A 72089-nucleotide genomic window follows, 5' to 3' on the forward strand; every position below is an offset into this window, starting at 1 on the left:
TTCGTTGTTTCATTGCTATGCCCTCTTTTATCTGAATCTCCATTTTATTATTTACTTTTTTATTTTTATCCTTTTAAATAAGGGAAACATAAATTAAAAATAGCAGGATATATTATAGTAACCCACTTTGATTTTCTATTAACTTGATTTGAAGCCCTGTATTGCTCTCACCATCTTGTTTTGACTGATGTTCCTCTATTCTGTTTTGCTTGATAGTACCAGGTTTGAAAGTTTAGGCAACAGCTGTGAAGATAGTGGGATTCATTATGACGCCCATTCTGGTTGACTATTATCTACTTTTGAAGACCTGTAATGTCTCAAATGTTTTGGTTTTGTTGGTTTCGTTCTTTACTGTTTTGTTCAATTTTATTATAACTGATGGATATAGGCAATTCTATTAGAGATAGTAGGAGGCATTATGGTAACCAATGTTGATCACCTTGTATTATGCTTTTACATTATCTATTATGTCCACCCTTTTGATTTGACTGACTCTGTTCTGTTATGTCACATTTGGTTTTACTCTCTTCCAAAAAAAGTAATAAGAACTGTGGGAGCAATAAAACCCAAAATGTGTAATAGTGATTGTATAAAAGAGAGGAAAAGAAAGTGCTCTAAATGATATAACTACATGTATATTTAAGTGTATAAGATAGACAATGATATTACTGAGTTTTGTTGGATCACTGAACAGAACTGTTTGCAGCTCACTGTTTGAATGTCTACTTTATAAGCTTTAATTTTGTAACTTGAACAAATATTTTTAAGATGACAATATGTAATCCATTAACTAGTGATTTCCTACTGTTTATTTTTTTCTGAAATTTTGTATAACTTGTACCCTTTTTCTGCTTTTTTTTTCTTTTTCTCCTTAAATAAAATTTTAAAAAAAAGAAGATTGGAAAGTTCTAGAGTCCTTGATATCAGGAAGGGTTGAGACCTCCTCTTGATGCCTAAAGATTGGAAGGAGAGTTAAAAAGAGATAAATTTCATTCTTTGAGAACTAATCTCAAAGAATGGTTTACCATTTTATAATGGCTCACCAACACCATGTAAAATCTTCAGATGTGCATCCTACACCAAATAGAATGGCCAGAGCCCACTTAGGATGCAATGATGTTTCTAGAGAGACCACAGTCGGCAGGGATATTGTAAAAAAAAATTAGCTGGCTTCCAGGTAACTGGATCCCAACTATCTCCAGGACAGAGATGGTTCTAATGTGTTGGCACTGTACTTTGGGACCTAGACTTGCCTCTACTCTGTCCTCTAATTGAGCTTCCTGTCCACTATATGCTCATTATGCACCACAATTAAAGCTCCTTGTTTTCTGAGGCAAATCGAGAATGGCCCTTTGTGATGTGGTGGCTGGCAGCATGCACATCTGGCTGGAAGGCCCTCACAGCAGCTCCTCATTCCTCATTGTCACTGTGAATCTCATAAAACTTGCCCTATTTTATTTTCTGAGCCATGCAGTAATGATTTCCTGCTGATCAAATGGGAGCTTGTACCACTGTGTGCCAGATACAGTGGGAAGGAGGAGCCCTGTGTGCTATACCAGAGAGGCAGGTGTCACTGAGAAGGGATCGCTGCCCTTCCCACTCCTCCTACACAAAACAAGGCTGGACTAGGTCCAGGTGACTCTCTCATAGAAAAGATGGAGGCCACATGTGACATGGAGGGAATAGTGTGGACCCCAGAGCCAGTGGTGGCTGAGCTCTGCTGTCAGCCTTCCCGTATATTGTTCTGTATATTTAGGTGATTCCTTGATGCAATCTCTTAAACATCCCTCCTTTTTGTGTGATGCTGGGGAATAATCGCAAGGTCTTCACACTGAGCTATGGTCCCATCCCTTGTTCTTACTTTTTATTTCGAGACAGAGTCTTACTAAAAAGCTGAGTTACCCAAGCTGGGCTCAAATTTGCACTCCTCTAGTCTCAGCCTCCCAGAGTGTGAGGATTGTAAGCATGCGTCATCACACTGAGCTAGCCCCAATTTCTTTATGAACAAAAAATAAAATAACAGCTCAGAAAACCCTTTATAGGTAATAATTGAGATAACTGAAAATAAATGTATATAAAATTTTTATTCAGTTCCTTTCCTTTCACAATATACAGGTGCCACATGGCACAGCTGGGTGTGGTCAAGAATAAATCATAATCTTACTTCATGGTCAATGCACCTGTGTATTGTCATTGCCTAGGAAGAGGTGGATGAGAATTATGGGAAGGTGTTTTGGGAAGATTTCAGAATAACTAAAATTGGAGAAAAAATCAGAGAGTCTATAAATGGCTGCAGCACACATTTATTCATTTATTTAGCAAGTATTTATATTAGGCAACTACTGTATGGCAGATCTGGTGCTAAACCGAGAAGACTCATTGGCAAAAAAAAAGATGAATGCCACCTTTTCTTATAGAAACCTCAATCTACTTGAATGGAGGAGCCTCAGGCTGGTTTAGTAGAAAAACATGGCAATGAGTATTAGGAAGAAATGTGACAAATGCAGTGGAATTCTATTATGGGGAGGTTAAACAAAATCATGTGATTGAGGAAATAATTTTAGGACTGGGGTTTAACCTAACTCTTAGGTCACAAATTAAGTCAACTAAGAAATAGTAATTGGTGAGAGTGGAAAAGTTCTCATTATTGAAGGAGTAAGAAAAAGTTTGGCAGATCTAGGAGGCTCTCAAAGAATAAAGAAATATTAATTTGCTAATTAAATACATCTACTTAATATCATCTACTTAATATCACTACCTCATAAAACAGAGGACATTCCATAATGCAAAATAAAGAGACATGAGCAGATAAATATTAGTCACATACAGTGAATAAATTTACTATTACGAAACAAACAAATTTTGCTTTGCTTGTACTTAAAAATGTATTGCTGACCACAGAGGTTCCCAAGAGACATAAGTAAGAGTCAAATCTTTCTTGTTAAGTGGAGCTTTCAGTCACCAATCAATAACTTGTTTTGTAGGTTGAGCATGGCGGTGCATACCTGTAGTCCCAGCACTCGGGAGGCTGAGGCAGGGTAGTTCAAGGCCAGCCTGGGCTACAGAGTGGACCTTGTCTCAAAAAAAACAAAAAACAAAAAACTTGCTTTCTGCCATCATTCTGATGCAGAGGTTGGAGGAATAAGAAAGACCTGCACTTTTCTCACTCATTCAGCAGTGTTTGTTGAACTCTTACTGTGTGCCCAGCATTCCACACGCTTGCAGGAGCACAAAGCAGAGACAATGTTAGATCCAATGGATCTCAGAGTTGAGGGAGGGATGCTAATCTGGTATTTGTATTCACATAAAATCATGCACCACAGTGCCAGGAAAGGGAATACACGGAGGCTACACAGACCCTTAAGGGATTTGATGCATTCCGTAAGAACAAAGGCAGGGCAATAGAAGAAGAGACTTCTTTTGCCCAGAAAATCGGTAGGCGTTGCCCGCTTTCTCCTGGTTGTCTAAACTTGTGCCTCCCTGGTTCACATTTGATTTTCAGACAGGAGAAAACATTCTTTCCGTGTTTTTAAATGGTAATTGAACAGTGGGAAGAATGATCTCTAGAAAAAAAAAAACCAAAATAAAATCTAAAATCCAAGGAACACTTCAAATAGAAAGAAAAACATTTGATTTACTTATCTCACCACAGGGGAGTACCATATTTCCAACATTAGCTGATTATTCCTTCTACCTGCAGGGTCAAGACTGAATTTTTAGAGAGATAAGGAAGGGAAAAGAGAGTTAGGGTAAGCCATGGACAGATAACTCAACAGTTAACCAACTCACCCAGCATTCACTCACTTAACAACTTTTTGAGAAATTTATCCTTTACCCAAATTTCCAATAAATTTGAAATCATTGACGCCAACAAAATGACTAAGTAGAATAAGTCCAGAGTTGAAAAGTCATTTTCTTTGGTGTTAAGAAAGTGTCCATTGTGACTAAGCACTGTGCGGCGGTCATTGACAATTTTTAATAATATCAGTAACCTCATTCATTCATTCAACTCATCAACCATCAAGCACTTAGCGTGAATCTAGTAAGTGTGACATGCTTTTTAAAGATGTGTCTGAAGTAAAATGTTGGTATATATGATTTCACAGAAAATATTATGTATAGGTTTTCAGTAGTTTGATATGCTTGGCTTTAGTCTTCTTTGCATTTATTTTGCTTGCGAGTTGATGGACTTTTTCCATCTATACACTAGTCTTTGCATCGTTTTTTCTGTTTTCTCTGCCGATGTTTCTACTATTCCATTCTTCTTCCCTTCTTCTTTTAGGGCTCCACTTGCATGTATATTCGATGATTTAATGTTGCCCCGTTTGCAAATTCTTGATTCAGCATTGCCCTTTTGCTTCTACTGCTCCATTTCTTTCCCCTTCACTCTTTTTTATTCATTATTCCCCACTAGCTGCTGCTCTGGGGCCAGAGGAGCCCTGATCCAAGGAGAAGACGTGCCAGGGCAGGGCAGGCTCCTTGTGCCTGTGGCTCCAAGGAGTCTCAGACCACAAGGCCTAATGAGTATGACTGATTTCTCCTTCCCATCTATGGTAGGTTGCCTTCTTCTTTGTCCATGAATGAAAGAAGTCAAAAGTTTTCTCTTCCTTAAAAAGGTCTCACTCTTTTGTGGACATTTTTTTTAGGTTTCTTTTTCTTCATGGATCTTGATTTTCTCTCCCTCTTCTCTCCCTCTCCTTTTCCTTCTCTCTCTCCCTTCTCTATCTCTTTGCCTCCTTTAAATAAAGCTGAACTCAGTATATCGTCCTCCATGTCATTTTTCTACCTCACCCTCAAGAAGAAATCATTTTTGTGTGTATGGCCCATCTTTTCTATACTTTCACTAACCACAAAAAAATACATGCAGTATTTATTTAGATAAATTGCATCACACTATCCATATTATTTTGAAATGCACTTTGTTCACCTAAGATCCTGTTTTTTAGGCCTATCAGTGTTAGTACAAATAGATTCAGCTCTTTGAGTCTATCTCCTGGGACTATGCCACTATGCATTTATCTGATTACCCTCCTAGTGGACATACAGCTTGTTCTTTTCAAGGATATAAACATTGGAAGAAAGCGTGAAGTTTAGTAAATTGACAACCTGTTCTGCCTCAGATATTATTCTGGGGCAGTGGACATAGGGAAAGCTATAAAACATTTACAGTCTAATGGGAGAGACACAGAAGTAAACAATAATCAAATTTGCATTTCAGGAAGATTAATCTTGCAGTATTTAGGGCATTTGGGAAGAGGAGCAATTGAATTTAAAGGAACAAAGTAAGAGTAGTCTCGAGTGATTTTCAGAGGTTCAAATTAGGCAGGGCAAAACTCCAAATTAAAACACAGCAGTGAATAAGTAAGAAACAATATAGATGTGGGATCCACACGATTTATACCATGGGGAAGCCGGGGGGTTGGGGGATGCAGCTGAACCACACTCGATTTTCTCCCAAAGGCTTCTGTGTACAATACACCAAATCACAGGCCACCGGACAGAGACTCACTTTGTGGAGAGACCATATGTTTGGATTAAGACATATCAAACTCCCAGCACTTGCTCTTAGGAGGCCTTTAGTCTAACGGGAGAGGTAAATAATAGGACTTTTCAATGTGGAACAAGAGAACTCTCTAGATGCTGGTTTTATGCATCTAGGATTAAATAGACACAAAAAGTAAGAAGTTGAGCTGGTCAGAGCAAGCAAAGAATATTCCAAGGATGGCACTTTCATAGTTGAGACTGAAAAGAAAGAGGAGGTAGCCAGCAAAAGGAAAAAGTTGCATCCTCTCATATTGTAGAGAAAACAAAACTTTTGCAAGATCCTATGTCAGACAAGTAAACATTACTATGTAATGAATGCCACGTGCCAGGCACAATTCCAAGTGTATGTTTCCTCATAATAATCCATAATATAGATAGCATGACTGTTATTGTGCCCATTTTTTGGAGCAATAAAGTGAGGCATACAGAGGCCATGCCCAAGATCACATGGAAAGTAGCAGAACAAAAACCCTGCTAGTGGCAGTGACCCTGGGATTATGTTGTTATCACTGTGCTACATCAGTACTGGCCTTGGTCACATGCAGTTGAACACAGTTACAGGCATTGACCTGGATTCCAGATCAGAGTTTTCTGGTAACAGTGCCAGGCAGGAAGAGCCAAAGAGTGAGAAGATGAGACTGCAGAAGTATTGAAGAGGGACGAGTGTGCCTGGAAAGCGCTGAGGAGCTGGGGCTGGGTGGGAAGATCAAGAAAGGGAGAAAGTGAGAGGGACGGCAGAAAGTATTACCACAGGCTGAAGAAGCTGCATGTGAGGCTCCTGGTGATAAATTCCGCTGTGACTCTAAGTCTCAAGCATTTCTCTCACTTCCTGATCTCCATGCTCAACTGTTTTGTGGGCATTTTCTACCTGGGGTCCCTGGTTTCGAATCAAGCACCGTATACATGCCAAGCTCCTTGTTACTTCCTTCCTCCCTCCCCACACCCTGGATAAACACCCGTTATTTACTGGTCATGTGCTTGTTACACTGGAGCAAGGAGGAAGTTTGGAGTCTGTATCCATCAACACTTGTGTTTCCTGCCTTAAAAGCTTGCAATTCTGTGGGAAAATCATGTGCCTGAATTGATTATATTTTATTACCAAAGACCCCTTAAAAGTCATCATATGATGTTAAAGAGCTAGGGGAAGTTTTTGTTTGTTTTCTCATAAAATGCTTACTTTGGAAGAAAGCTCAGAAGTATTTTGGTTCCTTCCTTTCTGTTTCATAGCCCTGTAATATTAATGTTTCTGAATATATATTTAGTCACATCTGAAAAAACAGTATATCTCCAATAGTATAAAAATATGATTATTATTAGTATGATGAGTGTTAATAATGATAACTAAAACTTATTCAGTATGTACCAGTCTCTGATGATTTTTCTAAGTGTTTGCCAAATAGACACTCATTTTAACTTTGCAACCATTTCAGGAAAGAGGGCACTATTGTTATCCTACTTCATAGATGAAGGAGCTGATGCAGAGGTAGGCTATGCAGATCATCTAAAACCACATGGTTAGAAAGCAGATATTTTTTTTACTACTATAAAATATTAGTTTAACTTATAAATAATAAAATTATCACACATATAGATGTATTTTCCTTATTTTTAGTGACCTTTTAAAAAATCATTTGAATGCTTGAAAATGTTTTGGCCTTAAAAAAAAGTCTCTCCCATTCAAAAAGATGGTCTCTATATTTACATCAATCCAATTTTACATAGTAACAAACTTAGAAGTGACTGTCCCAGGATTGTAAGTGAGATGTAGTAAGATATAGACGAGTACAGAAAAATGTTCTGAAGTATACGATTTGCATCTGAGACAGATTTACATTCCAGTCCAGTCACTTACTAGTTCTGTTAGATGGTACGTGTAAAACATTTGATCTCGACTCCATTTGTCCATCTGTAAGTTGGAAATGACAACGAATTCAGCTCACAAATTGTTCAGGGATCAATCAAGACAAAGTACAGTATATTTCTAAACTGTCATATAGTACTTGCAGCAAAACATCATGCTTGTGTTGGAATTTCCCAGATCCCTACTCTGCATCAGAAGAGATACCCATTGTATCCAAACATTGGATCCAGGATTTCTTATCACTGTATTTTTAGTGACTCGGCTCAGTGAACAAGAGTATGACACCCTGGTTCTACCAACAATCAGGAACCATATCTTCAATGCAAAGCATTTCAGCTGGTTCTCTCCTGCTGATTTTTAATGTTCTGCTCCTTATTTTTTCTGATAGTAGAAAGAAGTGATCTCTAATGAAGTCCTCAAGTACAGCCTCTAGGATGGAAAACTACATATGTGCAAAACCTTCATGGTCATAGGCAAAGATTCAAAAAATGAAAATAAAAAAGGCCAAAGAAAGAAGAACATAAAAACTAGGAAGCCCTGGTGCTCTCATATCATATCTGAGAAAGGATTGAACACAGAATTTCATATTCCAAAATGAAGAAAACTCAATTTGGAATCTTAACTAACCCTCTTAGTGCAAAGCAGCCCATCACTCTTTGAGGGATGGTGAATCTACATCTGAGCCTTCAGAAGCTGTGTTACTCAATTGTACAATTCTGCTCACTTGTGAGCAAAGGCAGTTGACTATTATCTATGGACTTCTGACTTTTTAAAACATTTTCCTACCTATGTCAATGTTTGTCACCTTTTCTCCTTGGCCGCTCTCTGTCAGTTTTGCTGCTTTCTCCACTTCTTAGACTTACTTACAGAGATAACCATCCTGCTCAAAGCGATCATCAATAAAAATCACCTTCTTGGATCCCTTGATTAGCCAAGAACAGTGCCTGCTTTATCTGCATTTTTATCCCAAAGGGTCATACATTTCACGCTTCCTTTACTTCTAGGAGTTTAGGTATTGGGAAGCTGTTTTCCAAAGGAAAAATGATTAAATATTCCTATGATGAAGGAATTCCAAAAGAAACACCTGGCAGGCAATACCACCTTTGTTTCAGCAAACATCCCTATATTAATGAGTGAGTCACATTCCATTTGAGTGTGATTCTGGGACTTAAATGAACCTTTTGTACGTAGGGAATGGCTAGACCATAGGTCAGCTATGATACCAAGCCTGTGATCTTGCTTCATCTTTTCTTTCTCTTGTTATAGAACATAGTAGGACCCACATCCCAGTTATCCTGCAGTTTCAGTTAATCTCACTCAACTATGATTTGAAAATATTAAATGGAAAATGCTAGAAATAGGCCATTTTTAAGTAGCTCACCATTCAGAGCATCCTAATGAAATATCATGCCATCATGTTGTGCTATTTCATCCCTCCCAGGTAATAAGCCATCCTATCTCCAGTGGTATCCACACAGAATACAATATCATTAATTACTTAATAGCCACCCCAGTCATGAGACTAATAGTGATGGGGAGTGTTTTTAGAGGGATTCATAGCACCATGTCTTTTACTATAATGAATTTTAAAAATAGAAAAACCTAAATGTTCACTGTATTTTTTAACCACCTGGTGAATTCTATCACCTGTGATGTAGAATTTGAACTGATTTAATACCATCTTTTCCGAAAATATTTATTGACAAATTTTTGCAAAATACTTTTTGGTGTGTGGCCAGGTAACTCCCCCCAAGTCTCCTTGCAAGGTCAGAGGTAGACTGGCCAGAAGCTGACTTGTAGTCACAGATTTCAGTGATTAAAATCTAAGGTTTGGAAGTACAAAAGAGAGATCACTGATCCAGGAATTGGGTTAGCTGAGCTCTAACTCCTCACTGGGGCCACTAGTGCACCTCTGTGAGCCTCTCTGCCCTCCTTTCATCTTTTACTTGATAATAGAGAACTTGATTGCCACAGTCCAGACTGAAGTCAAGTGATGAGATTTTAAAATGTGGCTTTTCCTTGCAAGATGTAAATGACCTCTGATTTAAAAAAATTCATTCTATCTTTCAGATTCCGCATCTATAAATTAGGAATGAGAATACTATAGTAATTAATGCGAAGAATTTATCATGATGTCCAGTCTACAGGAAATGTCAGTGCATGAGAGCTAATATTATTACCTTAGTACTTGAGGGATCAATAAATAATTCAGAATTAACAGCTGTTACATGTATAAATTCAGTCACACACACACACACATGCAGAGAGAGAGAGAAAGAGAAAGAAAGAGAGAGAGAAAGAGAAAGAGGTGGCAGTCATGTGTACTGGGTTTAGAATGTAGATTAAATCTCATCTCCCATACTATGACTGAGTGATCTCGTGATTGATCAGGTTTTTCTTTCTTTTCTTTCTCCTTTGTACCTCCTTATGGTTCTCCTATTCCTTTTTCCCTTCTCGTTTTCAACAATTTGGAGAATAGATTCATTGTACTAAGTATTTCTCTTAAAATGTATTAAATATCAGCACCACACACTCACCTGTTCTTGAACCTTAATATTTAATCTGGCTTCTAGAATAACTTGCCCTGGAACCAGCACATGTGACTTTGTCACAGGGAATTCAGAATTAATTCTTGTTAAGTATTTGTCTGTGTGCTCCATGCTTCCTACTAACCCCCAAATTACCTTCCAGCAGTCCTTGAAAAAACGAATGGTAACAGCTACCACTGTAGGAGCTAGTGGAGTGTTGAGTCTAGTGCATGTGTTGTCTTTGATTTTTGGAATTGCAAAAGCAGTCAGTAGCTACATCTGGGAGGAGTCAAACACTATATTTACATTGGAAAATTAAAATAGATAGAATCAAGAAGCCTTCATTACTTTGTTTGCCCCACATCTCACACTAGAAGCCACATCAAGTTGTGCCTGGGTCTCTCTGTGACACGGGTCAATTATGAACAAAAGGCTGCATTTGTTCCTTGCTCCTCTCCCCTTTATGCCTTGCTGCTCTCCCAGGTGCCCATGATGGAGATGTGATTGCAGCGGCACAGAAGGAAATATTTTAAGACCTGCCAAAACCCTTGGCTCAGAACTTGCTTTTCTAAGCAACCTGTCTGAGCACAGTGACTGCAGTGAATTATTGAGACCTTAGAGGGTTCATGGAGAGGAGTGTGTCATGGGGAAGGTGGGGCTGAGGGCTGCAGCTGGATTCCCGTTGCCTTCCCCCCTGCAGACACCAGCTGGGCTGCAGGCTCAGTGTGTCCTCTGGGAGCCATCTCATGGGCCTGTGCAGGAAGGGTAGAATGGCATAGGGCAGGCAGGGGGTAGCTGAGGATTTGGGGCATCACATTTATCTTTGACAGTGAGAAGCAAGACATTAACAGGTTATTATCCACATACATCTGGCTTCAAATCTCAGGAGCAGAGTTTAATAATTAAAATGTATGAGGTCCGTTTTTAAATATCACATATAGACACACCTTCCTGTCCATATGAAAACATCACAGTGACTCCTTGCTTCTTATATACTGTGTGCTTGTGCGTGTGTGTGTGTGTGTGTATGTGTAGTTAGTCCTCACAACAATCCTATGTGGTAGATGCTATTTTTGTCTTTCAGACATAGGAAAACTGAATCAATGAATATCAAAATTTGCATAAAGTCACATATGTACAAAATTAGAGCCAAGATTCAAAGTAAAATGAGGAAATTCCCATGCCTGCAATCTGTGCACTGTGGTGATGAAGACGAAGGAGATGGTGGTGCTGAAAGTTGGAGGTGGTGATGGTCAAGATGATAATGAAGGAGAAGAAGGCGATAACGATCATGGTGATGCTGATTACCAGTGCTGAGTGCTTCGTCTGCTTTATTTCTTTTTTTTTTTTTTTTTTTTTTTTTTACTTACAGGCTCCTGATTTTATCCCCATTTTTCACTTCTGGGAATGAGGAGAAGAGTGATTAAGTGATTTACACATTGTCACACATTTAAAAAGAGGAAACAAACAAAACTAGAACTCACATCTGAGTCATGATAGGTAATACCAAGTACACCTTCTCCTGTCTGTTTTGAGGAGATATAAACATCCAGGCTTCACAAATCCTCCAGTTTCCAAATACTACCAGAGTGACACTCATTTTCTTTGTGAATGCAATAAAGCATAGCTGAGGAAAAACAAATTATTTCTGCAGGAAAAAAAAAAAACTCCTAAGTCTGTAAATACCAAACTAAATTTCCACATGAAGCTCTTTTCTCTCTAAGAATCACCACTTTCCTAAATCCTTGCTAATTCTCTTCATTTCCACCCCAGGCACCAGTAGTGGTATTTCCTGTGTGGATCATTTCTTTCACAAAGCAACAAGTCCTGGCCACTTCCTGAGAGTCCTGAGTACAGGATGGCAGGGTGTGAGCGCGGGGGCATGGAGGGTGTGGAGGGTGCTTAGCTAGGCTGTCTAGCCAGGCACTCACTGCCACAGCCTGTGTTTCCAGAAAGGACCTGTTGTCACATACCATGTGATTCCAGGTTAGTTGTAAATTTTGAATTTGTGCACATTGAGAATCATAACATGGGCTCTTATTGGGTAGGAAAAAACAAACCCCAAGAGTTAAGTCCCTGCCTAAAATTTCACTATCCAAGACTGATTAAATAAGCTACCTAATATTCATCTTATTTTAGTTCTTTGTTACTATATGCTTGCAATGCATGATGATTGTATTCATCTTGGGAAATTGGTATATATACTTATTGTATCATTTTTATTTCCCCTTTTCCTTCTCAACTTCTAATCTCCCCAAAGTCTACCTCCCTGTATCCTTTTAATTAACTTTTATCTTGCTCCTTAGTTATTTGCATTTTGATTTTCTCATAAAAGGACCATGTGATTTTTAACTTTATGTGTTGATATATTTCAGTTAACATTATGGTCTTAAGGTACATTCAGTTTTCCCATATGTGACTCAAATGTGTCTTTCTTTATGTCAGAGTAAAATTCTATTGTGTAAAATACCATGTTTTCTCTATTTATCTGTTGGTGACTTACAGCCCACTCCCAAGATTTAGCTATGATGAACTGTGCTGCCATAAATATAGATATGCATGTATTAAAGCAATATGTTATCTGTAATTTTGTCAGGAAGATACCTAGAAAAGCATTGTGGGTTCTCCTGGCTCCTCTGATATCCCACCTCTGGCCCTTTGTGTTTGCTGGTCCCTTTCCCTGAAGCATCTTATCTTCATATGCTCATGTAGGTTGCTCCTTATCCTTATTTAGCTTCTTCTCTCACAAGTACTCTCTGACATACCCAGGCATTTTCAACTATTTCACCCTGTTTTATGTCTGTCGTGTAGCTTAGTGCTTGCTGAATTTATGTATGTATGTGCTTGCTAAGTATCTGAACTTCGTTCTGTTTTTTAAAAATTTTATTTAAAAGGAAAAAGAGAAAAAACAAAACAAAACAAAGTGGTGTAAGGGTACAAGTAACACAGAACTACAAAAAAAAAAAAACCAGTAAGAAATCACCAGTTAATACCAGTTAATAGATTACACATTATCGTCTTAGAGGTAGTTGCTCAAGCACAGTATCAAAGCATACAAAGTGAACATTCAAACAGAGAGACTGCAAACAGTTGTGTTCAATGATCCAACCAAAAACATTAATATGGTCAGCTATTTAACACCCCTAAACACACTTGCTGTTGTATCCTTTAGAGCACTTTCTTTCCCTCTCCTTTTTACAACAAAATTTACACATTTTGGGTTTTATTACTCCTTAGTTCTTATTACTTTTTTTGGAAGAGAATAAAGTCAAATATGGCAAAACAAAGCTGTCAGTCAAAACCAAGGATACACATAGTACATGATGTAAGAACAGAGTACAAGGTTATCAACAATGGTTACCATAATGTCTCTTGTTTCCTTAAAAAGAATTGTCTATCTCATTAGGTATTATAAAGTTGAACAAAACAGTAGAGAACAAGACCAATAAAATTTAAACATTGTAAACATTACAGGACTTCCAAAGGACACAATAGTCAAACCAGAATGGGCATCTTAGTGAATCTCATTGCCTTCAAAGTAGTTGCCTATATCCCCAAACTTGATACTATCATACAGAATGGAACAGAGCCTAATCAGTCAAAACAAAATAGTGGGAGTATTATAGGACTTCAAGACAAGTTAATAGGAAATCAAAAAAGTTACTGTAATATATCCTGCTAATTTTTTAAATTTTTCCCCTTAATTAAAAAAAACATAAAAATAACTAAATAATTTTTTTAATGAATAAGGGAGAGATTGAGATAAAAGAGGACATAACAACATAACAATACAGGTCAAAGCATGACTGTTTCAGCAACCTACTGCTTCACCACCAAATAACCCGACTTAATAGTAGTTACCATAGTGTGCGTCTTTTTCCTTGAAATATTTGAATATAACTTCATATACTATAGCTTCAAATATTTCCATATCAAGAAGCCCAGAATAAAGCCTTTCCAATTAATAAGTGAAAACTTTATAAGGCTTCAAGGCCACATATTGGGGAATCATGATTACCACACACTTTCATATATTTGAATCATTACTTACATTAGGGAAACTATTCAGTATTCACACATGCAAGATTGATTTATTTCACTTATGAGTATGGTCTCAAGCTGCGCCCATTTATTGATAAATATCTCAATGTGATCCTTCTTTATAGCTGAGTAATACTCCATTGTATAGAAATACCACAACTTTTTAATCCATTCCTCAGTTGATGGACACTTGGGTTGTTTCCAAGATCTTGCGATTACAAATTGTGCTGCTATAAACATAGGTGCACATATAATCACTGTGGTATGATGCTTTCAGTTCTTCTGGGCTGAACTTCATTCTTAACAAGGAAGCTCTGTCATGGTTTATGTCTGTGTCCCCCAGGCCTCATGAGTTTGCATTGTGTATTTGTGATTGGTTCATTGTCTAGTGCTTGGATTGATGGTGTCAGTGCTCCACCCACATGGGGGCAGAGCCAGGATGTCATGTAATGGCAGGAAGAAGGTGTCTCTTTCTCTTTGCTGGTTCGAGTTTGCTATTTGCAGCCGCCATGAACTGCAGCCCAGCCATGCCCACCTGCCTGGGAGCCAACTGAGCGTGGACTGAAACCTCCCAAAACTGTAAGAAATAAACCTTTCCTTTCCCAACTTGGGCATCAGGTATTTTGTCTCAGCGGCGAGTAAAAAGTAACTAAAACAAGCTCCTTACCTATTTTGTGAGTTGTTAGAAAGACAATACCTAGAATAGAGGTGGCAAACAGAAGACGCCCAACAGCACTTATATAATAAATAAAAATATTTATCGAATAAACAAATGCGTGAGACACATTTCTTGCTGTTATTGCTGAAGTATAGGTCATTATTCCCTCCCACCTTTAGTAGAGCACACAATGGCAGTGTTTTGTTGAAAAAATATCACGTCATTGGTGAGATTATCTTTTATGCAACTACTCATCCACCTACGTCTTCCTATTGTTAAGACAGAAGCAGTGGCTGTCCTTGGTGGGATAGATACCTTTACCCTCCTTTCTTTCCTCATGGTTCTGAAATTCCCTCCTCATCAGGAAACATGTCCTCCCAACTTCTGGTTTCATCTTGACTTTATCAGTGACAAAAACTCTCATAGAAATCTGTGATTTGGATCATTTAAGCTTGGTAAATTCCTTCAAAAGTTTGTTCATGATAGTCTCTTAACATGTCCTTCTACTAACAAGTTCTCCTTGTTTCCTGAAGCTGTTATCTTCTCATTCTTTTCTGAGGGCAGCTTGCCAGGGACTGCTAATTGTTCCTGCCCAAGTCTCCACGGATGGAAGTGGACAGAAAAAATGCATGCCTAAATATTATTATTTGAGCAGTGAAGCACCCTTCTGGAATGGAAAACTTAACATTGGAAGTAGATACTTAACAACCTCTGCTCACAGTTCCACTGTTTAATTATATGGTAATGGTACTTTCATGTGAATAGGTTGGCCCTGCAGAATGGAGGGCCTTTACCTCGCGATATAAGCTGTAGAGGTAAGAGACCAGGTGGTAGTGGATCAATCCGCCAGATACCTGTTCTCTAGTGCAGCGGTTGTGCATTGTTCAGCGAATATTTGCATGTTTCCTCTCTTTCCAGGCAAAATTCAAGACAAAAAGTGGGACTCAATTTAGGCACCGTATCTTGAAGAGGTTATATAATTTCAGAATGCAGAAAACATCCCATCTTATGAACAAAATGTGTAGAGGAAAGAGTAGTTTCCATTTGCTACAATTCTCCACATTTGTTGTACGTTCCTTTATTTTGATTTACAGTAATGTATGATTCATGTTTTATTGAAAAAATATTTGAAGTCGCTGTTTATCAGGTTACCATCTTCTACAAACAATCTTACTCTCCACCTCAGAGGTAAATTCTGAACTATTTAGTGTATGCATGCATTCATAAGTGTGTATTTGTTTATAGGTGTGAGCATATAAAATGATGGGAATAAATTATAGAGTAAAAATAATAAAACACAGTAATTTTAGGAAGGGTTTTCCTCAGTGATAGATAACTTTATAAAAAGATACAATCTTTAGTAATTCCAGTACTCTTGGAGGCTGGAGCAGGAGGATTGCAAGTCTGAGCCCCAGCCTGGGCAAGTTAGTGATTTAAAGAGAATTTATCTCAAAATAAAATCTAAAAAGTACTGAGATGTGGCTTATTGCAAAGGTCTTGAAGCCTTGGCTTATTGCAATTGCTAGTACCACAAAAGCAGGAAAAGAAGGGAGAGAAAAGGGAAGGAAGGAAGGAAGGAAGGAAGCGATGGAAGGAGGGAGGGAGGGAGGAAGAAGGGAAGAGACACAGGTATCAGAGATTCAGGAGCTTACACAAGACCACACTCTGGCAAGTGAGGCACATACATGTACAGAGAGATAGTTTTATCAGACCTGGAGCACTTACTGGGAATTTTGTATCTAATAAAATTCATATGCTGTACAAAATGTTTATGGCCTGGTTTATTTCCTTTGTAAGCAAACATTTTCTCTCAGTGTTATGATAAATATTAATTTCAAACTGTGAATCTTTTAATTGAGAAAATGTATCACAATTTCCTGAATCATCTTCTTAATATTCAGTGTGACAATAATGAATCGCTTTCTGTGAGACCTGGACTTCCAAAAATTGTATGTGCATTTCTCCCCTAGGAGTTTTTAGAAATTCCCCAAGGATGTTCATGACTTCCACACAAAATATACATGTAGTACATGATATCTGAATTTCTTTATTCTTTAAGATTAATTTTTATTTACATAATCAATAACTATCTCATGACAGTAATCAAAGTAATAAATGAGACATGATTTTCACCCTCAAGAGGTTCCAAGGATGTGCTCACATATAACAAGGGTGGCCTTTTCAGTTCTGAGATGGTATGAGCTTTTTGGCTATTCGATTTGCTCCTTTTTATTATGTCGAGTTACGACCACACAGCCCAACATTGAAAAATTAGCCCCATGTACTAATTCTCTCCCCATTTGTATCAGAAATACTTTAAATGTAAGACCATGTTTCCGGGTTTCTAGCTGCTCCATCCAGCATTTCAGCCAAGGGTGGATAAGGCACTATTGCCCTAGGAATGTCTTAGAGCCTTCTTCAATAAGACTGGCACAAGGCAGAGAATCTGGAAGATAAGAATTCAAATCCCTACACTTCTACTTACTAGCTATGCAACTGTAAGTAATTTACATTGCATGTTAGGTCTTCTTTCTTTTTACCTATAAAAGAGGGAAACCAGTGATTTTTTATTAGAGATTGACTGTATCAAGTGTTGATTATATAGACATCCTCTGGTAAATATTTATGTCACTTTTTCTGAGTTCTCATACACTGGCGCGACCAAGCCAAGAGGCACAGGGAAGTGCCTCGCTGCCCGCAACCCCCAAATGGTCCTTTCCCGATGCGATGCTGCAGCAGAGGGTGGCTTTCCCCCAAGTCTTCCGTCTCTGCCATCTGCGCAGCCAACTGTTCTCTGACTTGGAGCTTCCTGCTCGCAGCCCTGCTAAGTAGGTGGGGCTGACGCCTGCCTTCTCTCTGCTTCGCACGCCGAATCTGATTGTGTTTGACAGGCTGCTCACGATGGAGAAAAAACGATGAATTGGATTAAAAGCTCTTTGTTTAGATTTTATTAGCCAAAGAGGCTGCTGCATAATTAATTGGAGCATCAGCTATAATCTCTCATGGAAGCCGAGGCAGCCCCCGATGCACAACCTAGTTTGTGTGCAAGGTAGTTGAGGGGTGAAAAAGGGGTGTATTTTTAATTACAAGGGTAACACTGAGGAAGAAATGGGCATAGATGAGGAAAGAAGAGGACCATGGTCTTTATCAATTCAGGTGTAATAACTAGGGTCAGATGGAGTGGTTTAAACAGCTCGCTTTAATATCTCTGAATTCCAAACACTGAGAATTCAAAAATCACAGTGCCAACTGATTTGCCTCCTGATAGGATTCTTTTCCTGGCTAGCCAACAGTTTCTTTCCCCTAGTGTCTTCATCTGGTCAAAGAGAGGCAGACCTCGAATTCTCTTCCTCTTTTTATAAGGATCCTATCCCATCATGGAGGTTCCACTTACTGGTTCCAGCTCTGTTTTATTTGATTACCTTCCAACCGAAAGTCCCACATGTAAATATCATCACACTGGGGCTAAGATTCTGAGGGAACATGAACATCCTCCGTAAGAACCATAAAGAGGACTGTTCCTCAGAGAACTTAATCTCTACCACATTTATGAGCCAAGTCAACATGAAAAATCTCTTGAGGTAAGATTCTGTTCAGTCAGTTATAAAATGAGCTAAGAATAGATTTGTCATTAGGACATACAGCATGAGCATTCAACACATACTAGCTGATATGAAACAATAACAACAATGAAATATATTTTTAGCATTGTAAATCTATTGTTCTTCAGGCTTAGAACTTACAGATCACTTTCAAGAGGCCACTTCTTCTTAAGTGCTCAAGTTAGGCTTCTAAGATGGCCTTTAGGCATTTTTTAAGTAACAGAATCTTGGAAACTTCAGAAGACTCCTGTGCCACCCTCGTACTTTACATCAGTTGGTCCAGAGAGAGCCCTGTGCAAAGAAAAACACGGCCACAGAGAACAGTCTGAGTTCACCTCTCTGCTTTATTCATGCAGCAACCCAAATACCCCTGTCCTTTTTGCCATTAGCCTAATAAAAATGCGCATATGAGCGAAGACTTTAAAAGGCTTTTTATTCATTCATTTTCTTCAATTAATCAGAGTCTTAGTTTAAATTTTTAAAAGAATTTTTCTCAAAAAGTTAAAAAAAAAAAAAAAGTTTCTTTTCTCAGAGAGAAAAGAATTGGAAGCCGCTTCCCACGTGGCTGAAATGAGTTGCCACCTCGCCCTTCCTCCTAAGCTCGCTCTCCAGCTCATTTCCCTGATGGCTGAAGCACCGGCTTCTGACAGCTGTCCTTCCCGGGCCCACAGTGGAAATACAGCGACCATGTGTGGAATAAATGAATAAATCCCAGATTTTCCTTGGGCTGATGCCACCTATTGTGTCCAGCTACAATCTCCCTTGGGCCAACATTTATATTAGCATAGCTATGTCTGCTTCCTGTTGGATAGTGTCTGCAGGCATATCCTTTCCACACTTTCATTTCAGTACCAGCATGGCCTCATATCCAGGGGATATTTTTTGCATCCATCTATCGCTATCCATCTATCCAGCTACCTACCTATCTGTATCTATTCGCTTCTGACCATCTCAGTCATTCAGTCTCACCCGTTCACTCCCTTACATTGAATATAATGTAAGACACACTAAGGTTTAACTCCATCACCTTGCTAGTGATTCCATTTGTCTTATTTGTGCAGTGTTAACTTCTCTCTCTTTTCTTGACTTCTGTGCACTGGACTGCTTTTGTCCTGGCATATGCCCTCCGTTTTAATATGATTGTGCATATCTTTGTTTCTCTGTTAACAATTTCTCTAGAGGTTATAGAACACAACCTTGATGGTGATCAATTATGAGTTACAGCTGTCACTCCCTTCCTGATGTTAGAATTTTAACTCCATCTATTCCTTCTCTTGCCTTTTGTGGTATCCTCATCATATATTGTAACTCCATATATAAATTAATTACATAAGACAGTATTGTCTTTCTATACAACAGATATACATTTATATATATATATAATACATATATATCAAATGTTTTCAAATTTTTATTCCTTCTCATTTCTTCCTGTTTGTTCATGCTTTCAACTAGAATAAGTTTTCCTGAGCTAAAGGAATCATGTATATATCCTTTAGTATAGATCTGCTGCAAGCTATTTCAGTTTTGTTTGTCTGGAAATGCTTTTATTTTGCCCTTCCTTATTTTCATGGATTAAGAACTGGTAGTCAACTTAATGCCAGCTGGATTATATCAGCATGGCACTGAGTGTAGATGCTCTACGCAAGGAAAGTTGCCAGCATAGAGAGGTAAGAAAAGGGGGAAAAAAGGCATTAATGTGTTGTTACATTGAGACATTGTGGGTTTTCCTATGAGTTACTGTTTGAGCCATTGGTTTTCCTGGAGTAGCTCTGGTCCTCAAATTGAGCATCACTTTCTAGCTCCACAGGAAAAAGACTTGTACCGCTTGGTCTCTAGGATAAACTCATCACACTGACTTTCTGGCATGTACCCGACTGAGCTTATCATTGGAGGAGCTCGGTTGCTGAGGATGGCTGTGGTGCCTTTTAGGACAGCCCTGGTCTTAGTTGTGAGTGTAACTTTATGGCACCAGTGTAGAACCCTTTTCCCACCAGCACAGCTGCTTCACCCACTGGCATGGACTTTTTGGCTTCTACAGCTGTCCTTTGGGCCTTCCCAGCACAGATCCATAAAAGAGACTGGCGTGAGTCCTTCTTGTGGGCTCTGGACCTCCAGTTGGGCTTGTGGGAGGATTGTCATGAGCTCTGGGTTTTTATTTGGACTCATGGAGGACAATGCTGTGGGATTTAGGCCCTTGACTAAATATTCTATGTTTTTGGTGTTGCAGATAGATTTCCTGCATTTTCTTGTGTTAACTCCCAGTGACCATTATAAAAATAATATTATAAACTCCATGTTCTGATTCTAATTGTTTTCTGCACAACCTCTGACTACAACACTTATAAATTAAATTTTTTGCTGTGTCTCTGTAGTTCCAGGTTGGAAGTTTTTTTTGTTTGTTTGTTTGTTTTGTTTTGTTTTTCAGCAGGTACATTCTAGATTTCATCTTTTCCTTAGAATTTGTTTTCACATTAACTATTATTTTTCTAAAGATATAGAAATTTGTTTCCCTCTTTACCTTTAAGATTACTGTTTTTAGTTTTCAACTGTTTTTCCATAATGCAAGCTAGAGTGGCTGACTTTGTATTCATAGTGCTTGTTGAATCTGTGGGTCAATGCCTTTCACTCCTTTGGAGAAGTTCTTAAAGTATTTTTCTTCAAATATCGCTCCTATCCCTTCTGTCTCTCATCCAGTTCTGACACTTTACTAGATCAAAACATTCTAACTCATACATCACTTTCTTGCCCTTAAAAAAAAAAAAAAACAGAAAACCATCTTTGTTGTCCTAAACTTCTGTCTGATCTTTCTGTTAGCTCATTTTCTCTTTCAAGAATACTCTTAATAGATGATGATTTGTTTTATTGTTTTAGTATAACATTAAATTCATGTTTTCCTAATTTAGCTTTTATATATACAGTTATCCTATCAAGTTTCCCATTTTGTCTTTCAGTTTTTTAATACTTTAGTCAGGTTATGCTCCATCCAGTACTCAAACTTTTGCTGGTTCTTTCTGTTTTTCAGCTGGCCTCATGTACATCTTGCTGAATGAGTGTCATAAATGTATATTTGAAAATACAGTGTTGTAATGGCCCTCTACACTGTTAGCTTTCTTCTGCTAGTATTTCTTCAGCTTCTAGCAGGAAGTTCAAGTAGGAGCAAATTCCCTTAATGTGAAAGAATTGGCATGTTCGGAGAGAGTGTCCTAAAATATACTTTAGTCTTCTAAGAGCATCTCTGTTTCCATTTAGCACCCCTACTAAACTGTGGTCCTCAGCTTGCTAAACTAATGGCTTCCATGTTTACTAAAGCTCTGTGATAAATTCTTAGTCTTATCCTGATCCGGCCTGCGGACCAATCTATGGGTCTCACCTGGAGAGGGGATCGGGGATGGGGGCAGGGCAAGAGAAAAGAGAGATGGAGACAGGATGCGATTCCAATCAGTCTCGTTTATTTTTAAAATGGCTACAACTTATATAGGGTGGGGGGCGGGCCAAGGGCAGGAAGAGGGCACAGAGTGTTATCTGATAGGTCATCATCACATCGGTATATATGACGTAAGCAGGAGAGGATTATGGGTAATGTAGGCAAACATGAGGATCATGGGAAATGTAGGCTGACACACAAAATGCCCTCAGGCAGGAGGGGCAGGGCAGCAGCAGCTATTGGAGGCAGCTCCCTATGCTATCCCATCTCCTTCAAGTCAGACGATAACCTCAGTCTCCCTAGCAGCACCTATCTGCCTAGTGTTTTCACCTCCCCTCTGATCCTTCACCTGCAAACAGCAAACAACTCCAGAGGAATTCCAGGTTAGGTTACCAGGCTCCACTCCTGCATTTCCCTCTGTCCTGGCATTTAAGCCAGTTGAGTCCTGGATTTACTAACGATTCTGAACTCCACATCTGCTTTGCTCCTTTGCCTTCCTAACACCATGAGATAGACAAAAACTATCATTGACCTCAGTCCTAAAAGATGTTTCCGCTGGCATTTTTAAGGCTAGAGACCACCACAGTAGACTTCCTTTCTCTCCAAAACCTTGGTGCCTCTCAAGATTTAGTTGCTTTAACTACCAAATGAGTTTTACAATAATATCAAATGCAGAGTTGCTGCTGGGGGTGATGTTTTCATAGGAACATGACTGTCGGAATGGGCTGTTTGGATCTACATTTTGAGCCATGAAATTTGTTAGCATCTTGAATTTATTAAACAAATGGACTTGTCATGTCTTCAAACTGAACCCCCCAAACCAAAAGGTAATATTGTTTTAGGTCTATGGCTTCCCCTGGGGACCTCTTTGATGAATCCCTGTTTTGTTTCAGTAATAGAGATCCAGAGGAAGCCCATGGCTTTCAAGAACGCCGTCTGCTCCCCTGGCAGCTCTGCACCACATTTTTCCCTCTTCAGAGAGAACGGCTGGTCCCATATGTTCTCCCAGATGGGAATCTCTGTCCGGGGCCTCTTTCCAAAAAGCAAGTACAATTTCCCATATTGGTAGTTTGGGATTTTTTTTTTTCCTTCAAGCTTCACTTTAGGTCATTTAAGGTAAGTCCGCTATTAGTTTTGAAGTCTGTGTCTTGGAAAACAAAGGGTTGAAGCAGAAAGGGATGCTGAGAGTCTAGGCTGGATTCCTCCCAAATGACCTCAGTTTCCTCATATTCGAGATGCAAGCACTTGTCCAAGCCTTTCACTTCTAATGCAATCATTTTGAAATATTCTACTCCCTCATCTCTCTTGTCCAGATTCTTAACTTGCCATGCCTTCTGTTTCTCACATATTAATCTCTTAACTATCTGTATGCTGGTTTCTCCTTCACTCAATCTATCCACCTGCTACAGCTTAACTAAGTCCTCCCACAAATATAGATACTGAAACATGGTGGCTGTTGCGATGAGACCAAGAGGTGGAAACTTCAAGAGGAGATCAGTCACTAGGTCTCCTCCCTCATGAAAGAGACTAAGACATTTGCAAAAGAGAGAACACAGGTTTTGTTCTCCTGCCCTCCACTTTCGCCCTGGTGAGGCATTTGTTCCCTCTGTAGGATCGAGCAGGCAAGTGCCATCTTGGAAGCAGAGTATGGTCTTCACCATACAACTGAACCTGATGGTACTTTTAGCCTGGACCTCTCGGTCTCTAAAACAGTGACAAAATAAACTTCTGTTCATTAAAAATTTCTAAGTCTGTGACATTTTCTTTTAGAAGCACAAACAGACTAAGACATTACCTCAAATTCATCTCTTGAAGTCAAACCAGTTTCTATGAAATATTTCTAAAATATAGTCATGTCGGTCATCCTAATTAAAATGTTTTAAAACAATAAGGAGTTCCCTTTTATTTTTGAGTGTACACTTACTCCAGATCATCTATGGGATGATTTGACCATATAGACTATTTAAAAATGCAAACACTCCTTACTCTGTGATTTCAATTTTTCTAACTTACTTTCACAGTCACTGGTCAAGTACTGTATAGGCTTTTTGCAAAATTATTCACCATAAAATCTGAAATGGGAGACCTAAATAAGTATTCATTATATTAATTAATTAAAGAAATACACTGATTTTAGCATAAATACTACTGAGTTTTTAGAAAAGTATAAGCACAAGTACTTTTATGGTATCAAGTGCTAGCATATCTGTTTAGATAAAACATAAAGTTAAAAACCAAGTTGTAGAAACATGAAAATAGAAAATCTCATCTTTTATATGCAAAAAATGATAAGAAAATATATTATGCACATTTTCATGTATGTGTTACATCCTTTCCCACTAAAATATGATTTTCATGATGGTAAACACTTTGTTTTATTCTTCATTCTATTGCTAGCATCTAGACACAGTGTGCTCCATGAGTACTTGCTATTTAATGTATCAGAGAAAAGATCCTGATTGGTACAGCATCTGAACGGAGAGAGAAGTGCTCTTCGTTGTTCTAGAGTTGGGAAGCACTGGTTTGCCATCTCCCTGCCATGCCCTCTGACTTCTGGACATCCAGTCTCCTCACCCTACACTAAAAACCCAGGAAACATGTGCTCTTTCTGATTGTTCCACCTGGTGATCTTCCAACTCTTCCTACAAACTCTGTCTTGTCCAGCTTTCATCCGGGCTCTATCCACTGGCTAACAAACATGCTTGCTCCTTCCTTTGGATTTCTTTAAACCTTTACTTTAAAAATCTTTCAGGTTACTTAGGCTTACCTATAGCCTTTCCCAAAAAATGCAATGTGCTGCTGGGCAGAAGTCAACTCTTACTCATCTCCACAAAGGGACCCTGGATGATGTCTCGCAAACAGTAGGTGCCAAGTCATGTTCCAGGTTACATAAGTTTTAGACTAGCCAAGAAACAGAAAGAGCTTAATGTTCATCAACTGATAGATAAATACAGTATAACTATGTAATGAAATGTTATTTAGCAATAAAAAGAAATGAGATTTCAATACAATGTAGATGAACCTTGAAAACATGAAATTTAGTACCAAAAATCAATCACAAACAATCATGGCATGTACAGTTTCATTTATGGAAAAAGTCCAGAATCAGGAAAGCCATAAAGACAGAGGATAGATTGGTGGATTCCTAAAGCTGGAGGGACCAATGCCTGGGAAGGTAAGGAGGATCGGGTGGAGTTTCCAGGAAATGGAAATGTTCTAACATTAATTGTGATGATGAAGCTAAAAATCTGTAAATAAATTTTGAATGGGTACATTGTCTGCTTTATGGATTATATGTCAGTAAATCTATTTCAAAAAATGAAAGTAAAAAGAATGATTGAAAGAATGAATCATCAATAGAGTTTATGCAGGTGAATGGACATCCATTTACATATTTTTTAAAGAAATTCTTTTTCCATACATATCAGAGCACAATTTTTTATAATTTACTGACTTACTTATATAGCAACTATCAATGAACCTATTTTTCACCTCCACCATGTCAAGCTGTGGGGACACAGACATGAGTAAAACTGAATTATTCTTTACCACCATAGAACTGAATGCTTAGAGTTGTTGCTTAATAATAATAAAGAATCGTACCAAAAAACATTAGTATTGCTAGTGGTAGTATTAGTATTTTAAACACATTAAAAGTTATAAAAGAAAAGTACCTGAAGCCCAGCAAGAGTATAAGAATATTGCTTGTTCAATCCAGACAAGGCCCTCAGGTTCAGGAGATTTTCATGTCCATTCTGCCCCATGTCTGAGCATTTGTGCAATACCAAGGCCTGGCCTCACCTTCTCACAGACTGAGCTTTTAGGAAGAGAATGCCAGCAAGGCAGTATGCCCGGAGTCCCCTGCCTGTCACTGTTAGGATGGCTGGCTTTGCCCACGGCAGTGAAGAATACTCAGAGAAGTGACCTGGACACTATAATTTGATCCCAGATCCGCACTCCTTCCCTTGCACAGCTCTGTAGATAGATGGCTTTAATTACTCCAGTCCTTTAGGACACTTGCAACGGCCTTCTACGATGCTTTTCCTTTCGTTCTGCACTGGACTGCGAACGTTGGTGGATATAACTCAGCAGAAAATTGTACCAGGAGAGATTTTGGAAACTAAACCTCCAACTTGACTGCCACTGCAGTTACTGAGGGAGAGACAACCACTTGGCCTCCTTTCTTAGAGTCCAGAAATCATAGCTGCAGCGCGTGGGAGCTGTGAGCAAGTATGGGCGGAAATTGCCACTTCCTCCTGTCTGCTAATAGATTCCGAATCTGTGCAGGAGCACACAGGGCCCTTTGAATCGGGAACCGTTTGCACCCTTGTCCAGCAACATTCCTTGCTCATTGCTGCATCTTCACGACCCACATTTATTAAGTCTTCACTGTGTACTGTATATTGCACTTCCTGAGTGTGAATTCTCTCATCTCATCCCCTCAACAATGCTCTGAGGCTAGAAATGTTCTTATCTTCCTTTTACAGATGAAAGGCAGAGGGGCAAAAAAAAAAAAAGAAAAAGCAGAGAGAAGATAACTTTTCCAAGTCTTCCAGCTAATAAGTGGTAATACCCAGATTTCAACCCAGGCCTTCCGACTGTGATTTTAATCACCTCTCTATTTCGCATGAGCAATACCAAATTACTTTCAGTCCCCCCGATGTGCAATTTTCTCGTGCCTTTGGGCAGGAAAAGATCTGGGTTATGTATGTATGTGCGTGTGCATGTACGTGCATGTGTGAGTGTGTGTTGGGAGAGGAGAGTTAAAGCTCACATAGTTTTGGAGTGCCTATTTAAGGAAAAAAGAAGACAAAAGTAAAATAAAATAAATGAAAAATAAATGCCGAAAAAATTTACAAACTCCAGAAAAATAATGGCATTTCGTAATTTTCTAACACAGTCAATAGGATGTTCCTACTTTTCTTGTGATTGCAACTATCCATTGCTTCATCATATACAGAAAGTTGTTGGATCTCATTTTCAAAAAGGAGAACAGAAGAATAAGTCAGCTTTTGGACAAGGGCAGAAATTGGTAAATTACAACCTGTGGGCGGCTGTTGTTCTTATAAATAAAACTTTATTGGAATGTTGGATGGCAGACATCTTTGTCTAACTATTGTCAAGACTGCTTTGTTTTCATAAGGAAACAGAATTGAGTACATGAAACAAAGAATGAAGGGCCATTGACTCTGAAATACAGTATCAACTGTCTAGACCTTCTACATAAGCAGCTTCTCAGTCTGCTCTACGGTGAAAATGTCTGAAGGAAGCTGTTTAAGTAAACTGCTATACAGCTCCATTCCCTCCTATTTTGCTATGTCTAGGCTGGAAGCATTTGAGCCCTCTGGGACTACTCCCCTGAGGTTTAGGTGTGTGCCCCCCCCCCACACACACACACAAACACATCCACCACCCCCAGACAGCACACCTTTGCCCTGGTCACCCAGCCCAAATCTAACGCCATTCTTCCAGATTCCCCCAGGCCCAGGTGAAGCCCCTTCATTTACAAAATGGAAATATATATATATATATATATTTCTTAAGACCTCCCTCCTATTGAACAACTTTGATTTTATTTTGTACTTTCTTAGAACAGGATGCTCTGAGGTCCTGAGGATGGTCTTGTGGTTTAATGGCCAGTGCTTAGAGAGCACCCACTGATTTGCAAAAATTGATGACACTGCTCACTGCTTGCCTCACACCTAATCTTGCTTTTTAACTTACTAGCAGAATCTGATCTTATTCAGAAATTACAGTCTCAAATTCAAGGACTGTATTTGCACTCTTGTTTACAAGTCTGGTAAGTGAAGTCTAACTGGAAATATTGTATATGATTTTTAAAAGTCTTTTGCTGAAGACTGTCATCACCATCATTCTTTCTTTCTGCTTGTTACTATGTAGATGCAATGGCTTGTACTCCAGCAGCCACCTTGATCTATAAAGAGAATTTGTATATAGAAATTTGTGTTAGAATTATCAAAGTAGAAACTTAAAAGGTGTCCTATGTCCATGATGAGCCTGTTAAACTACCCTAAAAGCCCTGATTTATCTAGCTTTAGACTATTTTTATGTTAATGAATAAATTGTTGTGAGTTCAAGACCCTGGCTGAATTTCCATTCCTAGGAGCCAAATGTGTCCTATAGGTGGTACAGAGACACAATTCTTAGATTACTTAATCAAATAGGGTGAAAGAGTGGGAAATTCTTTGGGATTACTAAATTCAATGAATATTAAAAATTTGTCAAATGATTTTGCAAATTAATAATAATTGACTTTATAATTAGGCACTAAGCAGATTATGCTTGTTTGTCTTTTAGGGGTTGGTATGTTTTACTATAAATATTAACTGTTATTAATTGTGCAAATTAGTGGGCTTCCCTGGGACATTTCCATGCATGCCATATTATATTTAATCTCAGCCACCCTTCCTTCTCTCCCCTCTTTCTTTTCCCTGATATCCTCTTCCTCCAATCTCCCTCCCTTTTCCTAGTAGCCGTAGGGAGAAGGGTTGCCTTAAGACATATTTTTTCATGACCATGTTGTTTGATGCTGACTGAGAAATCCAGCATTTATGTATTTAAACAAAGAAAATTGGGATTTACTCAGTTCTCACAGCTAGAAGACACAGATCCAAGCAACCTAGGTGAATCATTATCTTTTATCTAAGTTTTGCTCCCTGTGCTAATGGCTTCTTACTCAAAACTGGGAAACAAGAAGCCATAGCTAAATGCAGCTAAAGTTTGCAAAATTCTGATTTATAGTTACATGGAAAGATATTATTTTTCACTAAATTTCCATTGAGAAAAATCCTAGGGAAGATTTCCTATTGGTCAATTAGGATCTCATGTCCATCCCTTCTCCAGGAGGACTGTGATGATTGCCTGGCCTAGGTCACTTACCAGGCATGTAGACAGGGGGCCAAAATTCAAATTTGACAGTCCTCCAGAATTAGACAGAACACAAAGGTAATTGGATAGTGGTATATGAAGCATGCCCCAAAAGAACGTGTCATCCAAAGATGTGGAATTGGACAAAAACCAGAGCTCACTATTTGGACCTTGTCTGTTTCTCCAGTAGACTTCTGGGTCTTTAAACACAGGAACTGATTCTGGATTTATACCCTGGCACATGGAATGCACCCTAAAAGTGAAGGCGTGTGACTGGGTGCTTAAACATTCACCAATGGAAACTCAGTTTTGGGATTTTACAATAACATGATTAGTGGCCAACTGTAGACAGTCTGCTGTGCCAATTATTTTTTCCATTTAATCCTCAAAACAATTTTGTTTGTTGATGAATAAAGCAAGTCTTAGGGGCATTCAAGGAATTGCCTATAGATGCATAGGAGAATATGATTCAAATTCCACTCTGAATTCAAAACCTCTATTTTTATGACAACAGACTGCTTCTGTCGGTAACTTTAATAGAGATCCATGCATATTTTTTCAAATTATTTGGGCATCATCTATGCTGAGAGTCTAAATGTGGTTACCCATGAAAACTGCCCCAAGTGCTCAAACTGAATTTGGAGCCACATTTTTGGTCAGCTGTCTTTAATAAGCATAGAGCAGAACCTGGGAATACGTATTCTAGATATTATTGTAAAATATTTCATATAAGAAAAATAAACAGAAAACAAAACCAAAATTCATGTATTTACTACCAAGCCTAAAAATAAAACAGGTCAAATATAATTAAAGTTCCCCCTCACCTCTTCTGATAATATTACACTTTTTTCTTTCCTAATGCAGCAACTGCCTTTTACCTAAATTTATGAACTGTTTCCACATTTGTTTGCATACTGTGTCTATAAATATGTGTGTGCCTATAAAATATATTCTATAATCCTAAATATGCTAATATTGCATACATTTCTAACTCTAGGTACTCTTTGACCATTGCATTAGTCAACTTTTCACTACAGGGAGAAAGTATCTGTTTTCAAAACCTGCACAGCATGGAGGGGAAGCATTTTGGTTCACAGTTTCAGAGGTTTTCAGTCCATGTTAAGTTAGCTCTAAGGTACAATCATCAGGGCAGGAGAGTGTGATGGAGGAAGACTGCTCACCTGATGGCAGCAAAGAAGCAGAGAAATTAGAAGAGTCAGAGAGGAAGGGATTCGGGACCAGATGGTTCCCAGAGTCCTACCCTGTTGTCTACCCAAATATACTCAAAAGTGTGCTTTGCCCGTTTCCCGGGCTTCTCTCAAGACAGCCAAGATTACAACTGAGATTATTCATCACAACATTTTCTTTGCTCTCTGAAATATGTATTTAGATACATATCTATATAAATGGAAGTAACATCAGCTCTTAATATTCCATCATTTGCATTTGTTACACCTTATTTTTCTAGTTTTTTGTGGATAAGTGGAATATTTCCAAGTTTTTGCTTCCACACAGCCATAGAGGTCATGTCGGAACATTGAAAATGTCCCCCTGTGCATATGTGTGAAAGCTTCTCCAGGTTATATTGCAAACAGTGGAGTTATTGAGTCAGTGGGGTGTTGAATGTGGTTTTATTAGTTCCTAAACTATGCAGATAATTTTAATGGGCAGTCAAAGTGAAGAACAACAGAGTCTATACCAAGACCAAGGTTTTTCATTGCTTTAGTGTATTAATGAATATCATGAATATTTTGTTAAAGTAAAGAATCTGATTCAGTAAATATGTTGTGAGGTGTGAGATTCTTAATTTCTAACAAGTCCCCAGGTAATGGCAATGCTGGGACTCCATGGAACACATTAGCCTATTGAGTTCCAGTGGAATAAAAATAGAAGCTAAGTATTCCAACCCATTTTACTTGGCACCAACCATGGACTAGGGGTAGAAGATGTAGGGAAATAATAACAATATATTCCACATTTTGTCTCGACTAGTCCCACTTTATATGGAGTATGCCATGGCCTCCTTGGTGACAAATTTCATGGTCATTTTATATAAGTCACAGTTTCTATATCTTAGGCTTTAAAAAGGAAAGCTTAAGAAATAACTTTCTCAAAGTTAATCTCTCTATCCAATGAAAGAATATCCAACATCAAAACTGTATTGATTTAGCATCCCTGTGGGTGGTACAAAACTGGAAACTTTACCAGGATACTCCTAACAGCTCCAGCTACTATAGTATGGGAGCAAGAAGGAAATCTTGCTAGTTCACAAATTTGTCTCCTTCTTTAGATGGTACCGAATCACTTGATTTTATACCAAGTGATACCATCACTTGGAGGTACAAATGCTGAATCCAATAGATACAATGCATAGGACTATGAATGTTGGTGAAAATGTTGCCAGTTAGATTTAGATTACAGCAGTGGGAATTGACTTTTGAGAAGAACTGCAGAAATCTCTATAATAAACTTGACCCTGTTATGGCTGCTTTCTTTGCACATTCCACTTATAACCTCGACGTGTTTTTTGAAAACAATATAAGAAGTCACCAGAAATGAAAATGAATGGGGAAATCTTACTTGCAGAAAGTGAAAATATATGTTCTTGTTCTGATCAGGAGATATTTGTTGACTCTCTTGAAGGTGGGCCAAGCCTTTGGCTTTGAGTCAGTATTTGAGCTTGGCCTGCATGCATGAGCCATGTGGCCTTGGGAAAGCCTCTTGTGTGATTCCACAGTGGTATCTGGAACAGAAAAAATTCTTTGTAAGAAAAATAGATAGAGATTTGTATGACTAAAAAAATGAATTTCTCAATGACAGACAGCTGGGGTAAGTTTATAAAACTTTGCTCCAACCAACCCCACCCTACTATCACATCTGCGTGAACTACAAAATTTACCTTGTTATAAAAATTGAACTTGTCATAAGTACATGTTAGCCTTTGCTGTTCTGGTTGAACTTCATTAACTAAGAAAAATGTAGAACATCACAAGTAGATAATGTGAATTTACCCATAAGCACTACATATTTGATAAGAATTAACCATTTTATTTTTTCAAGTGAGTTGCATGCAAATTTAAAATTTCTTTAAGTACAATAGCTCCCAAGTCCCTTTATGTAATAATTATTGACTTCTTGTTTATAAGTAGGCCTGAAAGTAATGTCTCTTTTTAATTAGTTTCCCAATGACTTTCTTTTTCTTTTTTAATTAAACAATGCCACAGACAAACTTTTGAAGCTAAAGACACTTTAATGGATATGATCTGTCTAGCTTTCTTTTCCTGACTGTATTCATTATAGATGAATCAGTGGAAATTGATAAACTCGTGATGGAGAAAAGGATGTATTTGTATTCATTACAGAGGACTGGAGATAATAGTAAAATGAAATGTTGTTATAGTGAGATATAAACCCAACCTATGGAATTGTGCAATATGAGAATAGTTGAATACATTTCATTACCATGATAAGGGGCAGCTCAGCAGCGGAAGCCAATAATTTCAAAAGTCTTGAGCACAGGGTTATGCTGACTATACAGTTCAATAAGTTAATTGACAATAAATCCTGCTTGCTTCTAAAAGGCACTTGACTAGTCATTTTCAAGATGGTCATGATTTTTTATGATGCGTAACTTTTAATTTACAGGGATGATAAAAATAGATTTACTTTCAGCCACTTGTATTTGATTTAATTACCTAATCAACTATAAATCATCTACTATTGAAAAAGTAATTTAACATAGATGATATTCAGCTGTCATATTTTTGGGTTACTGCAGGGTAGTTTGGTGAGTGGAAAGAATCTATGGTAAATCATTTGCACTTTTCTCCAAGCCTGAAAGACATCTACAGAGCTGAAATCTGTTTGCCTCACCTTTTGAAAACATTCACTTACCATTTCATTATTTGTTTCTTACCTGGATACATCTTGAAGAAGAACAATGGTGTCATCATAGTGATAAAATTGGGACTAGATTAATTTTTAGCGTGTTTCCAGTTCTCCAATACGGTTATATTAAGGCTAGTCACAAGTTTGATGTGAATTTAAGGTGGTAGCTAAGATTGACTGTGAAAAGCAGCAGTCTCAGCTCAGCAGAACTTGGTGGATTAAATGCCTGATTGATAGATGGTGGTCATTTATGATTAAAGAAAAAAGGAGTGGTTTCCCAGAATAATTGGACGCTTTGAAACTCCAATGTCAGAAATCCTGCTAGAACACCTCTTCCCTGGCTTGGTCAGACAACTCAGACACTCCCTTTTCTCTGGGAAATCAAAGTCTGTGACTTTTTTGTGGCTGTATGTTGATTACTATTCATTTGCTTCTAAAAGATAATTCTCTTGTTACTTGGCTACTCAAACTTTTTCTACGGTTTCCTCTCATAATCAGGATAAAGCCTAATGTTTAAATAAAGAAAAAAAAAACCCTTCTTAACTCTTCTCCTTTTTAACAACTTTGTCAATACTAATCCCAGGCAATGTATTTGCTCCAAACATTCTCAAGGTCTTTCAATTTCTGCAAAGTTATGATTTCCTGGCTGGCTTGCTGGCTGTGTGAATAGATGGATGAATAAGTGGTTGAATAAATGAATGGATGGGTGAGTGAATGGACAGGTGGGTAAATAGATGAATAGAAAGAATAAATAAAGTAATGAATGAATTCCTGCTCCACTTCTCATTTAGCTATCACCTTCAACATTTCCCCCTTGATCTAAATCATTCTCTGTCTGCATCTGATCTGTCAGTATATCTGATTACAATTACTCTCACCTGCTGAGGTGGTTATATCCTTTGGTGAAGCTTGATCTTACTCATGAGCCCAGCCTGTTGGTTCAACCTCACAGGGCTCCTGAGATCCTGGTAATAGACACCAATGTGCCTGCCTCGTGTTATGCTTACTTACCTCTCTCTCACAACCAGACATGGAATTTCCAGCTTCTTTATATTCTTGCCCCTTTGTTCACTATGGAGTAACCCTTAACACTTGACCATTAACTAAAAAGGGCTGCAGTTCCAGGCTCATATGGAGGATCAAGAGCAGTGATAGGTTTTGAGATGAATAGATCTTCAACTTCCAACACAAGATGAAATTTCCACTACATTTGGTGATGATACTTGAGCTTAAAGTTTCCCAAACTTCACATTAGTTTTGCAATAATAAGAATGAATTATGCAAAACAGTTAATTTTGAAGATTGTTAAATGGAGACAATGGCTCCATTTATGCTATTCTTTCTGCATGGGCACAAAAAAAATTTGTTCTTTTATGTGATTGAACTCTATATATTAAAATGACTAAAGATGTGAAACTCATGATACCTAAAATATATGTGTATATATTTGCATCTATTATGGAGAAGAAGATATAATAGCTCAATTATTTCAAACACATATATTATCCAAAATGCAATTATTTCTATTTGTATATGCTCTATCCCAGTTTCTGAGAATAGGCCCATATTTTTACAGAATAACATTAATATGCCCCAGTACACTTTGTGTCCTGATTTACTCATTTTATGGTTTATCAAAACCATTTCCATATTTCTACAGTTTTCACAGTGATAAGTTTCAATATATCTTCATAATATCTTGTTAGAATATCATTAAGTCCATCATTCCCCTATGGATGTACATCTTTATTATTTCTATGCTTTTGTTGTTGATGTCATTGGCGATAGTGCTGAAAAAATTAATAAAAGATACTGAATTTAGAAAGTCTGATTAAAATTTTTCATCCAATTTTCCCTTACCCCAAAATTGCCTATTTTATTATCTCAGAACTCATTATATCTTTACATTCTATTTTCATTTTTTCATGGTTTTCATCTTGCCACCTTTCTTACTATTTTGTAATCCTTTCTTCACTAGGCTTAGCATATACATATATATATATATATATATATATATATATATGCATGTATTTATATGCTATCTGCACAGTAACACAAATTTGCTGCAGACCAACCTGAATTCATAAGCTCCATCCAACCACTTGACAGCTATGAGAACACAGAAAGGTGATGAACTATTTCTAACCTACCTTATTCTCATACGCAAGATGATATCAGCATGGGTCTCATAGGTTTATTAGAGAATTTTGAGGAAACTTTCATTAATACTCTTAATTTATATTATTTTGGTTGAAGTTTTTTTTAATTAGCCTTATAGATCTAAAAACTATAGTAGACAATCATTTTTGGTTTGGCTTATTTGTCTGCTTGTTTTCTTCCTGCTTTTCCATTTCCAATAACCAAAAAGCACTGCGCTAGCACAAACCAATTTTAGCATGTCCATGCATAACTAGACTTAATAATCTTTCTCTGAGATGTCTTTCTACAATACTACATAAAATTCTTTAAAAATGAGCTTTAAAATAAGTGTCAACAACTTATCCAATGAAAGTGTATTCCACATTTTTCATAATTGAAGTGATTCATTGAAATAATTTTGAAGTTGTCACTATGGTGAACAATGTGGTAGTGACTTTGAGTAGAAATATTTTCTTTAAATGAGAATTATTTACTTAGGATAAATATTTGCTTTTAGAGTAACTTTTCAGACTAATTAAACATTTTTAACCTGACTCATATTATGATTATGCTTTTTATAAATGTTGTACCAGCTGGGCATCATGGTACAACCTTGTAATCCCAGTACTTTGGGAGGCTGAAGCAGGAGAAATGAATCACAAATTCAAGACTAGACTGGACAACTTAGCAATTAAGTGAGACGCTGTCTCAAAAGTAAACTATAAAAATAAAAACATCTTGGCATGTAACTCAGTGGAATGGTCCTGGGTTCAATCTTCAGTACTCCGAGTGTGTGTGTGTGTGTGTGTGTGTGTGTGTGCATATGCATGTGTGTGCACACGTGTGTGTGTTATCAATACTTTTTATAGCTGCTCAGTCTTTGGTTCAGTAATATAATACTGCAGAGCAACTCATCTGGTTCAGAGAGACAAGATTCTTGCTCTGAGAAACATGTGTTTATGCTTCCATTTACAATTTGTCATTTCAGATCACCTTGTATATCAAATAAACCAAAAAATATTGTTTCCATACTAAAAACCTTGTAACTTCTAATTACCTACATATAAGTAAGACTTAGGAATTAACCTGCTCACTGCTTATGACAGAGGAAAAACTGAAAGGCATATTTACTTCACTAAAACTCATAGATCTTGCTAAAATACACTAAATCTTATTAAGTCTAATTTTGTCTTGCTTTATGCATTTCACAAATAGCCAAGCAGTTGGTTACTTAAATGATATTCTGTGTGTAAATTCTTTGGCTTTTGAAAATATTTGCTTCTGGATTTTGTTATTAAAAATAATAATCTGGGACTGGGCATGATGGTGTATGCCTATAAAACCCAACACTCAGGAGGCTGAGGCAAGAGCATTATTGGGAGTTCAAGGCAAACCTGGGCTACAAAGTGAGTTCACGATCAGCTTGAACTGCATATTGGGACCCTGTCTCAAAAAGGAAAAAAACGGAAATAGTAATTTTGATTTTCTCATTTTTATAAAGTTGCTCTAAACTAAAATGTCAAACATTGGGACTATCTAAACTTAGATTTCTTTGGACATCTTTCATGTGCTCTCTTCTTCCCCCAACTCTTTCCACTTCTTCCTTCCCTTTCTCCTCTCTACCCAGGCAGATCACTTTTATTCTGTCAAATGTTCACTCACCTTTGCTAATGAGCAGTTAGTGGATTTTGGCATCAGTGGAGGCAGGAGGCAGAGAGGGCTGTTACATCGTGGAATGCCCTGGTGTGCTGCGATTGTGCATATGGGATCCTCAAATCCAGCCCTAGAGCCATTTCCTAGCTTCTCCGTTTCCTGGAGCATAGACTGTTTAGAAATACAGCTCTATTTTAAAACCTCAGATTCACCACTTTATCTGGCTACATCCTCCCCTCTTGGAATTGATAACGTGTTGACTCTGAGTCATAATGGTAACTTCCTCATGAACATCTGATGTTGTGAAATTAACAAAGACGAGAACTCCCCAACAGTTGAAGCCAAGAAATGAATTATAAAAATGTTCTTCAGTCACAATCCCAGAGAGAATCCGGTTATGAATTAGTAACAGATGGGAAAATACTATTCACTTCCAGTTTTACATAAATGTCTATAATGCTTGTTCTGATCATAAGTTTTTATTTCTTCCAGAGCTTCATTATGATTCTAGCAAGATTCACCATTAAAAGTATAATTTTAAAAAAAGCTTGGGTTGGGTAGATGCAATTTCTTTTTCTTTGCTCTCAGCTTGTTATATACAAGAGTAAATAATCCAGGTAAAAGATACACATACCGTTTCATAATCTAGGTTTTACCTTACAATATAAATTACAAATTATTCTAAGCCAACATGGTCCAGGATATTTACTATTTGTTGGTAGATTGCAATCTATGAAATAGAAATGTAAATTAATGGAGTCTGTCATCTCTTTCCTTCTTAGAAAAACTTAGCAAGTAAAATATCTTTACCACTTACAGTAAACAATGTGAGAAACTGCATCAATGTTATGCCTTGATACATAAGACATCACACATAAAATATAAACCTTTGAGCTCCCTTAACAACCTCCTCCTTTGAGAAAGGACCACTCACCTTTGGCCCACTTGGCATCCATATTTTCAGGAACATTTCCCAGCCTCCCTAACTTGCTTGGGGTCAGACTCTGAGCCTGTATGACCTTCATTCCCAATCTTCCTGGCCTTCTTGAGTCCTCCCTTTATTTCTGATCTTGGACAGAATTTCATACCATGAGGTCCAGCATCCAAAGTCCTGAGGATGCTGAAGGGCAGATGACTTAACCATGGAGTATACAGGCGTTTGTTTCCTATGGCCTGAAACTCGACTGAAGGAACCAGGCAATAAAAGGATCTGGGAAATACTCTCCTCACCCTTTCTCCATTATGGAGCTATTTCCTGTGTGTAATTTTTTGCAACACTGTCTGAGAAGAGTTCATCCACAAAGTCACCACGTTTGCTGAGCAAACCTCGTGTGTCTCCTTATTGTCTCTCAGGACATAGTGGCCCACACCAAAATGCAGTGCAAAGCATTCTCTTCGGAGTTTTATTGTGTCACCTTCATTTCTCCTTCACCTTCCTTGTCCTGGACATTTAACTCTCAAGTAAAGCATCAGCACTCTGCTTGCCTCAAGCTCTGCTTTCTAGATATGCACCTATCCACCTAGTATTGCTCATTTTCACTTCCTAACATTATAGGATCAATTTCTTGGTAAGAAGAGAATGCTTATAAAACTAAAATGGAATGTTGAAAGGAGCCCTAAAACATGTGTTCAGGTCCTGACCCCAGTACCTGGCACTGTAATCTTACTTAGGAGTAAGGACTTTGTTGGCAGAATGAAATTAAGTATCTTGCAACATGTTAAAGTTGTATTACCAGTGCGTCTGTGATGAGTGTCCTGATAAGAAGTGAGAGAGAGAAAAGACACAGAGATACACAGAACAAAGGCCTTGTAAAGACCGAGGCAGAGACTAGAGGGTGGCAGCTACAGATGAAACAATTCCAAGATTAGGTCAGTCACCAGAAGACAGAAGAGAAGCAGGGAACAGATCCTTCTTCAGATCCTCTAACAAGAGCCAAAGCTGTGAATACCCTGAATTCAGACTGTACTCCAGTCATGAGATAGAATCAGTTTCTATTGTTTGAAGGCACCAAGTTTACGGGAACTTGTTATAGCAACTCTCCTGAAATAGGAGAATAAGAATCTTGAATTGACTTGATTGATTGATTGATTATGCTGAAAGGAGAAGAATCAGGCTTGACCTGATGCGTGCTATTTCCTAAGATTTGGAGGTTAAACATTGCTACATGTTCTAATCACAGCCTTTCAGATTCATGCAGTTATCCCTCCTTGTATCTGTGAGGGATACATCCCAAAACCCCCAATGGATGTCTCAAACTGAATAGTCTGAGCCATGTAATTCCTGTGGTTTTTTTTCTGTGTATATGTACCTATAACAAAGTTCAATTTGTAAATTAGGCGCAGTAAAAGATTGGCAGTAGCTAACAATAAAACAGGACAATTATAACAAACTATAACAACAGTCTATGAATGTCCTATCTCCGTCTCTCTGTTTCAACATCATTTTATGAAGTGCTCACTCTTCTGGTGATACTGCGAGATGAGGCAGTGCCTTTGTGATGATACTGTAGAGTGAGGCAAATGACGTGACATGGCATTGGGCCACCACTGTGCTCCCGACCACAGAGGACCATCTGCTTCATTTCCAAGAGGAACCACATGAGGTTTCATCACACTATGCAGAACAATAGGCAACTGAAACCTTCTGGAGTGTTTACTTTTGGAAGAGTCCATCTACTATTTTGCTCCTATAGTTGACTACTACATGTAACTGAAACTGGAAAGCAAAACTACAGGTAAGAGGGAGATTATTGTATGTCTTATAAGCAAAATCAAGTAATTGAAAGACAAAGAAAGAAGACGAACTCTCCTTAGTGTACAATTTGACAGACCCTTGTATTTTGCTAGCCGGGTGGCTTCCTCTTTCCTTAAGGCCCGCATTACCGATGCCTTCTCTCTGCCCTTGGCAGTGCAAAGCAAACTGTGAGATCAGAAGCCATCTTCCATCCTAGTGAACTTCACTTGATCCCCCAGAAACTAACTGCATTGCCACCTCTTCCAAGATGTCCTCCTAACTTCCCCAGTCATTATCCAAACCCTCTGGTGTGCACTTGGTGTTTCTAACAGTTGCTCTTTTAAAAGCAGCTGTTAATGCTCTGCAGCAATTGTCAGTTTGGTTTTTGTCTCTTCTTTAAACCAACATGCATTTTTATGCTCAAGATGGCCCGGGCTTTCTCATAAAAATAAAATGTGGGTCTATTTTGCAAGGCAAGATTTTTGGTGCAGTGTCTCAGAACAATTTCAAGTTCAGCAATCATATTCCTTGTGTATCTTTTTTTCTTCTAACTAAGCTGCTTACTCCCTGTAGCCCATCTTCCTTCCTAAAGGCAACACTTTTATTTGTGCAAGTGCTTTTTAAAGAAAGGAGGATATGGGCATTATTTTAGGGAGACTTTATAAAGAGCCATAACAAGTCTATTTGAATCTTTTATTTGGTATTAACTAGATATTTTATCATAAGTGAGCAGGGAGTTTCTGGTTCACTAGTCTTTATTGCTTTCTTGAATGCATTTCAACCTTTTCCATAGTTCAAGTCCATATAATCCCCAATCCTTTTTTCCTTCAAATTTTAACTCCTTCTCTATGCTTCTCGTAACTCCTCTTGTTAATGTCGCTAAGAATTCACTGTTGACTTGTCATCTTGAATGAGGATATGCTTTGAACTTGTGGAGAATTTTGCCTTTGAAATATGACTGTAACAATTTGAGTACTTCAGCTTTTTTTTGCCCTTAGCCAAAAACACTTGTTCTAAGCACTTTTCCCCCTGACTCTGAGTGACCTAACAGAGCTCAGTTTTGCAGCAATGAGATCTATAATGGGTTTATGTTTAGAGAAGCCCTCATCTCTGATCCAGGCATAATTAAGTAAATATTCTTGATGTCCTTTCTGAATTTCCATGGAAGGACATGGTAAATATTCACAGCAATTTCCTAGCAGGTCCTATGGTCTCTTTTCTTGATCTCCTTCCTTCCACCTCTTCACAGAGTGCTGCTTCTCCATCACCTCATTTCCTCATACACATTTGACACTTTTACCATTAAGAACTTTGTGCACTTTTCTCTGTGTATCTGACTAATCTATCCTTTCTGAATAGAATGACCTTTCTCTTCTGCACCAAGCAAACTTGCCCTTCAGCATTCAAAGGAAAACTCTACCTCACATGAAGCCAGACTGCTCAGTACACCTTTTTCCTGTCCTGAGACAGTCTATTGAGATGTGAATCTGTTTTTTGTTTTCTCTGCTCTTAGAAAGCTCTAATACATGAGATACACATTTTTATTCTCCATCAAAGAACAGTAGCCAAGACTTTCCCTTCTGAATTCTGGTTTCTATCCTATATGGAGGCAGGATTATAGAATGGATACCCTTGGCATTCCACCAAACACACTTTTGTAAACATTGCCTTAAATTACTTTGAGCAGAACAGTTGCTTGTGAAAACTGTCCAAGGAAATATGCACTAAAGAATGCAGAGCCAGCAAGGAATGGCTCTTAATCCTAGAAATTCCTGGGTGGGTTTTCCTGATAAAAGCAAAGCCTGATTTGAGGAGGGAGCATTATTAGAATATGAAAAAATATAACTTAGACTAGAAGAGGCAGAAAGGCAAGGAGGAAGACGGAATGCTTAACTGAAAAGAGATGTGGGTTCCCCAATTCCATATGTGGAGATCCTAAGTCTGAGTAAAAATCTATGTCTGTTCTGTGATATAGTACCTTGAAAGCTACAAAGTCATAGATCAGAAACCTGCCTTTTCCCCAGTTCCCAGTATATATTACATAATTTGGACACATTACTTCATTTAATGAGCATATGACAGCATTAAATGTGCATTATAATCCACCTTTTTCAGAAACAGATGCAAAATTCAGAGACATCAGAGAATCAAAACTTGATGTCTGTTTCAGTGTGTCAGCCTGAAGAAACACTCTTTCTTGTCTCCCAGGTCACATTCCCTTGGGAGGTCAGAGCTCTAGTGGTCTCATTTGACCATACTCTGTCTTTTATGGCCACTGGCCCAGTGAGAGCAGCTTCTATCCTTTGGACCAAGAACTCAGGACAAGCATAGCTCATCTCACCAGACACATTGGAGTTCTACAAGGCCAGGTTCAGTCTAAACTCTAACAAGACTCATTCATTATCAAGACAGGCAGCAAAGTAACTGTCTTATAGGGAGTTTCTTTAACCTTCTGCTCCTCTCAGCCATTTGCTTCTGACCACAATAGTACCAACATCCCATTAGTGCTCATTGGGAGAAGACTTCCACCTCTTTTGTGGGGCTCAATTTTTAGCTAACCTTTTTGAGTTTCTTCTACTATGATCATTGGTCTCATATATGGCCCACATAAGGAGCTTAGGGCTTATTGTAAGAATCACCTGAGCCATAAGGTTCCAGAGGGGACCACTAGAGCTTTCTGAACTTTTTTAGTTGTTAAAAAACCTTGATAACAGTGGTTAGCCATGGACTTCCTGACATTCACTCCACCTTCCTAGTCAGCCCCTGGAGTAGGGATGTATTTTCTTTGACAATATCTATATCCTGAGGATCTAACACTATTGCTAACATTTGATGACAGAATAAATTGCCTTGGCATCTCTGATTGAGTATTTTACTTCATTGTCATTTAAGGACGTCAAAGTGTGAAGTATATGTCCCAACTTTACATATTATGTGCCTGACCCTCTCCCTTCTTCAATATATACACACACACAAAGATGACACCTACATTTGTCCTGCTCTACAGTTTGAGAAATAGATACCTTGTTCTGAATTCTAGTTCTTAAGACACAAATCATCCATTAAGCTCATCCCAATTTCTCTCTATGGTTTAAGAACAACATACCTTAAAAAACAAAGGAATCTATACAAGGGTAGATTTAAAGACTTTCTCAGATTTTGTGTCATTCTACTAACAATATCAGAAGGAAAATGTAGAATTTACCCTAGAACCTGAGTGTAAAGGAAAATTTGATGATGAATCCAACATTTCTAACCAGAAGTGTCAGAGTTAAGAGAGAACTAGGTTTATGTAATATAGATGTAAGCACCAATAGAAGTGAGACAAGGAGCATGTTGAATTCAGCACTAACCTGGAACAGCAATGTTACTGGAATTAAATATCCAAAATATGGTGTTTGAGTGCAGTCATAGACACCATGTTGTCTGCTTTATATCAAGTTACATCAGTTATTCATTGCAATGTTTCCATGAATGGAAATTGTATAGCCATTTTATAGATGCCAGAATGGAATCTCATGTGATTATACATGGCTTCAAATTTTTACATCTTGAGTGTATGATTTGACTTGACTTTCTAAAAGTCAGATTGGCTTGAGATGGTTCAATATTGTGGAGACTAACTAGAAGGATGAGTCTTTTACTGAGTCTGTCTAATTATCTTGATATTATCTCAGGGAGTTATTAGGAGTCCAAAGTAAACATGTCCTAGAACCAGCAGTGCTATATTTGAAGCCTGGCCAAGCCACTTCCAGTGTGATTTTTCTAGGGTACAAAATGAGAATAATAGTATTTAGCTCTTAGAAAATTATAGAGAAGTAAGCAAACTAATACTGTAAAATAAATGCTCAATAGATGTTGTTCTTTCCTTCTCATGGTATAATATCAAATGTCCATTGCTTTTCTTAACAAAATGTCCCTTCCATAATCTTTGAACTTTCACAGATGTTTATCTGAACCTATTGTAAGCAACTGGCCATTCCTATTTGCATTAGGCACAGAAAGAAACCTAGTACTACACACATAGTAGGAATTCATGACTGTATGCATTGGTCATGATTCCCCATGTATTACAGTTAGATACATAGGCAGGTAGACAGACAGGGAGATAACACATAAGAAAGTAGGTAGAGAGATACATACATATCTTAAGTAGTTAGTGTAGAATCTACACTGTATCAATTCTTTTTTTAAAAAAGCATGGTGTTCTTGAACCATAGAGATTTGCAAAGCAATCATGAAGAACTTAATAGACAGACAGAAGCTTGAGAACTAGCACTCTGAACAAGGTATTTATTTCTCAAACTCTAGATAGACAGACAGACACACAGATAGATAGAAAGTTATTTTAAGGAATTAGTACCTGTAATTATGAAGGCTGACATGTTCCAAGGCCTGCAGAATGAATCAGCACACTGAAGAATGAGAAGATCCTATGTTATGATTTAAAAATCAAAGCCAGCAGGCTTGAGAACAAAGGAGGGCCAATATTTCAGTCTAGTGTGAAGGCATGGGAAAAAGAACCATCTCAATTTAAGGATATTTAGAAGAAAATTGGGTTTTGATAAGACTCCTCCATTCAGGCTTTCAACTAATTAGATGAGGCCCGTTCACTTTTTTAGGGGGAAATTTGCTTTATTCAGTCTGTGAATTTCAAGTTAACCTCATTCCAAAAATACTAGCAAAGGAACTCTCAGAATAAGGTTTTATCAAAGATCTGGGCTCCCTGTAAACCAATCAAATTGGCTCACAAAATTAACCACCACGCTGAATAAGGGAACTCTACAAACAAGGACCCATCAACTCTTTTATCTGAAAGTAGCTTTATCTTTCCCTACCTGCATGCTTCCTGGGCCATATTGATGGTTCCTTGGCTTCCTCCAGCAGTTCTTCCAGTAATACTTAGAGTACAGGTGTCAAAGATCTTTGGGCACTTTTCAGTTACCTATTCAGAATATTAGGTTTCTATGTTCTCTGGGCTTCTCAGCCAACCTCACTGCACCTGCCTCAAGATAATCCTGTATGTATTTATCTTTGACTATTCTCTACAGAACCTCCAAACTCCATACACTTAATGATTGATGTTTTTTTTAAAAGATAATCAGGGTTATAAAAGAGACACCACTCAGTGTACAAGCAAAGCATGGGCATGGCCAAAGCATTCTGCAGTACTGCATAGCTGAAAAACACAATAGCCAGGATTTGGTGAACCTGTATTTCCCTTCCCACTGTGACTTCCCTTCAGGACACCAGAGAAGCCAGTGTCAGAAGCTGCAGTGATAGCCCAAAGAAAGAAAGTGAAGCATCAGTGGGAATGAGAACAGACTGAAGGGCTTCCTTTTCCGAGAAGTCTCTGGGTTGAGTGTGAAAAGAGACATACTATTTCTGTGTGCATAGTAGTTGTTGTAGTAGTATGTTTCTTAAGTATCCACTGAGTACTGTTGTTAAATCAAGACCAGCAAATTTCTGTGAATTTTAAGTCATTTGAGATGGAAAATCTTGACACTCCTTAAGCCAGGCATGTGCTAGGTCCTCCCAATATTGTCAAGCTACAAAGAGATGAGGCTGCATCCCCCACCCTCCCCCCACAACTCTCATTTTATCGAATCAACCACAGTGACAAATAGCCCTGCATTTGGATGGCTGTCCCATCTCCAGTCACAGCTGAAACTCTCTGTCACTGTTGACGTATGTGCACTGTGAGAGTTTCAGTGCAATTGGCCATCTGTCCTGGAGGCTGAAGCCATCCTATGCATTGAAATAAAATCAGAAAAATAAGTTATGCTCTAGCAGACACCTGGGAGCCTTAGGCTCACAGATAAGGCCTTACCTGTGTCAAAATAGAGCTGAGACGGTCCCTAGCTCCACAGCAGGTGAAGGAGGAGACCATGCAAAACAGATGTGAGCTCACAGCCACCACCTCTGAATGCACCCAAGAAAAATTCCCCGAGTGTAAGGGTTGCCAAAAGTAAAAGTCATGCTTTTTGGATTCAGGCAAGCTTGAGGTTGATTCTTTACTCCTTCTCACACAGAATATGTGACCTTGAATAAATCACATCTTTTAGAGACTCAGCTTCTTCAACTGGAAAATAAGAGATAATTCTCCTCCTTTTTTCAGACCTTTCTGGGAATAAGTGGTGTAGAACTTGCTAGAGTGATGTGCGGTGGCCAGGACTCCTTCCTTGCTGTGTTCAATCACAATCCATCTGCACAACATGGGTTTTGTGATGCACGCAGGAGAATGAGAGGGGAGAACCAGGTAGTTGCTGCGAGTTGCATACCCAGCGGGCTCCTGAGAAGGAATGATGGGAGGTTAAGAAAAGTGTTTAGACACCGAAAGGAAATTTGGGATTGAGTGGGACCTGACCTCTCTGGTGGAGAGGCAGTGACTACTCAGCATGGTCTGCCTCTTTTTTTGTATACTGTAAAAAGGGAGGGGACAGAAGCACATGATAGACCAGTGTACAAGGTCTCAGGTTACTTTTTGTTTTGTTTTTAATCCTGAGAACCAAACTCAGGACCTCCTGCTTGCCAGACAGGCACTGTGCCACTGAGCTAAATCCCTGGCCCTGTCTCAGTGTTTTGCTGAGAACACTGAAAATTAAACATTTTCTGAGCTATGTGTGCAGGAAAGAACACCAAGGCCAGACACCTGCTGGACTGGCATTGTTCCAGTGCCAACAACTTGTTTATATGGCTCCCCTCCGAGGCTCTGTGTGTTGTGGGCTAGCCTTGCCCTAACCCTGAAAGTGTGGTCGATCTCTAGCTCAGCCACTCCCAAAAGATAGAGTGGCTCAAACTCATTTTAAGATAGAAGCAAAAATAGAAAAGAAAAAATATGAATTACAAACCTGAAGGATGTTGATGGAGCCACATATGAAAAAGTAAAATGAAGACCTTAAGTTTTCATTCAAAATGTAATCAGGGAAAATTTAAATAGAAAAGGGAGATATGTAATAGGAACAAAGTCCTCTTTCTTTTCCTCTTCCTCTATTCCTAAGACCCTCTACCCACACTTTCTCCCTTTCTTTCTGTCTTAAGGAAACCAAGGGTGCTAGTTTCTCACATGTCCTTTGAGGAATAGTGTGTACACAAGAGGAATATTCTATGAAAGGAACTTGTGGGGTTTTAACCTTTTTTTGCATTCTAGTTCATAAGGAAACATGATGTAACTTACATATCTGTTTCTTCTTTATTGTGGCTTTGCAGTAACCCATACAATAGATGCACCAGCATTTATTTTATCAATTTCTTTTTCTACAACTAAAATTATTTTGCTACTATAACCAATACCAGAAAAATAAAATATTAAGATGTCATTTTTTTATGTTTATATGTAAGTAAATCATTGACTACAAACAAGCTGGGGCATGAGGTGTGTCCATGTGTTCTTGATTTGCTAAATCAATCAGCCCTGCAGTACAATATTTATACATGTCTATTACACACAGCAGCTCCCATTCAACACACTGAGCAACTTTACTTTCTCCTTGGACAGACTTAATCCATCTTTCTATCTATTATCTATCTAGTTCTGTGACTATCTATCTATCTATCTATCTGTTGTTGCTTTGGTTATTGTTGTGGGATATTTTTGTGGATCTTGTTTGGCAAGTTGTGGGTCTTTTTTTTTGGCAAATTTTACATTAAGAGAAATGAACCATGAAACCCAATTTAAAAACCTGCAGATGAAAGGCCATAGGGATATTGCTTCCATCTCAAGTGCAACCTGTCACGGTACATGCCAGCGGCCTGCGCTTAGGCAGCTGCCTCGTGGAGAAACCGTCCTACATTTTCATCTTTGCAAATATTCAGCAGGGAGGAAGGGGGCTGCCTCTGCTCGCTTAGCTTTCTTCCTGAAGAAAGGACATGACAGGAAGAGGGCAGAAGGTGGTACCACACAGATCCCTTCAACTTACATAGGTAGAGTCTATGCTGTGAAATTTCTGGGGAAATAATGTGAAAATCTGTCACCCATTACAGGCATACGGCCTTACAAAAAGCCCACTTGAGCAGAGAAGGGAAGTTGCTCCCTGTACACGCTGGGATGAAAATGAGATAAATGGTGAGTTCCTTGAAGGTAATTTATCCACCCTTTGCTACTTGCCTTCCCAGATCTGCAGACAACCTTGTGTTTGCCATAAACAGAGAAGAAAGGCAAGATCAGTTGCAATCCCTTTGAGGCTGCCCCGGGTCAACTTTATCAAAATGATAAAATGTTTTGGGTCTTGGCAGCCCCCTGGGCTGACTGCAGGCTGGACTTCCTGAGGTATTAAGGGGTGAAGGAGGTGAGCACACGGCTCTTCCTGGCATGTCCCAGTGGCATCTCTTGTGTCACAGCTGATAGAAGTTTTATCAAGATAAATCTAGTGCTTCTCGGGAAGGATATTAATAAATTATCCAGTAATGAAAAATGTGAGAAGAACCATACTCTTACATCAGGCCTGTGATGATTACTTTGATAGATGCACTAGCAAGATTTCCTCGACAAGGCAGAAATGAGAGACACGACACAGAAACCTTTAAGGGTGACCTCAGAGGAAAACAGAAGTTGCTGAATGATACAGAAGCGGAATGCGGGAAAATAGAGCTCTGAGGCTTTGCTTGTCAGCTGCTGGATAGATGGTCTCTGCGGATCAGCTGATCGGTGAGTTTGGAGCCAGATGCAGAAAGGAGAGCAGAGGGATGGAGGTGGAAATGGAACGGCAGCAATGACTCATTAGTTTGCTGGTGTGCAAACGTGGGCTCTACATTAACATACCTGCAGGATAAAATACAAGCTATTTCTGGGAAGTTGCCAAAGCATCTTGTGCCTCAGTGCTCTCTTCTGTGAGTGAACAGTAATAGTTATAGTGCTAAAATAGTAAACTTGTGGGAAATTCATAATATAAGAAATTAAAAGCCCTTTGAAGAAGTAAATGCTCAAAAAATGATCTTATAATCAGGAGAAGAACTAGGGACTGTTTGAACAACAGTAAGCGTGAACATGGTTCCAAGAAAGGATGCGATATACAGTTACCATTATTATTGTCTTTTTTTTTTCTTTTGAGACAGATCTTGCTGTGTAACCCCGGCTGGACTTAATCTCTCAGTGTTCCTGTGTTGACTTCCCAAATGCTGAGATTATAAACATGTGTCACCACTCCTGAATTAAGAGGAGGTTATTATAAAGAGGAACCCAAGAAGACTTTCCTCAATATTCCCTGACACAATTTAACTGAGTTCTTGCTGCTGTTAGATTCTGGGGATGCAGAGTGGGCACAGCTGCACTCCCTAATGAACAAAAAGCCTAGTATGAGAGATGAATTTGTGCACAAGTAATCAAAAGAAGTGTGTAAGGGCTAAGAACACGGTGAGCATATGGGTGTTTTACAGGGTCGTCTTTATGTCAGACTGAAGGAAAGTATGCTTAAAGAGTTGCTCCTGAAATGGAATGCTGCAAGACAAAGGTGAAATAATGGAGGGATGACAGTGAAATGCTAATGCTGTTGTAGAGTAAAAAAATTCCTGGGAAATCCAAGTGAGTTTTTGCAAGTGGAGTACAGGATGAAGCCTGGGGACCATTTAGAAGATGCTGGAAAGGTAAACTTGGGCTACATTAATAGAAATCTTTTTGTTAACATGCATGGAGCACTGTAATAATGGACTAAGGAATTCCTGACATTTAGCATCTGTTTCTCCCTAGGTTAGCAACTGCCCTTTGATTTACTTTCAGATTTTGCTCTCTCATCCTCATTGATTTGTGAGCTGCAAGATGGCACAGAAGACTGGCGGCAGGGGAGGAGGAGGAGTGGGGTTTCCAGTGACACACTGCCTGCCGATGCTTTCCCCCTGAATCTTCTACAACTGCAGAGTGTAGCTCACTGATGACTAGGGGTGACAAGGACTAAGGGACCTCTTCAAAAACTTAAAAATATGCAGGAGGGCAGAGACAGCTCTCCAAGGTCCAAAGAACTGGGGACCTGATAGTGAAGCAGAGAGAGATCTAAGAAGGCTTGTTGGACTTAGATCCTAGCCCTGCAGAAGGAGTATCTTGATTTTACCTTCAAAACATTTAAACCCAACAGTGAACTGAAGCAGACTGAACCGCAGTTCACCTAAAACCAGAAAAATAAGGGTTAAATTAAATGGAACAAACCTACCCATCCCAGTGTGATAAGCAAGGAAGGAGCAAATCTTTTTCCAGAGTGAATATTATTTAAATTTATTTTTAGATATTTTGAAATGGAAAAATATGACTCCTAAATAGGAAAAAAAATTGTTTGAAAAACTTTAGATGACCCAAGTGTGAATGTTAACCCAAGGGCACTTCATCACTAAGATGTTAAAGCATCTAATGGAAAAATGTGAACAATATGAATGAACAGAAAACAAATTTTAACAGAGAAATTAAAAAATAACCAAAGAAACAAATGGAAATCTTATGAGCAAGTGATATATTTTAAGGAAGAGTTCATCAAATAAGTTTAATTATGGGCTGAAAATAGCAACATGTATCATAAAAACAGAAGTCAATACACTGATTCAGAATGACTCATCAAGATACAAAATGAAGAAGCAGCATCAGAGAATGTACAACAAACTCAATCAGTATAACAGGAACGTAATTGGAGTCCCTGTACACAATGAACTTTAAAGTAGTGTGGAGGAAATATTTGAAGAGATACCAGATGAGAAATATCCAATTTAAAATAAAATGTCAGTTCACAAATCCAGGAAGCTTAACCAATCAGCAAGATAATCACAAAATCGTATCCAGGCACAATGTGATCTAATTGCAGAAAATACAAAAGACCCTTTGAAAATCCTGAAATTATTCTGAAAAAAATATGATAGTAAGGAATCAAAAAGAGAACTGGCTATTTAATAAGTCAGAAACAAGGAAATCCAAAAGGCAATGGAATAACCAACATATTTTAAATTACAGTATTCCACCAACTAATTCAATAGCATAATTGCCAACCTCAAGTTTTCTACACTGTGAAATTGTCTTTGTGAAAGAAAAAAATTAAGAATATTTAAAATTTATAAAAATTAAGGACACTGTGTTCTGTCCTGCGTAGTAGACCACCTTCACAATGAGGAATATACTTTTTTTCCTACTTTTAATTGGCCCAAACTGTTCCTTTTTCCTTTTATTTCTTTATTTTTTTCTTTTCCTTTTTTCTTTCTTTTCTCTTTTTTTTGTTTTAGTTTTCCTGTTTGGATTTTTATGATCTTTTAAAAAATTAATTTATTGATACAATTTTATGTAATAATCACATTCACCATAGGGAATTTGTACCTGTACACAATATACTTTGATTTTTCTTTTTTCCTGAATCCATTCTTCTCCTTTCACTCTTCTTCCCTTCGTTATTTACAAATTCTTTGTTCCATTTTGTCCTTCTAGTTGCTTTTTTTATTTTCCTTTCCTTCCTTCCCACTTCCTCTCCCTTTTTTCCTTTCCCATCTGAATACTTTCTTCCAATTTCACAGTAACTATTATATACTTTGGCTCTTATTTATCCTTTTGGTTTCTCACACCAAAGAAACAATCCAGTATTGAAACATGCATGTCCAATTTATTTCACTTAAGAATATGGTCCATGGCAAAGTAGTATTCAGTGTAAAAAAAAAAAAAAAAAAACAAAAAAAAAACAAAAAAAAACATCTTCTTATCCCTTCATCCACTGATGGGGATTTGGACTATTTCCAAAATTTAGCTTTTAGAAATTGTGCTGCTGTAAACATGTGCATATGTCACTGTGTTATGACACTTTTAATTCTTTTGAGAAGAATTCAAGAAGGGGAACAGCTGGGTCAAACCAAATTGTCATAGTGGTTGCATGAGTCTACATTCCCACCAACAGTGAAAAAGAGTTACTTTTTTACTGACAGCTCCACCAGCATTTGTTATTTGTTTATTTCTTAATAATAATCATTTTTTGTGGAATGAGATAGAAACTCCATACTGTTTTAATTTGCATTTCTCAAAAGACCAGTGATGCTCTCTTGATCAGAAATACTAATAATGTGCCTCACAGAATTAGAGAAAAGAATCCTAAAATTCTTTTGGAACCAAAAGAGACCTAAAATAGCAGAAGCCATTCTGGGCAACAAATGTAATGCAGGCAGCATCACAATCCCTAATTTAAAATTATATTACAAAGTTACCAAGATTTTAAAACAAAACAAAAGAAAAAAAGATTTGAAAATCCATAGAACTAATTAGAAGATGCACAAACAACTCCAAACACACTGAGCCACATTTTCTTTGACAAGGGACTAAATACCTTCATTGAAAGAAAGCCTCTTTAATAAATAATGCTGGCAAAACTGGCTTTCCACATGCTGAAGATTGAACTTGAACCTGTATCTCTGGCCATGTACTAAACTAAAATCAAAATGGATCAAGGATCTAAATATTAAAACAGCAACACTAAATCTGCTGGAAGATACGATAGATCTCTTGAAGACATAGACATAAGCAAAACTTTATGAACAGAACCCCAGTTGCACAGAAACTATCACAAAGAATCAACAACTCGTATCTCATGTTACTAAAAGTCTTTTGCAGCAAAAGAACACACCAGCAGATTGCAGAGCCTGTTTATTTCTACCATTTACAAAAAATGTTAAGCAAGATGCACACTGCAAAAAAATGGTAAAGGCTGAAGGGAATTAACATCAGAGGAAATCTCATTCTGGGGGTAGAAAGGAAGTGTCCACAATTAAATATGAAGATAAATTTAAAAATTAACCTTTTTTATTATTATTTTCTATTTTTAATGATCAATTTAACAGTCTTTATTTTAAAGTGATTGACAAATAGCTATTGAGTACATAAAGAAAATAGTTATAGTTTATTGAGATAGTAATAATGCAGATGAAAGCAGTAGCCCAAGAGTGAGGGGCAAAGGGAATGGTGTGATTGGAAAGTTCTGATGGTATTTATATTACAGCACAGTGGCATTGAAAGGCAGCTAATTACACTAATAATGCATATTATAAACACAAGAACACTGTTAAATGAGGTGATATAGCTACTTGATAGCAAAGAGAAATGGGGCTCTTATTGATGAATAAAATAAGGTATGAAAAGTAACAAAAATTAGATAAAATACATGAAAAGGAGCAAAATAGTACACTAAAAGGCCCACTAATCACAACACATACAGATGAATTAAAATTCCAGCTAAAACATATAAACCAGATGAGTCAGTGCCATTTGTGGACTGTGGGAGGGGATAACAAGGCCTCAGCAAGAAGCAAGCCCCACACCCCAACGAAACAGCACCATGCACAAACCATCACAGACAGGAGACAGCCTCAGCCCTTTTGGCACATGGGCTGGCAAACAAGAAGAACCAATCCCCCTGCCCTATAAGGGACAGGCGATCTAGGTATCAAGATGAAATGCAAACTGATGCATTTCATCTGTTGATGACCTTTAGTGTTTTATCAGCCTTGCAAGTCTAAGGCCAGAGGTCTGATCATCTGTTCAGAAGATAGTGGTGAACAGAGTGGCATCGAGGGGTATCCCCTTCTGAGGGCTATAGCCATTGTTGATTTCCTATGATCTTGCTTTGAAGTCCTATATTGTTTCCATTGTTTTGTTGTGTTGGATTTTATTCTCTTTTGTTTGTTTGATTTTGTTATACCTGATGGCTTGGGCAGCTATTTCAAAGATAGCAAGACATATTATTGTAGTCAATTTGGATTTACTATTGTCTTGTTTTGAAGTCCTTTATTACACTCATTGTTTTGTTTTTATCATTTCTATTCTAGTCTGGTCTATTTGATTTTTACTATGTCTGAAGGTGTCTGCAGCTATTTTAAAGACAATAAGAGGCATTCTGATAACCATTGTTGATTTTGTTATATTTTGAATGCTGTTCACTTATGCTAGTTTGCTTTGACTGATTTTATTGTATTTTGTTTTCCTTGTTTTTATCCTCTTTAAAATAAAAATATAAACCACCACATTAGAATGAGAATTGAAACGAGGCTTTTCAAAAAATAGTCGCCATAATATATAATGCAGATATGTAGAAAGTAAATGAATGAGAAAAGATTTATTAAGGGACCACTTATAAGAAGAAAGCCAATTTGCCTATATGAGTAACAGACAAAGTAGATTCTACAGAACTGTAATGTAAAATAAAGAAGGTCAGTGCAAATGCCAAAAGGATAAACTGACCAAGAAGAGAGATTAATGCTAATATATATACATTTAATATTAGAAAATGGGCATGCATATCAGAGTAAATCTACTATAATACGCTGAGTAAAAGATGCCATACATAAAAGTACGCCCTTCAGGATTCCCTTTCATTATATGATTAGAAATCAAAATGGAGGTTGCATCTGGGTGTGGAGAATTTCCCAGAAAGGGTCACAAGGGTACTCTGGGATGAGGCAAACATTTCATATTCTTATAAGGGTAACAATTACCTGAGTGAAACTTTTGCCAAAGTTCATTGGCCCAAGCCAAAGCTGTACACTGTTAGTTTAAATTTTAAAAGGTGAACCTAGAGAAGAGACCTTTGATGGAGGGATGGAATATAAGCTTGATATGATCTCAAAGACTGGAATGGTGCTGTAGTGGCTGTGTGCCTCCCATTGTAATATTACTCTTTTGTGGGGCTTCCTCTATATCAGAACTTTCTAGAAGAGCCATAAAGGAACCACTGCAGAGAAATGACTACACCGACACTGTTATCGGCATTCTTATGGTCTGTATCTAGATGTCCCCCAAAGCCTCATGCAGTTGGAGAGGTTTTTTTGGAAATGGCTGAGTCTAGAGTGTGTGATTGATTCATAGTGCAATGCTGGGATTAAGGGTACTAGGATTAGAGGTGGTTGATTGCTAGGTCAGTTACCTGATTGGGTTAGTGCTGACCTGATCCTGGTAGACTGGATACAATATACGGGACAGAAATAGGCTCATCTCTCATCTCCTTGCTGGTTGTTTTTGCTGTCTTCCACCACCATGAATGATTCTCCCTCTGACATGTGTCACCCTGCCTTGGAGCCAGCAAATTATGTACTAAAATCTTCACAAACCATGATCTAACTGAACATTTCATCCTTTAAATTTAGATGTTCAGTATTTTGCCTCAGCAACAAGAAAAGTAAGACACACACACGTTAGGTGTTTCATTCATTAATAGTATTTGGAACAATTTTAAATTAATTTTTCTTTCTGTCTTGTTTTTGATATATTTTTCTTTAAATAATTTTCCTGAGGGGGAAAATGTATTTCCACAGCACTCCCCTACTCTGCTTCCACGTCCCTGAGCAGTGTCTGAGTGCACACTCAGCAGACCACTCACTGTTTTAGGACTCCTAGTGTTGTCTTCCATCATAGTTATGAATGTCTAAACACACACAGAAAGAGCTCTCCCCATCTCTTGGATTCAGAGAGCAACAAATTTAAGTCCTGATTATACCATACTACCCAGAAAAGAACAGACAGGTAGAGTTGGCACCTCAGTGACAGGCGAGCGACCAAGTTCTAAATAAAGCAGTGGCTATGCCTTTTCTAACTGATCTTGAAAAAAATCACTTCTTATCCTTTGGTTTTGCAATCTGTAAAGTGAGTCACCTGGTCTGGCTCATCTTGAAGGCTGTGACATCTATGGATGACACTAAGAATCTGGGACACTTGCTTTACATTGGTTCCTGCCCCAAGTTTTCCACTCTTATACAAACTCTAAGTTTGAGATTGAGCAGAGAAAAGTCCTGACATTTTAGGCAGAAAGTAAAAGAGCATAGCCCTCACCCCTGGGCCTACAGATCAATGTCCTCAGTGCTACAAACAAATCATTATTCTTTAAGCTACCTTATTATTCTCTAGACCAGCCGAGGTCTACTTTCATCTTATTTTGATGGGTAAACTCTGCTTATCTTGACTGCTCTGTCCCCTGATCTGCCTTTCCCTTAGTCTTCAGGAGGATGGTCTTCACCCTCCCAGTCCCAGAACCTGTGATGTGTTCTCCTTTTTGTCTTGAAAAGATCATGGTACAGACAAATTGTCCCATAGAGTAAGTGCTCATCAAAAACTCAGTCGCTACTGAAAACCTTCTACTTTAAGCATTTTTCCAATTGGTAAAAGTTCAACACAAATGAAAATATTCAGTTTGTGTACATTGGGCAAACCCACCAAGGATGACTCAGGAACGCTTACAATGTTAGCATACAGGTTTAAGGCGGTCCCCCTGCAGAGGAGAAGCATAACTCAACAGGGCCTGGGCAGGTTATTGATGTGTCATCATGGAAAGCTTTTCAGGATGCATCACTGAGAGGCATAAGTGAAATTTTTAGGCAGAGTTGAAATGTAAGACAAAATGAGGAAAGGACTTGAGCTTGAGGATCTGAAAGAGCCACAGCTCTGATGGAGAAGATCAGACTGTCCCATCAACAAAAGGAAAGGAAAAACTTTTAAGGAGTTCCCAGGGTGTGGTAGGAATTGATGGCTCATTTTCTCCATTTTTGTTTTGCAAGGTGGCTCTAAAAAAGTTCTTATAGTTTGAGGGAACAATTTAATCTTCCTAAGATGATATTTCTGTTCGAGGCAGTCTTTGTCTTGTGAAAGCTCCACTGGAATTCAAGTTAACTGTAGGTTTAGGGCAATGACGGAAACTTCTAGGTACTCACTGGTCACTGCATGTCCCTGTAGGTTTCTTATCACTGTCTTCAGTCTTTAAGGATGACATGGGTTATATTAATTTATGCATAATCAAACTTATACTGCCAGTTTTTAGACAGGCAATCTTTAAACGATTAACATGTAGATATGAAAAGCTGAACAAGGATCTGACACAAAGTTTTTAGTGTAATGAAGAAGACATATACAAAATGAAAGTCAAGCTTTGTTCCACTTTTATTTACCTATTGGACATCTAATAGACTTAAGTGAAGAGTCATTTGTTTTTCTGTAGAAAGCACATTTTAATTCTCTGTCACATAAAAACAAAACAAAATAAAGTACAAATCATCAACAGGCTCAGGGTCCAGGGGATATGTTTGTCCTAAGTATAGTGGTCTCTGATTGTCTCAGCACCATGATTATACCTAGCACAGCGAGAGCAGAGGTGCTAGAGCTTAACCATCAGACTATGTCACTTATTCAGTAGAACTCTTGTTCAAGGTGTCTGTCTCTCCACAGTTGTTTCCTCATTTACACAATCAAGGTGAAGACTATTATGCTGTCCCACCTGTCTCCTAGTGCACTTCTAGAACTAAATAAGCTGTTCCACATGGCCTGACATATATACTAAGCTCCGATCAACACCAACTGCTATCAATTTATGAACAGGGGGTTTTACCTTCTCATACGGTAAAAATTTCATCTCTTGGACTTCATATCCTACTGGATTCCCTTACCACCATGAAAGGGAAAAATAGGAATAATCTACATTCATCTAAGTTTATCAAAGTCAGAAAGTCATAGGATGTGAAATCAGAAAGAAAACTTGGAGTGAAGTTTTTCAAAATGAATCCCTTGGGCCACTTAGATCAGACTTACCAAGGTTACCTATTAAAATAGAGGCTCTCTAGAGTCCTCTAATCCAAATCTGCTAAATTGCATTCTCTGTGTGAGTTCCCAGAATCCATCTGTATATGTGGTCAGAAAACCATAATGGCCACTGTACTCCTAGCCGTCACAGACAAGGGAAGTTGATAGAATGTTTTGATAGAAGAAGAACTGAGAGAAGCAGGCAGAAAATGTTGGTAGGAGTGAGAGAACAGGGAACACTCCACAGTCTCGGATATAGAAGGTTGGTGGGAGATGGACTAAGACTTTTGATGCTAAAGTGATAATCATAGAGCCCCTGTCTTCATCCTTCAAGTATAGGCAAAACAGTTATGTATTATTATTGCACTGCACCGTCATGATGCCCCATGAGGTCTCAGTGCTTTAACTGCAGAGATGTGCTGCTACCAGCATGCAACCTCATAACTTTGCATTCAACAATATTATATTGGTAGTTTGAAGTCAAATAGCACTGGAATATTTGCACCATCGAAATTGGCAAATGCTCCATTATAAATCAGGGCCTTTTCTTGGAGACCTATTTTTTTGAACATTAGTAATGCATCATTGAACATAAGCTCCGCCATAACTGAGTCATTATTTTTTAATCTTTTGTTATCTGTTACCCTGGCATTGAGGACAGTGTCCTGCAAATAATAAGTATTTAACAGATATTTCAATAGATAATCTTAGTAACAGCTTGATCACTCCAAATGTTAAAAATCCAAAATACCCTCAAATCCAAAATTCCAGTATGATACTCATAAAATTACAGACTTAAATTACAGACTTTGGAATATTTCAGATTTCAGAGTGTTGGATTATGAATGCTCAACCAGTAAAGTCTATACAATTATTTCATAATCTGAAAAAACCCTGAAATCAGAAACACTGCTGGTCTCAAACATTTTGGAGAAGGCATATTCAAACTGCATCCCCATTGTACAGCTGAGAAAAACAGAGGTTCAGCAAAGTTTCCTCTCCCAAAGAGAAAAATATCCTCAGACACTTCAAGTATCCTTTAGAGCAGTGGTAGTGAGCCTATAGTGAGCTATTTGTACTTTTAAGAGCTCCAAAACCCTCATCAAGAATGCTCTAGAAGCATTCCGAGACAGCATCACCACCACGGTTACATCATAAATACATACATTGGTTTGAAGAATGACAGGCCCCAAAGGGCCATTTGATTAACAAGTATTGTTGATGCATTTCCCTCCATGCCGTGTGTTGGGCAAAAATAAAATCACTCTCATCTCACATCTACCTAATTAGGCTGTACTCAAATATCTCCAGACTTCAGATTAACAGTGGAAGCAGATTACTGTCATTCACAGCCACCAGGAAGGGACAGGGTAGCTGCTGGCAGTGTGTCCCCTTGCTCAGAAACCTGAGTCTCACCACAAATCTGCATTATTCTTCCAGGAAGACAGTCATGATTAAAGGATTCCTACGACAGCTGAAGCTCAGTGATAAGGGCTCTTGGTTCAGACACTTCTAAGCTACAAAAAGAAAATAAGTCATCATTTTGCATCAAGCTTCTGTGTATGTTGTTTTTCCTGGAGGCTTTGGGTTGGAGACAAAGTAGTCTTGAAATACTGGCCTTTTTTTTTTTTTTTTTGAAAAAAGCAGATACTTAATTTGATTGATGAGCTTTTTGAAGGGGGAGGTTGAATATCATTGCATATGGTATCAATTAATCCCTCTTGCTGTGAGACACACCTACCAATGTTCAGAGAAAGAACTACATATTTATAAAATGCTACTGCTTGAAAGGCATAAGGCAATGTGACCTAAATATTATTTCTCATTCACATAAAAATCAGTAGACGTTAGTGCTGCTAACTCTACTTTATTGTTAGGAAACTTCACATGGAGGAGGAATTCAGCACCTTTCCAAAGAGAGCACTAGAACTGATTGACATTCCAGGCATTCCAAATGCACAGTTCACATGATTTCATCTAGTCATTGCTGCTTTTCAAAGAAATAGCCCATAGTCTCAGGTTAGCTTTTCCCTGTACAGAATCTGAAAGAACAAACATTAGATGTTGGTTTGTGTGGTGCTCTTCAATGGGAAGCATACCATTTTGCCCCTTCCCCTGCTGGAGGATTTCTAACTTTTTGGTCAAAACCAAAAGAAGGTTGTAGCTACTGGTAGCCAGTGAGTAGAAATCAGGAAGACCACTAAGCATCACACACAGTTTAAGATATCCCTTACGACAAAGAATGATCTCAGCCCAAATGTCAGTAGTGTCCAGGTTAATTAATTCTGGTCCATAGTGACCACATGTGCTTTTCTTTCCAGAAGTAATTTCCCAAGAGAGAAGACTCAATCTATGATAGTGGGGGTTTCAGTCACAAACGAGAAATACTCAAGCATACCACAGTCCAACTCTGGCCCACATGTATCCCTTTAAAAGAGGATTGTCTGCCAAACTTATTTTCTGTGTCCAACACCAATTCCCATCTTGTCCACAATTACTAGTTAAAAATTCTTACAAGTCATAAGGCTTAACAGAAAAAAAAAAATTATATACAAAGTTCTTTGTCAACTTGCTACAACTGAAAATACCTAACTATAGGCTTCATCAATTTTATTAAGTATTAAAACAAAAAAATCTTTGAAAACAAAAAGAAAAACAAAACTTTCATGTTCTTATTCCCAAAGTAATACGCACTTGTTGCTGATAATTTGAAAACTGGAAACAAGTAGAAGCAAATGAAATTCTACAGCAAATCCATCACCAAGAAATAGCTTTATGATATTTTGGAGAATGAACTTCTAGTCTTTTTTTATATATTAAAACATGCAGATGAAATTACTCAAAAAGACTCTGCAATAATCAGGAAGACATGTGCATTCTGGCAAATAATCATAATGAACAATAGCAGCAACAGAGGCAGAAATGAAAGTTAACATTTCTACAGTACAGATTCCAAGCCAGATGCTTTTCTAAGCTCTTTGCAGTTAGGAACTCTTCTCAGTCTCCCAAGTCGAGGAGGCAGGTGACATTACTATTCCTGTTTTCAAGATATAAACACAAACCATGTAGGCTGTTGGCACAATTGACTTTGATTACCTGCAACTGCTTATGAAGTCACCTGAGCCTGGAAGATAATGCAGAGCTTCTTCCCTTCCCCAACAGTCCCTTTCAGTCCACTCCTACTTCCTAGTTCCAAAAGCCCTGTGTGTACCATGGCTGCTGTAACAAATTATTGCAAACTGGGTGTCTTAAACCAGTGTAAGTTGATTTTCCCACATACTGGAGGCCAGAAGTCAAAATCAAGGTGTTAGCAAAACTGCGTTACTTGGAGGCTCGGGGTAGGAGGCTTTCCTTGCCTCTTCTACTTTGGCACTCCTCGGTTTGTGTCTGCTTCTTTCTCTGCTGCACCTTCAACTTGACTTTTCCTCCAAGGAATCTTGCAGATTTTCCCACCGTCCCTCTTTCTTTTGTCCTGCAGTTCCTGTCTTCCCCTCCAGCTTCTGAGCTTCCTACCAGTTCTCCAGCCTGGAAATTGCACTCCCTGCATCCATACTGCAATACACAGGATCTCACTAGTTGCTTCTGAATGCAAAAAATTCTCAAAGCCCGAGTCTTAAAAACAAATCCAAATTTCTTTTGCTAATCTTGGTTGCTTCTCATCATGTAAGTAAAGGCTCCTTCTTTGTCCTTAATGAGCCCAGGAGACCATGAATAGAGAATACGAAGAGAGGTAGAGAAATCTGGCTTTGTGTTTTTCACAATGACTATTTTTCTACCACTCTACTCAGTTGGTTAACATAAAAGTTGCAAAACAGGAATGCTGTTGCAATCGGAATTCTGTTATCTTCATCTTCCTTTTAGCACTTCATTTCTTCTGATTCCTAGGGAAGCAACAAAGTATATCTTGAAAGAACAGATAGTTAGAAAAATTCTTTCTCCCTGTAGCTTTCAGGTTCAACTTTCCTCAAATTTCAGAGATCCATAGACCAGGAAATGCCTGGTTTTTAAAGTCATTGCCATGGGCCTTTTAATTCAGGAAAGCAAAATCAGAACTACACAAGAGTGCATAACAGGATGACAAAGTCATTCTTGAATTTGGGTTCTAGGAATTTTCAGTGACATAAACTAGCAGGGCAGGTTACTAACAAAGTGGAAGTTACTGAGAAGACACTGTGGACAGTACAATGGGCTGGATCTGGAGCTTGTAGGAAATGGACACAACTTTTGCTCCGTAAGATACACACCCTGAATTTCACTTTATTAAGAAGTAGGCCCAATCACATACATAGTTTCATACTTTGAAAATGAGAATATATTCATATCCTTAACTGGTATTAAGTGTACAGTGTTGGAGTTTTCATTTGCATAATAAAATGCTATGCAACAGGAGATGAGGGTTAATCAAAAGGTTTTATCACTCTTTTTAATTATCTTCATTATGTTGGAACAAGATGTAAATTTTAATTTTACCTTGTTAGCTAGCAGATTCCACCAAACTTTGGATATCCTAATCATCTGTCATTTTTAATAGACACAGATGCCAGTGATTTTAGCAAACTAAATGCCCTAAATATTGTAAGCTTTATTAATTTGATTGATATATCATTTAATATAATTTTGTAATTATTAATGTTAACGTAAGGTCTATGTGAGTACTCCAAACAGAGGCCCCCATGGGCCTCAAACACGTAACCTTGGTTTTTCCTCTTCATTGTATTCTTTATCATCCTGTGTTTGGAATTCCTCCTTACACACACAACCCTTCTTCATAGCTTTTTCCATGCTATCAAATCTTAGCCACAGCTTACAATTTGTGCATGATTCTTTTTCATTGACCCATATACTCTCTAAGCTTCTGAGAGGATAATCAGCCCATCAAGGCAAGAGAAGTTTTCAAAGTGGCAGGGTGGGCTATCTATGTAGGTGTTGGGTTTCTTCTCTGTTAGACTGCTCATAGAGGAGTCAAGTGACGTTTTCATCCCTACCTGAACAGCCAAAGGCAGAGCCTGCAAATCACACTGAAATGAATGCTTTGATGATGAATAAACACTGAAAGTAACATTTCCAGGATGCCAGGAAATGGGGTAATGCAGGCAAAGTGGCTGCTTCATCTACTGCTTTTAAGCAGTAAGCTGGTGGGAAATGGGGACATGAAGCTGGTTTCAGAGCCTGAGGGTATAACCAGAGCCCTCCTGACTGGTCAGACAGGCTGGTTGAATGGATCTTTCTGATAGCTCTAAGATTGAGATGGAGAAGCTGTGCGGGATGGTGTGATACAAATTAATTATGAGATTTGACATCAGAGCCACAGGATGTCAATTTTGATCTCTCTCCTAGCTCTCTGCTCTCATCAGCAAATCATTTATCTTCCCTGAGCCCTCTTGTGATAGAGTGGATTTGTGTGTGATCTTTAATAAAATTAAAATTAATTATAGAAGGGACAGATCCATTACTAAGATTGCAATATAATCCCTTTTCTGGTGTAGGAACACTGCGTCAGCACTCTCCAATAGAAATTTCCAAGACCATAAAGTATACTGCACCTGTACCATCCAACATGGTAGCTACTAGTCAAATGAAGATACCGAGAGCTTAAAATGTGGCTAGTACATTCCGAGAACAGAATGATAAATGTCATTTAATTTTTACTAATTTATATTTAGTTTCAAAAATACCTATAGTTAGGTTTGGCTAATATGTACTATACTGGAGCAGGTCACTCTACACTGACTCCAGCCTACAACTGAGACAGATAATAACGGAGTTCTTTTTGTTTTGTTTTGTTTTTTGTACAGGGGATTGAACTCATGACCTTTTGCTTACCAAGCAAGTGCTTGAACTGCTGAGCTAAATCGCTGGTCTAGGAGTTCTTATCCTACAGAGCAAGTAGGCTTTATGGCTTGCTCAGCTCAGTGATTGCCACAGTACTTCCAATGCCCAGGAGACTGGAGTATCAGTTGCATTGTTTTTATTTCCTTAATTTATCTGTTAGTGATTAAGTATCTAGTATGCATCCAGTTCTGTACAAGGTACAAAGAAGTACAATATGGCAATGGCCTCAGAAGCTCATAGTGGGAAAGACAGGCTGCAAAAACGATGGTCAACTACAACTCAGGAATTCCAGGAGATATAGGAAACAATGGTGCCTAGACAGAAGCAATGATCGTCCCCTAATCCCCCATTTCACCCAGGAAGGGGAAGTGAGAAGAATTTCCTGGGACAAGGAAGGTGCAGAACAAGTAGCCAGGTAGGAGGAGATGACAAGAAGGGTGGGCCATCCAAGCAAAAGACTGCCTACAGAAATACAACTGATACAAAGTTTATAGTTACAATCGTCGTGTATAGATGCAAGAAAAAGTAGTCCTTAAAAAGTTTTTGCAGATATGACCTTCGTCCCATTAGGAGAGTAGAAAAATTAACCTCTGTATTATCAATCTGCTCTTCTATGATCATCCAAAGTCAAGCAAAATCCTGGGATTTTTATATGGTCTATTTGAGAATCTCTGACAATGGCAGTCCAGTGAATTGATTGCTATACAGTTACCTTAAAGATGCTTATTTACTGTGCAACTTCCTTTTCCAGTGCCCAGGGTCAAAATTCCTTTATTGGACTTTGTAGACATCCCCTTGGAGCTACCTGCTCCTGAGGCTGCATAGGTAACGTTTTTTCACTTACACTCGGTACATCTGCCTTAGCTTCCTGTCTTCTTCTTACTCATCTCTGTCTACTAGCATCTTTTAGTCTGGAATGAAACACACTATTCTTATCAACTGACCCTTAAGTAACTAATATTGGTATTAGAGGTAGGAAGGTGAAAGGTTCAAGCTAGTAATTTTTGTTAGTAATTCATATCTTAGAAAATATTACAAAAATGGTCTATACTTCACTATGGTAAGCCAGTATGTAACTAATCCTGAAGTGCTGGACAATTAGGGTATTATGGTAATGGTTATTTTCAGGCTTTTGTTAAGCCTATCTTGGGCTGTTTACATCTGATCTCCTTTGTAGGTATCAAAGATTCACTCCTGTGTGTAAGTCTCACAGCCATCATAGCCAGCCTACTATCAAATTAACTGAAAGGTGAGTGGTATGGGTTGAATTATGTCCCACCAGAAAAATATTCAAAATTCTAACACAAGTCACCTCAGAATGTGACCTTATTTAGAAATAGGGACTTTGAAAATGCAGCCAAGCTAAAATGAGATTATTTGGATGGCCCCTGGTATATTGCATGCATTTATAAGAAAGAAGAAATTACACAGACCGCCATGCACAGAGGAAAGATAATATGCAAAGACACAGACAGCAGACAGCCGTCTTCCAATCAAAGAATGCCAGAGACTTTCAGCAGGTAGAAGAAAGACCTAGGGCTGCTCCTTCCCTAGTATCTTCAGGCAAATATAGCTAGGCCTCTTCACCTTTGGCCTCCAGATCTGTGAAGCAACACATTTGTGTTACCCCAAGTCACCCAGTTTATGGTGCTTTGTTAGAGCAACTGTGAGGAGCTGTTACAGTAGTGTAGGGATCTAATGCAGCCAGTTCCTCCCTTCCTCAGGTTCCCTTATAGTTATATGAGAGACATTTGACCAAAGGTTAGTCAATCAGATACATTCAGTCCTTGAGTAAATCATGGGGCATAGCAGTAACACTGTCTCTAGTTGAAACTTGTGCCAGCTGAGGCGATACATAGTACTGCTGCTTGAACCAGACAGGTGCATGACAAATTTTCCAGGGTTTTTCTATGTAGCATCCCTCTATTCTCACCTGTTTGCTGAGCCTGGCCATTCTACATACTAGCGGAAAGCCTTTCAGTGCATCTCTTCTTGCTGCTTATGAGAGAAAACAATTTCTTTTGCCTGCGTCTGATGTGCCTGGTAACACAGATGTGAGCTGTAAATGTTTCCTAGGAGGCTTACTAGGAGTGGTAGAAAATGGCAAAGTGTACTCTGGTACTTGGTCATTCCAGGTTGGAGAGGACTGGACCCAGGTGGGAACTGGGAATACGGGAGAGCCTCGAAGAGAAGGGTATCCAGCGTGTAAAGTGTGTGTGTATATATGTGTGTGAGTGTGCAAAAGTATATGTGTATGCATATTTCAACATCCTGAGCCATAGACTCAGCAAAGGGACAGCAGCTGATCATGCCCATGGGGGTGAACTTGAGTCGCCTGGCAGAGCTCACTAAACAGTGCGTTCAAGCTTCACCAGTGCTGAGCCCAGGCGACGACAGTTTCCAAGTTTGAAAAATGAGCCGCTTCACTCGCCTGGTGCTAATGCCTTTTTCGAAGAAACTTACATCTTGGAAATGTCATGACACATTGCAATCACGGAGAACACAGCCACAGTAATTGGGAGTGTTTCTTCAAGAGCAGAGCGTGTCGAAGAAGATACATGGCTCGCAGCATAATTTCCTGCAACAATAGTAGTGTGGGATGGGGGTGGGAAAAGCTGCCTTTGAAATAAACCCTGGCTGGAGCTCCAGCAGCCGGGTCTTTCCGGCATAATGGCACTGCTTTGGACATGAAGAGAGTGGAGAGCTAGGACTGCCTAGATGCAGACTAGCTGTGTGACTCCCATGCCTGTAAATTTTGTTATGGCTTAGTTTCTCCATCTCTCAAATGGGAATGATACAGTTCATTGCTTATAATATTATGGGGCAACGAAATGTGAACAAACTAGTAATAATAAAGAATTAGCAAGCAGACATTACTACTTTTTAGATATTCTTCATATATGAACTCAACTATGACACACAAGAATCAGATTGACGTCAAATAATCACAAAGGATATTGAGGTACAAAGGAGTTAAATGTCTTTCTCAAGATCTTGAAGCTAGAATGTGGCAATATCAAAAGTTAGAGCAATATGGTCTACTTTGGCATCCAAATTCATGACCACCACTGAGTCACACTTTATAACAGATGCCATTGTGGAAAACACAAAGTGCCAGCAATACACCTTGTGTTATTATCTACCATATCTGGCCTTTTTAAAAGAATGGACTCATTTCTACCTGCAACCATTTTGAATAAATTGTGGTAACAATACCAAAAGTCATTGTAACATTTCCCACAATATCCTAGGAAGTAGACAGTTTTAATGAATGACAATTTAATGCCCCCACCACAACTGAGCACAAAAGAACTGGTTCCTCTGTTACAATTGAGAGACTTGAAGTCCAGTGGATCTGACAGTCTCAATATTATTATCGAGCAGAATAAATGCCCCTCATCAGACTTAACCTCCAAGTAGACAGATTATGGTCTCTGTGCTCTTTCCTCTATAGAATCACATGATAGACTAGTTTCTCTCAAAAGAATATCCTTTTAAAATACTTGCACCTTAGGGCTCATTTCCAAGAGAATGAGAAAAGCAGAGAGATGTTAACAAGATAATGTAAATATTAACATTCACTTTACGAGATTAAATGACCTGGAAGCCTCATTTTTAAAGGCCAACCTTTCTGGTCTTCATTCACCAAAAGCACTATAACCTTTTTCATGAGGAAATTATGCAACCAGTATCTGCTTTGTCCAAAGCTCAGGATTTCTGGCTGTCATCTAGGGAACAAGGAGAAAGGAGAAAACTATTCCCTCCTGTTCCTCACCTGTTTGAGTCAGGTCCCTGGATGTGTGTGTGACCCAGGCTTTCTGCTCCCATTAGCTCACCAGTCACATGTGACAATGGATGCTTAGAAAAGATAAAGATTTAGAATTTCAAATCTTTAGTAGAAACAGATATTTTCAATAGCATCACACAATGTGTAACTGAGTGAATTCTGAAGTGCTGCTTTTAAAAATGAATCACCAGATTTTATTTGTGATAAAAATGATCAGTGTTGATTCATAAATATTAAAAATTGCAAGTAGGCTCAGAAGTACATGAGTTGGTTGTCTTCGGCGTTTTTCTTTAATATGAGTAGGATTCCCACTGGTTGTCTTCAGGGAGAAGGGCTGACTGAAATAAGATAAGAGAAATGAACACACTAGTGGCTTTGATGTTGTGTGTATATGATTTTGATATCCAATCCTGACATGTCCAAGTTGCGTGGCATTGAACAAATCCCTTAACTCTTAGACTAACTGCCTCTTCTACCAAATCGCAGGAATAGTTTCCACAACTTGTTTCCTTTATCTATGTTTCTTTTGCACCACTAAACCCAGAAAGTAGGCATAGTAAACGTTCAATTAATGAATGGCAAACAAAGCTTGCTGTGTATATTACATGAAAGAACTTACTTTGTAAATGTGTTAGCTGAATTCCTGGTACATAGTAGGTGTCTAATAAGTTTCTATTTCTTAACCTATCATCTGTAGCTTTTAATTTTTGCCTTAACAATGCTTCCCTAGGCTTTGTATTTCAAGTGCTATGAATGTATTGAACATATTCTTAGAATTTTAAGATATCGCAAATGTAAACTCAACCAAAATGAAGCCCTGCCCCCCTTCAAAATTCTATCTTAATTTAATATCCCCATCTCAAGAGATAGTAATACCATCATTCTAGTTGCTAAGAACAAAAATAAAAGACAAGACACAAAGAAAGCAAATAAAAATTATTTGATTTGGTTATATATTAAAACTATGTTATTTGGTACATAAATAATCACAGCCTTTATTTTTATTATAGTGTGGCTTATCGGTAGAAAGTAATATTCACTGCATTTTATGAATTCTGTTTTGTATGTTACCTTATCTAAAATTGGTTCAATTTTCAACTCCTTTTTTTGTTTGTTTTTCTCAGATAAAGTTGAACTTATTGACTTTAACTTTTGATGTCATTTTGCTTTGCGATAAGTTAGATTTGTGGATTTGATTTGTTTTTTAAACACTTATCTTCTTTTAACTTACCTGTTTTTTAAATAAGTGAGTTTAAGCCATGAATATTTATCTTATATAACATATTTACTCATTTTATCATTTGCCTTCTACTTGTTTGGTCTTCTTAGAGCTTCCTTGAAGTTTGTTTTAGCTTTCTGATCTTTCCCATAGGATTATGTTTGGTTACTGCGTACCTTTCCAATGATGTGAAACATATTCATCTTATCTTTTATTCTATTGTTTATTAATATGAATTTTTTCAAAAACATCATTTATATTCTGCTATGTGTAATTCGTCCTTACAGCTGTATACATTGTAACTTCTGAATAGTTTGCCTTACCGCATATGACTCTTTCATTACAAATTGCCCAAGGGACATAATTTGCATGTAGCCCATGAAGTCAGGTACCTTCCCTTGCACAGCAGAAAGCAAGGGACAGGGTGCCCAACACACACTCATAACCTTTTTTATTAAAGGAATTTTTGTATCACTTCTGTCTTCTTCTTAGACATCATAAATATAACCAACAAGTCAATGCCAGATGAATTCCATATTCATAGTTCAATGCAATAGACAGTGATTCGGTGTCTATTCTGCACTGGATATCATTCCAAGTATAGGTGTATTAAGATGAACAACACCTTCACTCAACAAACATTAACTGACTCCCTCCTACAAGACAGGCACTATATGAGAACCAGAAATGTAGCAATGATCACACAGGCACATTTCACGCCCATGCCAATTGTACCTCACACTGAATGGCCATATAACAAAATATGGAACCCTGGTATCCTTTTAAAAGAAATCTCTTTGGGGCAGATAAAATAACAAACAAAAAGTTACAGAAATTCCAGAAAGTTCTAAAATCCTTTTACTGGAAACTGGATAAAAGGTATTTTGAGCCAAGTGCCCAGGTACATCATTTTGAGAGACAAATTACCAGTTAAATTTTAAATAGCATTATCTAAATGAAAAATATCAAAGTATGAGATATCCTAGCAAGAATAGCTCCAATTTCCTGCCTGGATGCTAAATAAGGAATAGATTGTTTAATATCATCTTGATAACATTTTTATAGGTTCATGTTGGCCCATCAGATTGCAATTTGTCACCTGCTCTCTAACAATTTTCTAATTCTTCATCACTTTACAGTGTAAAATAATAGGCACAGAATTGCAAGGCTTTTTTAGTAATAGAAAGACAGAGTGGGAGTAGGGAACTTTATTTCTACCTTTTTTTTTCTAGTTAGAATAAGAATAGTTGTCAATAATTCAAACACAATATAGCTCTGAGCTCATTTTACTTTTGTCCACGGACTTAATCTGTGAAAGATAGCACAATATGAATAAGAACGTCTTCAAATCTCTTTTCCCTCACCACCTACTTCTTCCAAAAGTTGGGAAATGGATGGTAATGGTAAGAATACACTCATTTGTCTTTTACTCAGTTGTTTTAATTACAGTGAATGCTACACTCCCCAGTTTGAATGTTTAACCATCAGGTTCCTGTTTCCTCTTCAGTCATCAGCAGGTGGTAGGAAGAGGGATGCTAACTACTAGTGAATTTCAGAGAGGCTCTGATTTGCTTACCCGGTACTGTGGCCCCATAATATTACTAACTGGGACTAGAAAGGTACCAGCCAAAGAACAGGAGTCATATCTCTATTCCTTATTTATTGTTTTAAATAAATAAATATGTGTGATGTTTGTTTCTAAGATGTCTTTTACCTTCTTAATATCCAAGCACTGGTTATAGGATTTGATGGTCTTGGACTCTTGATAAAGTCAATTATTCATGAGAAAATAAAAGCCATTGAGGCATCACTTTCCTGCTTTCCATTGTCTATCCAGGACTCAGAACTAGCCAATTATCATTCCCCTTCTCTCTGTCCATGTCCTTTATGTTATGTGACTATGTGCTTTCATAATAAACTCATTTCATTTTTAAAATTAAATCTAGGTGAAAAAATTAAATTTAGATCAAAATCAACGCACAAAAATCAATAGCATTCCTACACACCAACAATTTCTCAAACCCACTGAAAAAGAAACCAGAAAAAAAATTTATATTTCCAGTAGCTTCAAAAAATTAAATACCTAATTTTAACCAGTGAAATGAAAGACCTCTATAATGAAAACTATCATCTTCTGAAAAAAGAGATGGAAGACGATATTAGAAAATGGACAGGCACCCCCTGTTCCTGGATAGGCAGAACTAACGTTGTTAACGTTCTCTTTATCATTCATCTGTTTACAGGAATATAGACCAGATCCATAATTTACCTGTCATGAATTGTGTAATTATAAACACAGGTATATAAGTAGCACTGTTATATGACTAAAATGATTTACAGAAGTAATGCACTTTCAATTAAAATACCAATGCATTCATCACGGAACTTGAAAAAAGTGTTCAAATTTATGTATACCCAGAAGAGATCCAGAATTATGCATGCAATCCTTAGCAAAAGAGCAAAGCAGGAGGCATCACAACCTACTTCAAGCTGTACCTCAAAGCTACAGTAATAAAAGCAGAATGACACTGGCTCAAAAACAGATATGCTGCACAATGAGGTAGAATTTAGATGCAGAAATAACCTATATGTGCATTCAGCCATCTGATTTTTGAAAAAGGAGCCAAAAATATACACTGGAGAAAAGATAAGCCTGTTAAAAATGAAGCCAAGGAAACTGTATATCCACATATGGAAGTATTAATCTAGATTCATATCTCTCATCCCACACTAAAATAAATTAAAATAGATTAAAGAGCTAGACATAAAAACATTGAATCTTAAGGAACATAAAATATGCAAAATCGTTGAAGGGATAGGTATAAATAAGACCTTTCTGAATAGAACCCCAATTGCACAAGAAATAATACCAACAATGAAAAAAATGGAATTATATCAGATTAAAAGATTCTACACAGCAAAGGAAACAACCAAAAGAGTGAAGAGACAGTCTATATGATGGGAAAATATTTTGCCAGCTAGTTTTCAGACAGGACAATAAAAAATGTCCAAAAAGTTAGACCTCTCAAATAAAAGACTTAATTGGCAATTGAACAGACAGCTTTCAAAAGAAGAACAAACATCTAACAAGCACATAAAAATGTTCTTCATCTTTGGCCATTAAAATGTGTATCAAAGCAATACTGAGATTCTATCATGTTCCAGTAAGAACAGATACCATCTAGGACTCAAAAAACAACAAAGAACTGTGGAGGCTACTGGGGATAAGAAACTTCTCTGTTGTTGGTGGGAGTGTAAACTAGTACAGAAACTATGGAAAACAGGATATGGAGATTCTTCAAAAAGCTAAAGGTAAAAATTTCATTTGACTCACACATTTCCCTTTTGAGTATCTTCCCCCCATTATTAAAGTCATCGTGTAAGAGTGGTACATGTCTACCCTAGGTTTATAACACCACAATTTATGTTGTGGTGGCCTGTATTCCTGTCCACAGATGAATGGATAAAGCAAATGTGGTATATCTTTACAATGAAGTACTACTCAGAGATAAAACAGAAAAAAATGTGAGTCATTTGTAGATATATGAATGCATCTTGAGACCATAATGCTAAGTGAAATAAGGGACACAGAACTTTAATAACTCTTATACAAGAATCCCCAAAGAAAAATAATTTAAAAAACAAAATAAAAGATAGATAATAGGTAACAGAGGAAGTTTTAAAATGGCAGAGTATAGATGGACAGCAAACTATCATCTCCCCAAGACCTGGAGTCAGAATGCTTGGAAAATAACAACTAGGTAAAAAAGAAAAGGAAAAAAAAAGGTAGATTTCCAGGAATCAAGAGGAAGCTGACAAGAAAACTGCAAACCACAAAGAAGCTGGATAAACTGAGCACAAAGCAAAGAAAAAAAATTAAGCAATCTGAAGTAGTAGATTCAGCCCCCTGAAGACGGGACCTGTCTTCTCTAATACAAGAGAAGCCCAAAAAGAGTGCCAACTTCAAGGAGAAACAATGGCTCAGACTGGTAGTACTAGCTTCAAGTAAAGGCCATGCTTACTATAACTATGCAGAAACCATGCAGAGTTTTAATTTAAAAGTAACTCTTACATAGAAAACTAGAGTGGAAGAAAAACGGTTGTGTAATACCAACCATACTTGAGAATGTTCAATCAGGAGCCATTTGGGTGGCTATTAGTTGTTTAAGACTGAGCTACCTAACAACTATGCTTCAGTGTTTCTGGAGTCATCTTACCACAGTGAGTGGGAGGGAAACAGCTACAAAAGACAGTCATGGAGTGGGCATTGGTGAAGCATAATCCCTCCCAAGAAGCTACAAAGGTCACAAGAGTCCTATTCTCTGGGATATAAAACCAGGAAAATTATGTGTGGCTTTCAGAGGGACCTGTATCTAAAATGCTTGGAGTTAAATACAGCAAATTGGTTACTCCCTCCCCACTCCCACACTCACTGCCTTTAACCAGTAAAGAAGTCAGTGGTCTGTGTGGCTTCCCAATCTGCCAACATGATCAAGGATATGTCTTAGTTTTATAGTTACCCAGGTCTGGGGAGTACAGACAGAGGAGCCTCTGAAACAAGGGCACTGCACCTCACAAACCCACAGAATCAGAGAAAAAGTAATGAAATTGAGACTTAAAAAATACAAAAAAATCAATGAGTCAGTGAAGTGGTTCTCTGGAATAAAAAAAAAAAAAAAAACAAAAACAAAAAAAAAAAAACAATAGAACAGCCCTTAGCCAACCTTTTCCCCAAAAGGAAAGAAAACACCCAAATCAATCCAATTAGAAAAGACAAAATTAAAA

At 38.0% G+C, this 72089-nt stretch overlaps 1 long non-coding RNA gene across 1 annotated transcript; it reads right to left on the minus strand.

Moving 5' to 3' along the window:
- Positions 1-14063: 14063 nt before the first annotated feature.
- Positions 14064-36411, minus strand: LOC106025245 (uncharacterized). Its single transcript, XR_002788717.2, has 4 exons — positions 36239-36411; positions 31130-31292; positions 24429-24562; positions 14064-18525 (listed from the first exon to the last, which is right to left on the minus strand). It is a non-coding gene; the product is annotated as an uncharacterized LOC106025245 (long non-coding RNA).
- Positions 36412-72089: the final 35678 nt, after the last annotated feature.

Source organism: Cavia porcellus, unplaced genomic scaffold (genome assembly GCF_034190915.1).
Source record: "Cavia porcellus strain 051 isolate PalLab524CR breed Dunkin Hartley unplaced genomic scaffold, mCavPor4.1 scaffold_16, whole genome shotgun sequence".
Lineage (NCBI taxonomy): Eukaryota > Metazoa > Chordata > Mammalia > Rodentia > Caviidae > Cavia > Cavia porcellus.